This window comes from Papio anubis, chromosome 7 (assembly GCF_008728515.1).
Source record: "Papio anubis isolate 15944 chromosome 7, Panubis1.0, whole genome shotgun sequence".
Classification (NCBI taxonomy): Eukaryota; Metazoa; Chordata; class Mammalia; order Primates; family Cercopithecidae; genus Papio; species Papio anubis.
In genome coordinates, this window is record NC_044982.1 from 62,300,327 (window position 1) to 62,372,415 (window position 72,089).

Sequence of the window (72,089 nt, forward strand, 5' to 3'; positions counted from 1 at the left end):
CCCCCACTAGTAGCAGATGATATAATGCTCAGAAAATAATTCCAATTTATTTAAAATATTTATTAGTAACACAACAAAGAAATTCTTTTAAATTTTAGGCTATTTCAATAGATAATATACTTAAGTCATAAAAAATCATGGCCTTGGAACTATATACACCTTACAATAAATTCTATTCACCACATAAGCAACATAAATAAGCTCCATGAACTTCAGTTTCCACAATTGTAAATGGAAGTATTGAACATTGTTGTTATGGCAATTAAATATAATGTGTAAAGCAAACTGAAGATAGTCACTTATCTGGCACATAGTAAAATGGTAAAATAAAAAGGTAACTATTTTTTAATAGTAATAGTTGTTTCAGTTTAAATAAGTAATGATATGTTTAGTAATAAGAAATCCTTCCAACATTCTTGGTGGCTCTCTGGTAGGTATTACAGGGCGTAGTTAATATCCTTCTCCATCCTTTAAGATTAATTATTCCCCTGATGGTGTCAATTTTCATAAGATCTTGTCCATATCTCACTAAAATTCATGAGAAGGAAATCCATATCTAATACCACTATAACTGTGTCTGGTAATCTACACACTGGAAATACTGGGACATGAGCTATGTTTGTTAAACTTGAAAAAATTTAAGTACTAAAAATATTTTCCCATCAGCATTAGCAGCAAAGATTTTATTGATCAATGATATGGATGTTGTTTGTGCTGCCTTTTGACAGTATACTTACACTACTTTTTAGCATTTCACTTTAACATTTGTCTGCGTGCCAGAAAAAAATGGTCTAAGCAAAATCAGTCAGTCCTTTGAGTATTATTGTCAGGTCAATGCAAAACCCTGTAAATAAATGTTTGAACTCTGTTTTTGTTGTTGTTGTTGTTGCAGAACAAAAAATAACCTTTTCTTAATGTGGTTCCATGATGTGGTGCCATAGATGGATCCATATGGAATAATACAGTAACATATCCAAAGAATTTCAAACATAGTGCAAAAAGCCATCACTGGAAAACAAGTTACCATTTAGAGGACTGTACATAGAAAGGTGTGGGAAGTTAGACTGATATGCCCTGATTTGAAGACACACATTGACATGACACACTCTTATGTCTTTTATCTTTTTTCCCTTAAGGGCAATAAGCACAAAATAGGTAAATCCCATTTGGATTTATTCTGCCATAGATAAGTTAAAAAGAAAACTTATTGACATTTAACTTTATTTTATTTTAAATATTGTCAATTTTTATTTATTTTTCTGGATGTTGAAGGTAAGCAAAAGATGAAAGAAGAGTTATGCAATTTAAGAATAATTGTTGCTGAAGTCAATGTGAATTAAAATTAAAGTTAAAATTAAAATAAAATATTACGAAACTATTTTTTGATATATACTAAGATTTAGATGAGAATTTGAACTACAGTTTTTAAAAAAAGAATAAATCTAGTAGTAGTTTAAAAAATTGCTCTGTGGTCATTATATGTAAACCTTTTGTGTAATACAGACTTTTGCCTTCCCATAAAACCTCATTTCTGTCTGGAATCTAATACTGATAGGGTAATGAGGACACTATATTTATACATATTTTATATACATGCATTTCACCTTACATTAATGCAACAACACATTTTTATAATGTAAAGAATGACATAAAATAAATAAAATTATCGTGATAACCTTCAATAAAGATTCAAATGTTCTAGGCAATATTATAAGGACATTACATATGAAATAAAATAAATGTCATTATTATGATCATTTTGCTACTGAGAGTTATCTTATTTGATCAAGGCCTCAGAGCTAGAAAGTGGTGTAAGTGGGACTCATGTCTATTTACATGAAGTATGCATAGGTACATTTAATAAAGTAGTGAATTAAAGAAGAATTCATTATATATCACCTATGTGCCAAGAATTTCTATGCCCTGAAATAGAGCAAATAGTCAAAATCTCTTCTTCCCAGAAGTTCATACATGAGTTTTAGATAAAAATATTAAACAACTAAATACGTATACACTGTATTGCCAATTAGAGGTATATGGTATGAAGAAAATTAAACTGGTCGGGCGCAGTGGCTCACGCCTGTAATCCCAGCACTTTGGGAGGCCGAGGCGGGCGGATCCCGAGGTCAGGAGATCAAGACCATCCTGGATAACACGGTGAAACCCTGTCTCTACTAAAAATACAAAAAATTAGCCAGGCGTGGTGGTGGGTGCCTGTAGTCCCAGCTACTCCGGAGGCTGAGGCAGGAGAATGGCGTGAACCCGGGAGATCGCGCCACTGCACTCCAGCCTGGGCGACAGAGCGATACTGCAATACTCTGCCAAAAAAAAAAAAAAGAAAAGAAAAGAAAAGAAAAAGAAAATTAAAGTAAACCAAGTGATAGGGATTTGAAGGTCTAGAATGAGCTTTGAGAAGGTGGCCTCTGAACAGAGACCTGAATACTGTATAGGAATGACCTATGCAGATATGTGGAGAAAGAGAATTACAGGGAGAGAGAAGAGCAAGTCTCTATGCTTTAGTTGCCCCAGGTTTGGAATAGTAATGAAAAGCAAAATGAACAAAAATGGATCATAGGAAGAGGGAGAAAGAGTAGTAGGAAAACGGGATGATTCCAAGAGTGAGCATGAAATCAGATAGTGTATACCAAGGTAAGAATTCTGTATTTTATTCTAGGGGTGGGTGAAAATAATTAGAGAGTTGAGACTCAGAGAGTGGCTGAATCTGATTCGTATTTTATAAGGGTGGCTTTGAGTTCTGTGTGATCGATCGCCATTATGGAAAGACCAGGCGCAAGGCCGTGTCTGTTTTCTGCATTCCTTGTCTTGAGAAATGCTGGGGGTTAGACAATTTGCGGTGATGGCGAGAGTAATTCTGGATAGATCTGATTGATTAATGAATTGCACTGGCCTCCTTTTCCTTGTAATATTTAGAGTTACACAGATATGTCATTTTTTCAGTTTATTTTTTCTTTCTCTAGAACAGGTATACTGCTATACTTTGAATAGAAGAGACAATTCAATAAATGCCTATTGAGTAAATGAATGACGGAAATGTATCTCTTCCCTCTTTAGAAGATCTATTTTCACATGCGGTATTGAATAATGTATTATCTCAGTGTACTGTGGTAAATTCATCATATTCCATAGCTTCAAGGCCCTTTTTTTTCTATACTTGCCTAAGTAATCTTAAAATGTGACATGGAGCATTGGGCTTCAAAATAAATACTCTTTTGAAAAATGAATACCATCCTATCTTCTAAACATCATCAATGCTATCCCTTATTGTTGTATATGTATCAAATACCCAGCAGATGAATTGTTATGCCAATATTAATACTCTTTATTAGATCTGGGGAAAAGCACAAAGAATTATTTAAAAGTTGGATAAAAAAATTTCTAATGCTTCCATTATTTTTATCATTACAGGTTTTAAATGATAAACAGTAATAATTTCATTTTCAGTATATAAACAATGAATGAAGAACCTAAAAAAGATACATTTTCTTAAGACTGTTAAATTGTTTTTGAACACTGTGCTGAATATACAGATTTTTTTTTTCCTGGCCCTTTGACTCTTCCTTGCTTTTGGGAGACATGTTTTGTCTCTGAATCACAGAAGCCATAGACGTAAAGGTGGAGAGTGTCAGCAAATACACTTTCTGCCATGTGGAAAAAGCTGGCCTGTAGTGAAAGGGAGAAATGCAGCAGACACACATGGAGACTCTGAGACAAGAAACAAAGATGAGCCCTGGCAGTGTTCAAGCCCCAATAGTGCTGTCCTGGGGCTTTGTTTGGCACTATGCCTATCTTGTAAAGTCCTTGCTTAGTGTGAGCTGGGTTGATAACAGAGTCTTAAATAATACAAACAACTGCTTAAAAGACATGTTCAGAATACTTGGAATAAATGCATGACTCCTCATTGTGAATATTTAACAAGCATATTTAAAATGTAAGGTTCTATAGTTTTGTTTAAAAGGAATTAATGTATTTTTATATCATTAATCTATAGATTATATATTTATTTATTGAGAAACCCAGCTACCTCAAAACTGTACAGATGAGAGTCATCACTAGTGATGTCATTAAGTTCCATGACTTTAAAAAAATTAGGTTGGTGCAAATGTAATGGCAAAAACCACAATTCCATTTTTACCAACCTAATACTATTTCTATGTGATTTCCAAATTTATGTCTGTAGGGCAGAACTTTTCACTTGAGTTCATGCTCATATAACTCATATTCTCATATAGCTTACATCCCATCATAAATGTCTAATATGCTTTTGCAACTTAACATATCCTTTTTCATTTAGCATATGCAATCCATCTTCACATCCCATTGGCTTGGCCCTCAGTCTGCCCATGATTTGAGCACTCCTCACTACTACCATTATTTCCCTGACACAATCATTTCTTACCAAAATAGTTTAAAACCTTCTTTTTCCATTTTTATCACATAATTTTTTTATTATTATACTTTAAGTTTTGGGATACATGTGCAAAACATGCAGGTTTGTTACATAGGTATACATGTGCCATGGTGGTTTGCTGCACCCATCAACCCGTCATCTACATGTAAAGTATTTCTCCTAATGCTATCCCTCCCCCAGACACCCACCCCCAACTGGTCCCGGTGTGTGATGTTCCCTCCCCCGTGTCCATGTGTTCTTATTGTTCAACTCCCACATATGAGTGAGATCGTGCAGTGTTTAGTTTTCTGTGTTTGTGTTCATTTGCTGAGAATTATGGTTTCCAGCTTCATCCATGTTCTTCCAAAGGACATGAACTCATCCTTTTTTATGGCTGCATAGTATTCCATAGTGCATATGTGCCACATTTTCTTTATCCAGTCCATCATTGATGGGAATTTGGGTTGGTTCCATGTCTTTGCTATTGTGAACAGTGCCACAATAAACATACATGTGAATGTGTCTTTATACTAGAATGATTTATATTCCTTTGGGTATATACCCAGTAATGGGATTGCTGGATCAAATAGTATTTCTGGTTCTAGATCCTTGAGGAATCGCCCACTGTCTTCCACAATGGTTGGACTAATTTACACTCCCACCAACAATGTAAAAGTGTTCCTATTTCTCCATATCCTCTCCAGCATCTGTTGTTTCCTAATTTTTTAATAATCACCATTCTAACTGGCGTGAGATGGTATCTCATTACAGTTTTGATTTGCATTTCTCTAATGATCAGTGATGATGAGCATTTTTTCATAAATGTCTTCTTTTGAGGAGTGTCTGTTCATATCCTTTGCCCACTTTTTAAGGGGGTTGTTTGTCTTTCTCTTGTAAATTTGTTTAAGTTCTTTGTAGATTCTGGATATTAGTCATTTGTCAAATGGATAAATTGCAAAAAATGTCTCCCATTCTGTAGGTTGCCTGTTCACTCTCATGATAGTTTCTTTTGCTGTGTAGAAATTCTTCAGTTTAATTAGATCCCATTCATCTATTTTGGCTTTTGTTTCCATTGCTTTTGGTATTTTAGTCATGAAACCTTTGCCCATGCCTGTGTCCTGAATGGTATTGCCTAGGTTTTCTTGTAGGGGTTTTATGGTTTTAGATCAGTCTTATGTTTAAGTCTTTAATCCAAATTGAGTTAATTTTTGTATAAGGTGTAAGGAAGGGATCCAGTTTCAGTTTTCTATATATGGCTAGCCAGTTTTCCCAACACTATTTATTAAATAGGGAATCCTGTCCCCATTTCTTGTTTTTGTCAGGTTTTTCAAAGATCAGATGGTTGTAGATGTGTGGTGTTATTTCTGAGGCTTCTGTTCTGTTCCTTTGGTCTACATGACTGTTTTGGTACTGGTACCAAGCTGTTTTGGTTACTGCAGCCTTGTAGTATAGTTTGAAGTCACGTAGCATGATGTCTCCAGCTTTGTTCTTTTTGCTGATGATTGTCTTGGCTATGCGGGCTTTTTTTGGTTTAAAGTAGTTTTTTCTAATTATGTGAAGAAAGTCAATGGTAGCTTAATGGGGCTAGCACTGAATCTATAAATTACTTTGGGGAGTATGGCCATTTTCACAATATTGATTATTCCTATCCATGAACATGGAATGTTTTTCTATTTGTTTGTGTCCTCTCTTAATTCCTTGAGCAGTGGTTCATAGTTCTCCTTGAAGAGGTCCTCCACATCCCTTGTAAGTTGTATTCCTAGGTATTTTATTCTCTTTGTAGCAATTGTGAATGAGAGTTCTCTCTTTATTTGACTCTGTGTTGGTGTGTTATTGGTGTGGAGGAATGCTTGTGATTTTCAAAAGCTAGAAGACAAGAAATAACTAAGATTAGAGCAGAACTGAAGGAGATAGAGAAACAAAAAACCCTTCAAAGAATCAATGAATCCAGGAGCTGGTTTATTGGAAAGATCAGCAAAATAGACCACTAGCCAGACTAATAAAGAAGAAAAGAGAGAAGAATCAAATAGACACAATAAAAAATGATAAAGGGGATATCATCACTGATCCCACAGAAATACAAACTACCATCAGAGAATGCTTTAAACACACAAAGAAACTACAAAATCTAGAAGAAATGGATAAATTCCTGGACACACACACCCTTCCAAGTCTAAACCAAGAAGAATTTGAATCCCTGAATAGAGCAATAACAATTTCTGAAATTGAGGCAGTAATTAATAGCCTACCCACCATAAAAATTCCAGGACCAGACAGATTCACAGCTGAATCCTACCAGAGGTACAAAGAGGAGCTGGTACCATTACTTGTGAAACTCTCCCAAACAATAGAAAAAGGGGGAATCTTCTCTAACTGATTTTATGAGGTCAGCATCATCCTGATACCAAAACCTGGCATAGACACAACAAAAGAAGAAAATTTCAAGCCAATATTCCTGATGAACATCGATGCGAAAATCCTCAATAAAATACTGGCAAACTGAATCCAGCAGCACATCAAAAAGCTTACACACCTCAATCAAGTCGGCTTCATCCCTGGGATACAAGGCTGGTTAAACATACGCAAATCAATAAACATAATCCATGACATAAACAGAACCAATGACAAAAACCACATGATTATCTCAATAGGTGCAGAAAAGGCCTTCGACAAAATTCAACACCCCTTCGTGCTAAAATCTCTCAATAAACTAGGTATTGATGGAACATATCTCAAAATAATAAGAGCTATTTATGACAAACCCACAGCCAATATCATACTGAATGGGCAAAACCTGGAAGAATTCCCTTTGAAAAACGACACATGACAAGAATGGCCTTTCTCACCACCCTTATTCAACATAGTATTAGAAGTTCTGTCCAGGGTAATCAAGAAAAAGAAAGAAATAATGGGTATTCAAATAGGAAGAGAGAAAGTCAAATGGTCTCTGTTTGCAGATGACATGATTGTATACTTACAAAACCTGTTGTCTCAGCCCAAAATCTCCTTAAGCTGATAGGCAACTTCAGCAAAATCTCTGGATACAAAACCAAAGTTTAATATCTTCTAAACCTTTCTTATTACTTCTTCCATTGTCCTTTTCAGGAAGAATAGTTACAATAAAACAAAAGTTAGATCACTCATTCCTCAGTTAAGAAATATACAGTAACTTCCCCTCTCTTTTAGAGTAAAAGCTCAAGTCAGATTTAGCTGATTTCTCTGACCCATCTATTACCATCTCTAGACTCAATTTTTCCTTCTCCATGGCAGCCACACTGTCCTTTCACTGTGTCCTGAACACTCCAGACAGTTTTCCGCAGACTGTCAGACTTGATGTTTCCATGGTACATGATGATCTTTACCTAGACGAATGTGAGTTTTGCTCTTTCACCCTCTGTACTAGTCAAGTTCCAAATATTGATTCACAATTTTTAAGTATTTAAAACAGGCATTTAAAATATTTTGAAAAAGGAGATTTAGCACATGGAATTGGCTATCTCCTGCTGGGAATACTAAATACACATCAATTTAAAACAGTAGGGAACTGTCTACCTCTTTCTTTCATTGCCAAAAGAAAGAGACAGTATTATCAGACTGTAAGACCTGGGGTTAAGAAGAAAATGTTGGAACCACAGTTACCCCATTCAGTAAAAGAGCCAGAAGCAAAGCAAAGCTAGAGGCACTGCCCAAAACATAAAACATAGGTGGGCAAAAGGGAACACTCTCGCTTCTTTCTTCCCCTTAGTTTTCAATGCTCTCCTTTAGCCAAACCTAGCTAGATGCTGCTGGTCTACATCAGAATGCCTTGAATATAAAGTAGAACAAAAGAAGGCTGAGAAGTGTATCTAAGGAAAGACACACTCATTCCAGCATACCTTCATTCAGCTCTTTATTCAGATGTCCTTCAGTCTGGCCTTCTCTAATCACTCCATCTAAAATTGCATATCCCAGGTCCCCCTGGAATGTCCTATTTCTTCTTTATTATGCAATTTTCTTTATAGTATTTGTCAGTGTTAAACACATTTTATTTTTTAATAAAATATTTTCTTTGTCTCTTTCTCTGGATAGAATTTGAACTTCTAGGGGCATGAGCCACTGCTTTTTTTATTCACTGCTGATTCCTCAGTACCTGAGAATGTTTCTCTCACATAGTAATTGCCCATTAAATATTTTTGAATGAATAATTGAATGAGCAGGTAAAACGAATGTGAAAATGGCCTTGCATACCTTGAACTAGAATAGTTTCATTTAAGAGAAGTTTAGACACTCAATGCAGAGCTAGTTAATATAAATATCATATGCAATTTTAAATTTGCCATTATATGCAAATTTAAGATTAAGATATAAAATCTTAAAATTTTAAGATTTTAAGGTGAAATCGTGTTTCTGTGTAATAAAAAAAAAAATCCAAGACATCAGTTATACACATGAAAATGAAGCATCCCAGCAAGCAGGTACACTGACAATAAAAAGCCATAGCCATTGAGCCATCTAATAATTAAAGTTAAAATAAAAAGGCATAATAGTCCAAGTCCCCCTAGAGTAAGGCCAAACAAACATTAAATATCTCTAAATACATGACTAAGTTACTGCTGTCTATAAAAACTAATGACCCTGAGGATAAAAAAATTTAAATAAACACATATTTTATTATCCACAATTTAATAGAGATGTAAAAGAGCAATCAATGCATTTGTTAAAGCTTTTCCACAAAAGCTGGAAAACTCAATAACACTCTAAGCTTAAGAGTTTAGATTGTATTTCTACAAAATAATTTTATAGGAAATATCTTTGATGCTGGATAAATTAAATTGTTCCTTGTATGTGTTTCATATATATAATGTACATATAAATATGAAGTATCTTAAAAATTGTGTGATTTTAGTCAGCAAACAATTTCAAATAATGTACAAATGATTTGACTTTAGGCAAGTTGTTAAACTGCTTTGCAATTAAGGTTTTTCATTTACAGGCCTATTGCAAGAATTAAATGAAATAACATTGATCCTTTCAATTACCACATTACCTAGCACATAGAAAATGTCATATTAAGTCTTTTTATATGCCATTAAATATACCGAAATAGAGCTGAGTTCATATGTAAATTAGAAAATTGCATTTGGTACAAAAAAATTAGCAAAGCATGGTGGTACACACCTGTGGTCCCAGTTGTTTGAGAGGCTGAGGCAGGAGAATCGCTGGAACCATGAAGGCAGAGGCTACAGTGAGCAGAGATCATCACACTGTACTCCAGCCTGGGCAACAGAGCGAGACTCTCCTTCTCAAAAAAAATTGCATTTGCTTGCATACGATTTTCATAATCAAAAGTATTTTAAGGTAGATTATTTGAAATATAATCTGCAATAAGCATCTAAAATCTATTTATAGTAAGCACCAAATTATAAATGGAATAATTATAGCATATGGTCACCCTCTTGATATATTATTAAACATCTTTTGAAAATTTGTGATTTCAGAATATTTTCTGTATAGTTAATTTTAAAGTTGAATTACCATTTGGGTTGTAAATCATTGTAACATCATGTGAGAATTCTCACTTTTTAATGTTTCTTTAATTTTCATAAATTGATAATATAGTTGTGACATCTCTTCTATAAATTTTCAAACAGACGTGTTCAAAAAAGAATGATGATGCAGACATGACTCAAAAAAGAAAACCAGTTGCTCTTTATATCTCATGATAACCATTTCAATATAATTGCCTGGAACAAAATTAATCAGACAATAATGTGTTACTCTTTAAAAGGTATGCAGTTTAGGAATACAGCAATTCACTGGCCCATTTATTTTCCATAAATGCAAGCATAAAGAAAACGAAGATGCAGTTTTGATTCAAGACATTAGGATTATTTTTCATGAAAAGTTAACTACATTTTCCACAGTATATGATTTTATTGTTTTGGATTCTATTACATAAAGGTATGAAATGTGTTATAATTACCAATCCTTAGTCTTTTTTACAGAAACACAGTGGAAGTCACTCAAATGCCATTGATTTTGGAGTTGATGTAATGAGTGTATACCTAAGAAAAAAGCCTAACTCTGTTAGTAAATACACTCACAAAAGGGTATCAATATACTCATCAAGTGATAAAAATAACATGGGTGAGAAGGACTGGGGTTGATATTTTTCTGAATGTTAAATGTACATGAAGAAATAATTTCTATCTGTAGATTATGTCATTTGATGCTAAAGACAAATTGAATATACATTGATAACACGAACCTAGATACCTTTTTAAACTTTTTATTGATACAGTGGTAATTGTTTATTTTCTCAATAAAATTTTATTTGAGACTGTCTGTAGAAATTGTGTATTGTAGGAAACTCCAAGGAACAAGAAAGCTTTTTTTGCAGCTATAACTTAAAAGATAAAAGAGATAGTAAACACACCATAAAAGAACAGTATCCTCAGTCCCTGTCTACCTTGTTTCACTGAAGTGCAACCAATAACTGTGTGTGTGTGTGTGTGTGTGTGTGTGTGTGTATGAAGCTCTGTCTGACTCCTCAACTAGAGACCCTGGCCTAGGAGAATGGCAAGCCTTTCCATTTACTAGTGAGATGAAGAAAGAAAGAAGCTCTGCTCATAGTTTGGGATGCCCCTTGGTACTTCATTTGCACTGTGCTATAGCCTTCTGCCTCAGGTTGTTTGTGTTGCTATAAAAGAATACCTGAGGCTGGGTAATTTATAAAGAAAATACATTTATTTGGCTTATGATTCTGCAGTCTGTATAAGAAGCACAGAGCTAACAATATCCATTTCTGGTGAGGGCTTCAGGCTGCTTCCACTCATGAGAAAAGGGGAAAGGGAATCCACATGTGCAGAGAGCGTGGTGAAAGAGGAAACAAGAGAGAAAGGAAGAGTCCCAGGTACTTTTTAACAACCATCTCTTTGGGTAACCCTCCTGGAAACTAATAGAGAAAAAAACTCAATCATTAACTTGAGGATAGACAGCACCAAGCCATTCATGAGGGATCCACCTTCATGACCAAAACATGTCCCATTTGGCCCCACCTCCAACACTGGGATCAAAATTTCAACATGAGATTTTGGGGACAATCCTTCACACTATAGCATTCGACACCTGGTCCCCCAAGTCTCATGTTCTTCTCACATGCAAAATACAACTATTACATCCCCATAACCCTAAAAGTCTTAACTTCTTTCAGAATCAATTTAAAAATTCAAAATCTCATCTGAGACTCAAGGAAAGTTCCTCACAGTTGCAAGTCAAATCCAAGTTGTTTACTTTCAAGACACAAGGTTGGAACAGGAAAAGGGTATGGATTCCCATTATAAAAGGAAGAAATGGGTCAAAAGAAAGGGGGTAACAGGTCCTATGTAAGTCCAAAACGTAATAGGACAGACAGTAAATCTTACAGCTCTAAAATGACCTCTCTTGTCTCCATGTCTTGCATCTGGGGCATATGGTTCAAGGGGTGAACCCCTAAAGCCTAATGTAGCCCCACTCTGTGGATTTGTTGGGTATTGCTCACATGGCGGCTCTCACAGGTTGGAGTCAAATACCTGTAGCTTTTTTTGGCTGAAGTTGCAACCTACTGGTGGCTCTATAATTCTAGGGTCTGGAGGGCAGTTGCCTTGTTCCTGTAGATCCACTAGGCAGTGCCCAGAGTGGGGACTTTCCACGGGGGTTCCAAACCCTCATTTTAGCTCAGCATTGCCTTAGTAGAGTTGCTTTGTGAGCTCCTCCCCTATGTCAAGCTTCTTCCTGTGCACACAGGATTTCCAATATACCATCTGAAATCTAGGTGGAAGTTGCCAGGCCTCCACTATTCCTGCATTCTGCATATCTGCACTCTTAATCACCATGTGGAAGCTGCCAAGGCTTATGGCTTAGACTCTCGAGTGAGGTCCTGAGCTTTACCTGGTACCATTTGAGCCATGGGTGCTTCAGCCAGAGGGGTCTGGATGCAGGAAGGAGCATCTCAAAGTGTTTCAAGGCAGTGGCACCTTGGGCCTGACCCCAAAACCTTCTGTCATCCTAGGCCTGTGATAAGAGAAGCCAACTCAAAAGATTTCTGAAATGTATGCAGGGCCTTTTCCCCATTGTCTTGACTGTTAACACCTAGATGCCTTTTATCTGGGATTATCTTTCTAGTAAGTGACTGCTCCCCAGCACCCTTAGGTTTCTCGCTGAAAATGCTCTTTCCTTCTCTACCACATGGTCAGGCTGCAAATTTTCAATTTTTTATGCTCTGTTTCCCTTTTAATTATTACTTCTAACTTTAGCTCATCCCTTTGCTCCCATGTCTAATCTTAAGCTATTAAATGCAGCCACACTACTTCTTGAGCACTACTTTTCTAATAGGAAATTTTTCCTGCCAGATACCCCAGATCATCACTCTTTAAGTTTGACCTTCCACATAGCCCTACAGATAGACACGATGCAGCCAAGTTCTTTGCTACAGCAAAACAAGGGTGACATTTGTTTCAATTTCCAGTAAGTTCTCCATTTCCATCTGAGACCTCTTCAGGATAGTCTTTACTATCATATTCCATCAGCATTTTGTTCACAACCACTTCATCAATTTCTAAAGAAGTTTCAAAATTTCTCTTGTCTTTTTGTCTTCTTCAGTGCCCTCACTAGAATGCTTCACTCATGGCAATAGAGTCCTTTTCTAGTTTGCTCCTGCATACTTTTCCAACTTCTGCCCATTACCCGGTTCCAAAGTCACTTCTACATTTTCAGGTATCTTTATAACAACACCTCTATATTAGTACATTCTCACAATGCTCTAAAGAAATACTTGAAACTGGGTAATCTGAAAAGGAAATAAGGTTAATTGAGTCACATTTCCATATGGCTGGGGAAGCCTCAGGAAACTTACAATCATGACAGAAGTTGAAGGGGAAGCAGGTACCTTCACAAGGTGGGCAGGAGAGAGAAAGAGTGGGCACAGGAAAGTGCCACTTTTAAACCATCAGATCTCATGAGAATTTCCTTACTATCATGAGAACAGCATGGGGAAAACAGCCCCCATGATCCAATCACCTTCTACCAGGTCCCTCCCTCAACACATGGGGATTACAATTCCAAATGAGATTTGGGTGGAGACACAGAGTCAAGCCATATCATTCTGCCCCTGGCCTCTCCCAAATCTCATGTCCTTCTCACATTGCAAAATCAATCATGCCTTCCCAACAGTTCCCCAAAGTCTTAATTCATTCCAACACTAACTAAAAAGTCCAAGTCCAAAGTCTCATCTGAGACAAGGCAAGTCCCTCTGCCTATGACACTGTAAAATCAAAATCAAGTTAGTGACTTCCAAGATACAGTGGGAATACAGATATTGGGTAAATGTTCTCACTCAAAATTGGAGAAATTAGCCAAAACAAATGAGCCATAGTCTCCATTCAATTCTGAAACTCAGCAGGGCACTTGTTAAATCTTAAAGTTCCAAAATAATCTTCTTTGACTCCATGTCTCACATCTAGGGCAGATTGATGTGAGAGCTGGGCAGCTCTGCCCCTGTGACTCTGCAGGGTACAGTCCCTGTGGTTGCTTTCATGGTCTGGTGTTAAGTGTCTGCAGCTTTTCCCAGAGCACAGTGCAAGCTCTTGGTGGATCACCATTTTGGGGTCTAGAGGATGGTGGACCTCTTCTCACAGTTCCACTAGGCAGTGCCTCAGTGGGGATTCGGTGTGGAGGCTCCAATCCCACATTTCCCCTCTGTATTTCCCTAGTAGAAGTTTTCCATAAGGGCTCCACCCCTGGAACAGACTTCTGCCTTGACCTCTAGGCATTTTCAGAGATTTCATTCTCTGAAATCTAGGTAAAGGCTGCTAAGGCTCATTATTTGGCTTGTGGATCTGCAGGCCGTACAAGCATGACACCACTAGCATTTGCTCTGCTGAGGGTTTTATGCTGCTGCTTCTCATTGCAGAAGGTGAAGAGAAACTGGTGTGTATAAATTACATGTTGAAACACGAGACAGAGGGTAGGTGCTCTTTTTAACCACCAGCTCTCAGGTTAACTCTTTCAGGAAGTAATAGGGTGAGAACTCACTCATTACCATGAGGACAGCATGAAGCTGTTAATAAATAATCCACATCCATGACCCATACACCTCCTATTAGGCCCTGCCTCCAACATTGGGGATCAGATTTCAATATGAAGTTTGGGAGGAAAACATCCAAACTATAGCTCCTTCTTTCCACCAGCCTGTGTGCAATGATCTGGCTAACAGGCCCAGTGCTGAGGAACATAGTTCTGAATTTTTGCTACCAGGGAGAGGCCAGCCCTTGTGTTAACCTGTACCCCACGATTATTTCCTGGCTTGACTGATTTTTGCTACTTAATGTATTTCAGCCTGCCTCTTAACCAGGCTGTGGTATTCAGTGGAGTACAAAATCCTGAGAAGGTTTTGTAATGAAAGAAATTACAGATAGGTATATCATCTAAGACCTCATGAAATAACTTACCATTCAACTTGGCTTTGATGAATTTTGGTACACAAGGCCAGAGAAAGAATTATTTCTAAACAAAATACAGCATCAATTTAAAAAAATAAAATAAAAGCCAGCATCTAGAAAGTGTACAGAGTATTCAGTGTGTTAAAAAGTCTTATTTGATTGGAGAATAGGGCATAGGTAGAAAACTGAAGAAGAAATGCAGGAGAATAAATGCCAGATTACAGACTACCCAGTATCAGACCCCATTCCAGTTCTTCAAAATTAATACTCAACCATTTGCTGCTGGCACAATCTCTCTGCTAAAAACAAAGAATGACATATCAAGAACCTCTTTCCTGAGGCCAGTAAGTTTTAGAAACACCATTTCCAAGTCTCAACTTGGAATAATCAATCTCTACATCACACATTTGTTGCTGTCCACCAACCTCTGACTACACTCTTGGAGCAGCCAGCCCACTCACATATATGACTTACTTTTTTGTGACTTTAAAGGCGGGATTACTTTTTTCCTGTCTAGGAGACTAACCAGTAAACTGAAAAAAAGAAAATACTAAGATAACTTCCTTGTTCATGGCATCCCATTTTGATGTTACTAACCTCACGTCTGGCTTCTGCCTTCTTATTTCAGATAAAATGTCTGGAATGAACCAGATTCCAGCATGTCTGCCATCACCAAACTGTATTTACACCATGATATTCAAGCTTCATTCCTATGGATGAATTTCCTCATTGTGCTTCTAATGCCTAAAATAGACTGCAATAAATATGTAAAATCTGTGCTGGAATTTTGAGCTAATCCCACCACCATGAAGGGTAGGCCACCACTACAGATAGTGAGACTTACAGGGTGAGCTTGCTACTTTACACAGCTGTACATTGCTGTTGCAACCATAGATTCAAACTCTCCTTCCATTCTTCTTTGTTACCTTTCTTCATGAATCAGATTTCTAGCTTGCTACTTTACACAGCTGTACATTGCTGTTGCAACCATAGATTCAAACTCTCCTTCCATTCTTCTTTGTTACCTTTCTTCATAAATCAGATTTCTAGCTAGTAGCATCTAATTGTCTGAGCCTGGGTAATTTGCCCTCACCTTGGCTTGAAGGATGTAGAAAGAGAAAAAATATCTGTCTTAGGCTGTCACAGGGGGCAGATACCCTGTTTCCCTCAGAGGCTCACATTGTGAAGAATTTCTTTTAAAATATGGGGTTTTTATGATAAGAAGTCCAAAAAAGAAAAATGTTCACAGAAAACTTGGTAGTGGGTCTTCTCTAGTTTTCTTGTGTCTTGTTGGATAGCTGACAAATGGCTCTGCCCCACCTTGGGTTCCTTTTAGGTCTTAGAATATACTATAGCAGTACCCACAAGAACTTCACCATCTCTCTCTCTATATATACTAGGAGCAAATGTTGATAATGTGCACTTTTTAGGAGGTAAGGGAAAGCTTTACCTGCATTCTGTGAGCAGGATAATAATACAGTCAGGCTGTACCTTGGGAATGTTATCTGCCAAGAAAGATGAATCAATGGGGACAGCAAGTGGATGCTGCAGCTCTTTTTCAGAATCCTCTTGTAAAAGACAAAATGATAGGTAAGGAGGGACTTAAGTAAGAAGCTGATGGAAGTTATAAAATAATAGTGGAGTTACTCTATAGAGGTTCAGTCCACAAGAGATGGTGTTCAATGATACGCGAAATCTAAAGAGAAGGAAGTTATAATACACCCATATATATTTTAGAATGGATGATTAGAAGAATAGCAGTGCCATCAGCAGAAATAGGGAAGTCAGGAAAATAAATTTATGGGAGTAGGGGGAAAAATGATAAACTTGGTTTTGACTATTTTTAGTTTGATGGGCTGGAAAAAATGCAAGAGTGGGATATTTGTAGTGCAGAACTGCTATGTGCAATCCTTCATGATTTGTTTGTTGTTTTGATTTATTATGATAGGTGATTTCAAGCTCTCCAAGGAACATGAGATGAGATGGTGAATGACACTGAGCATATGAGTTAATGATAATAAACCAGCAATGCATTGCTTACCAGTCTGATTTATAATCGCTAAAACAGATTTCTGAAGTTTTAAAACCACTTGCTGTATAGTGAATAGAAAAAAAACCATAAAAGCATGTGATTTATGAGGCATATTAAACAACTCTAAATCCTTTTGAAAATTCTGTACCTTACTATTAAGATGAAAAAAGTTCTGAAAAAATAAAAACCCATACAAATGACCACTGAAATACCAAAAAAAAACCTAGTGTGTTATACTGTATACATGTTTATTTTAAAATAAAGCCTTAAAGTTGAAATACTTGTTTGGTTTAATTAATCATATTTTTTGGAAAGGCCACTTTTAAGGAAATAATTGTAATAGAAAAATCCTACATATTTATATAAATTGGTTGCACTTTAATAGAATCTTTACAATATATCCTAAAAATAATCTTTATAAGCCTGTAGAACATTCCATAAATTCATTTAAACATTGTTCTTCTTCAGACCGTTTTCTTAAAACAAAACGACTAACAGCACAATCCAGTTCACAGAAACAACTGTTCTACTGTTCTAACAAAAAAAGATTTGCAATATTGAAGTATTCTCACTAGTATTTATTAGAAGTCTGGTAAATATTTATTTATGTAGTTCAACAGTTGACTTTGGTGTGATTAGACAGAGAGTTCTGATTTATAAAATAAATCCTTGATAATACTGCAGTCCAAGCAATGGTCCTAAATGTTCTTGTAAGACAATTCCCAAATTGATACAGCATTAAACACAATTCTGTCTTATTTATTACATTATATGTAGCCTTGTCTTTCAAATCGTGATTAAATTTTCTCCCTTTGTTGATGTTATGACTACTAATTTGCAAGATAAATTTTTAAAGTCTTATTTTTTATTTATCTGTGTCTTTGATTCTACTTGATATTTTAAAAAGACCAAAGACACTGATTATCATTCTTCTTTAATATAATTTCAACAAATACCTTCTAAGAGTTTTTGATAAAAGTTTTGTTAAATTAAATGCAATATTAGGCGAGAATTTGCAAGTTTACAGAGGTTCAGCTGCAAATGGAATCTTATTTAAGATTCTCAGCAAGCTTGGAGATATTATTATTAGCCTTATTTTTATATAACAGAATAAGTTTCAAAGTGGATAGGTAACCTATACAATGGAGAATCAAATTAAGATTCTGTGATAATAAATGACAAATAAGCTGTTTTCACCATTAAACTATTACTTTGAGTACTACTATATTTCTTAAAGTTTGTCCTGTTCATTTGCTGAAAATGGGATATGTTAAAGTATAGAGGCACACGATTAGGTTCAATACATTTATTCATTCAGCAGTGAATAATACTTAGCACCTAACATTCCAGTTTTTTTCCTAGGCAATTATGATCCGGTACTAAAAATGAAATCATTGACATTGTAAAGACTACATTCTATCAGAGAAATGTATAAATAACAGATATATTTTCTACTCTTATGCAATAGGTGCTTTGAGGAAAAAAAATGATAATTCGATAGAAAATAATGTGTGTATGGGAGAAGGCAGACTGTGTGGCACTGTTGATTTTAGAGAATGCCAGATAGTCAGGTAGAGACTCCTGACTTTCTCTACTTAAGAGACTTAAGAGAAGGGGAGACCCGTACAGTTACCTGTAGAGAGTGTTACCTGTAGAGAGGGTTCCACTCGTGGAAAAATTAGGAAACCTAATGAAATTAACACAAATGCAGATAAATTAGCAAACAGATAAATTGGCAAACACTTGAACTGATACATCACAGAAGAGGAAACACATTAAACCAATAAATGTAAGATATACGGTCAAACTCAACAATAGAGAAGTAGAAATTAAATCTGTAATGAAATACTTTTAAGCTACAAGGTTGTAAAACATTTCTGATAATACTAAATATTCAGAGTGATATAACACAACAATGCAATTTACACGCTACTGGAGGAGTACAGATGAGTACAACTGCTTTTGAAACCATTTATCATTTTTTGGCAGGGGTGAACAAGTGCACATGTACCATATAGAAATTTACATGTGTTTGGAAAGAGGTGGGCAAGAATGACCCTAGTGCCATTGCCTATAATAGGAAAAAGCTAGAAATAATTCCAATTTCTATTGGCAAGTGAGCAGTTAAATAATTTGTGGATTTTATATAGAGAGTAGGATAGTATGTAGCAGTTAAAGTTTATGAATTACAGAGCTACAAGAATCACTCAGGATAAAAAAAACGGAGAAAAATGTCATAGAACACAAACAATGTGATATAATTAAATATTTATGAATATTTATGAAGCTTATATTTATTCAAAAGTAAGCAATATGTTGATTATAGTTAAATTTTTGCTGAAGATATAAATAAAAGGAAGGAAGCAATGAGCTGAAAATTCTGGATTCTCTTATAGAGGTGGGATTAGGGAGAGAACACATAGGACTTCAAGGACACTGTTAAGATTCTATATTTTTATCTATGGCATGGATACATGCAGGTGTCCTTTTACTTTTATTATATATATCATACACCTCAGTTACACAGTTTTTGTTTCTAAACAATTTGTATTTAACACAGTTTTAAAGAACGAAAATGAGAGATAATTAGTGAAAATAAATATATCCAGCACTTTCAAATAGTTTTTTTTTTTTAAAGAAGAGATATAGGTGGTAGAAGAAGGGGCTTATATGGCCCAAAAGAGGGTTTTCTATGTTTGTTCATACTGCGGCTTTTATTTGGGCCAGCATTTTGGTGGCTTGTTTACTTTGTCTGTAAACTAATGAAAGTAATCCAGTACAAAAGAAAAATTGCTGCAACACAGAGAGGTGTCAGTTACTGCAGCAAAGTCCTTGAGTCGAGGAGAGGGAAGAGGATCCAGTCCCACTACTCATTAACAGGCACTTTATACTCCAGTCATGCTAAACATTGGCAGTTCTACAAAATTACTTTGTCGTTTGCAACATCATGCCTGCAAACTGTTTACTCCATCTTCAACTCTTCTTTACCACCCTCCACCTGTGAATGATTTCTCATCCTTCAAGAATTCAACCCAAATGGCACCTCATTAATCAACCTTTGCTTACCAACCCAGACAAAATTAGTCGGTCTCTCCACTGAGATTCTAGAGCATCTATACATATGTCTATTGAAATCACATTTACGGTTCTGCATCCTGGCTTCCTCACTAGTCTGTGAGTATCCTGAGGAACTGACAACTGTCTTATTCATTTGTGTTTATTTATAGGGCCTAATACTGAACCTGACATATCATAATTCATCATTAAGTGTTTAAACGAATGCATAAATAAAGAGCTTTTACTTCAAAATACTGATTAAGAAGGATTATGTGAAATGTTTTGAGGGCATAATTTTTTCCTCAAACTGCTTCCATCCCAAATGATACAAAAGTCCGCAGTTAAGGTGAAATAAAGACACTTAAATCTACTTCCCTCTAAAATGCATAATAATCCACAAAGAATAAAATATTGAAAATGCATCTACCTTCCATATTCAATGGAAAGAGAAATGGCATTGAGAAAAATAGGTATATACTTGTCACTACTATAAGATTTGTTTCAAAATTACACATGCCTCATAGTATGTAAAGCAAAAAATGTATTTCTCCAAAAGTAAGGCTCATGATTTTAAGACACTTTGATTAGGACCATATTTCAAAAGTTGTGGGTGGGCTATAGGATTAAAGAACAGGTTCTCTATGGAGTCTTAGGTCAATAACATAGATTAGTAGGGAAGGTAGAGCTGAAGAAAAAATCGTGCTGATATGCCATCTAAACTGGCTCTTGAGCCATGGGGACTTGAATTAGGAGATACACTCTAAGTTATAAGGAAATAAACAGTTTTATTAGGCAGAAATAATTTGAATTAGAAGAGACACTCTAAGTTGTAAGGAAATAAACAGTTTTACTAGGCAGAAAACATCTGTCAACTTAATAGGAGAGAAAGCTACTTCAGGTTACTCTCCCTACCTCTTTTAAACCATTCTTTAATAAATATTTAGCCCCATTTAAAGGTGAATAATTGTCTGAAAAGAACTCCTGTATGACCCCTATACAGTAATACAATAAAATACCAGAAACACAATTTTAAAAGCAACAGGAATTTAAATAATTATCAAAGTTTTAAAAGTACATACTGTTTTTTTCTTTTAAGACAGCGTAACAAAATGTAAAGTGATTTGGAAAATCTCGGGGAACTAACAGCAATAGAAAATAAAAACATTTAAAAAATTAAGACCGCATTAGAAACATTTACAGAACGTATATGATGGGAGAGACAGTTACTTTGGAAAAATCAAACTGAACAGAATAGAAGTAGCAAAGATAGTAACACACACACATACACACACATACACCCTTAAATATGTAGGATGAAATGATCCAACACACATACGCATCCATATACAATTCCTTTGTCACATGATGCCTTTGGATGCCCTTAATATCAATGGCAATCGCATGAAGAAAAAACTACAATGTGTATATGCTTGCAGAAATTTGCATGTCCAATTGCATAAATTTACTGAGAAGAAGATGAGTCTTCACTTGCTATGTGTGTGCCACATACATAAGGAAGATGGGTTTGATCACTTTTTGCTCTCTTATAGAATAAATTTCTCATTAGTTAATATAATGTTATGAATAGTGGATGTGTTAGGATTGTGATGGGTCCCAGCTATGTATGAAGCAAAACCAGGCATTGCTATTTAAATCAACAAAACTATGCTTAAATGCATGCCAATCTATACAAGGAATAGGTGGTAGCCGCAAAAAGACTTCCTAGTCTCAATCACAGTATCATGGTGAAGGGGCATGGCAAAAAGATTTTTTTAAATGAATTTGATCAAGTGATGGACAATAAGTACATTTTTTTTTTTTTTAGTGTGACTTTATAAAGAAGTAAGTAGTGATTAAAACATTTCTTTTATTATGTATCAACCAGGATCCAGTCAAGAAACAGAAACCAGACCAGTAATTTGAGCAGGGAAAATCCAATGTAAAGAATTGTTAACTGGTAATTAACTGGTAAACAAGGATTAATTACTAAGAAGCATGAATGGAACTCTAAAGAATACAGGAGCACCATATAAAGGGAGCAGCCACTAACTCTAGGGCTGACATAGAAAACCCAAGGAAGTTTCCACCGATGTGGAGCTTCTTGGAGGGTGACATACCTTGCCCTGTGTATCTCTTCATCTGTATCCTTTGTAATATCTTTCACAATAAACCAGTAAATTTAAATGTTTCTTGTAGATTCTGATTCACTTTAGCAAATTAAACAAACTCAAGGAGGGGGTTATGGGAAGCCCAGTGAATAGCTGGTTGGTCAGAAGAGCAGGTACAATAACCTGGGGATTGTGATTGTCATTGGAAGTGGGAGTATTATTGTAGGACTGAGCCTTTAACCTGTGGCATCTGACACTATCTCTAGATAGATAGTGCCAGAATTGAAGTGAAGGACATTCAGCTGCTATCTACTGCAGAACTGATTTCTTAGTATATGTGGGAAAACATTCACACATTTGTTCACAGATCCCCTGGGACTTTTTTGAGATGGGGTCTCTCTCTGTTGCCCAGGATGGAGTGCAGTGGTACAATTATGGTCAGTGTAGCCTTGAACTCCTGGCTCAAGTGATCCTTTTGCCTCAGGCTCCTGAGTAAGCTGGTACTACAGGCACATGCCACCAAAACAAGTTGTGTGTGTGTATGTTTGTGTGTGTAGACAGGGTCTTGCTATGTTGCCAAGGCTGGTCTCAAACTCTTAGCCTCAAGCAATCCTCCTGCCTTGACCTCCCAAAGCATTGAGATTACAGACATGAGCCACCAGACCCGGCCAGTCTTCTGTGTAATTGTGTGTCATCCGAAAGACAATTAGACTGGCCAAACAGAAAGAAGATCTTTATTGGAAATAAAGGTTTGCAAACTGGGGAGAGATGGTCTATCTGTATGGACCAGAGGGGAGGTGTTCTCTCTTCGAAGACAGGAGGGATAGGTTGGGTTTTATGCCTCACAAGGCATATGTCATACATATTCAACATATTTAGGGGAAAATCTATACATATTTATGAGGGAAGCTGAGCACATGCAATAATGGATAAACATATATGTAACATACATCTCATGTTCACTTTCAGGTGGGGGTTTATAATTAAAATGAGGCAAAATTGACTATGTCAAAGGGTGAACTATGGGACACAAAGAAGGTTTTTGTGCAGCCTCCGTTATTTGGCTAAACCTGGCTGCAATTGCTTATCAGAAGGGCATGCTTATAAGGTAGGTCAATTGTTCAGTCAGAGTTGTGATGGTCTGGGTTGTAAATCAGACCTGGTAACTACTGTTGTTGGAAAGTTTAGTCACAGAAATTTGGAAATGTGCCATGCCAGCCCGGACCTGAACCTTAGACCCATAGGTAATTTTGTTTCCTTAACTTTAGGGTATTTCTTGGTTAATAAAGGGGCATCTGTTTTGGTGTCTCAGATCACAGGAGAGTGGAGGAAAACAGTTTGTGTGTTGTTTTTTCTCATTAAGAATAACTTAACTAGTTTTGGCAAAAGCTTACCTAAATCTAATTTTTTAAAATAAATATGTATATTATTTAAATCAGACATTTTAATAAAAGGCACAGTTGAAGTAATTAGAGATATTTCAGCAAGAGCTAGACTCATGATGGGGTGGATTGGAGAATATCATGATATCTATTTTTAAAAGATTGTTAACAAATAAGACATTTAACTTACTTTGTGTGGTTCCAGGAACTATGTTTAGGAAATATAGAAGACAGATGTTAGAGACTGCATTTTGTTTTCCCAACGTTTACCTATTGAATTCCTAACTTCCAATGTGATTATATTAGATATATGGCTTTTAGGGCAATCATTAAATTTAAATAAGGTTGTAAGCATGGGATTCTTATCCAGTAGGACTTGTGTCTGTATAAGAAGAGGAAGAGACACCAGAGTGCTCTTTCACTGACTATGCACTGAGGAAAGGCCACATGAGGACAAAATGAGTAAGCAGATGTCTGCAAGTCAGGAAGCGAGCCCTCAGCAGAATCTGAATTTACCTTAACCTCGATTATGAACTTTTAGCCTCCAGAATTCTGAGAAAATAAATGTCTGTTGGTTAAGACACCCAATATATGGTATTTTGTTATGGCAAACTAAGTGGACTAATAAAACATATTATGTTGGCAATATGGCAAATATGGCAAAAAACTTCATTACAATTAGAATATTTTAAAAGTAGAATGGAAGAGCAATCTCTGTCACCAAGCCAGGCCAGTGTTTTGGAGCACTCTAGTACTTCTGAGAATAGAAGCAGCTGCAGTCTGTGGCACTCATGGAGAGGAACAAAAGTGGCCAGTGAATATAGCATCTTCAACTCAAATATCCAGGTACTGACATTGGGACTGATCAGAGAAACAATGCAACCCATGGAGAATGAAGAAAATTAGGGTGGGGCAATGGCCCACCCAGGAGCTACACAGAGCTGCGGAAACATCCACATCCACCCATGGGAAGTGGTGAGTGATGGCGTGATGCCAGGAAACCACACTTCTCCCAAGGATCTTTGCAACACGTGGATCAGGAGATCCTCTTGTGAACCCATGCCACCAGGGCCTTGGGTCTGCCACAGAGCTGTGTGGAGTCTCTCCAGAGCAGCCGCTCAGGCATGCACAAGACCCATACTTTGGGCCCAGGATCCAAACAAAGGTATCTGCAATGCAGGCAAAGAGGATGTCTGTACACACCCCTAGGAAGGGTGCTGAATCCAGGGAGCCAAGCAGTGTCAGTCTGCAGGCCCCACTTCCACAGCAATCCCACTGATTTGGAATTCCAACAAGATACAAGCAACAGGATGGAGCCTGTCTGAGACAGTATGGAGCCCCCGAGGCGAGGGGCGGGGGACAGGGGGTGATGGGATACCATCACTGCTGTTTGGTTGCTTTAGCTGTTTCAGCCTGTGGGCTTTGGAGACTTCAAATTGTCCAGATGAGGAAGGGTCCCCTTAGCACAGCACAGTTGCTTTGCCAGAACATGGACAGACTGCTTCTTTAAGGGACTGCATCCATTCCCCCTTACTGGGCAGGACCTCCCAGCTGGGGCCTCCAGCCAATTTCACACATATTCTATGGACAGAACTCTGATGTCTCCCTGGGACAGAGTGCTCAGGGGAAGGGATGGCTGCCACCATGGTTGTTTGGATAACAGCCATGCCAGTCTGTGGACTTTGGAGAGTTCAAGCCAACAAGGGCAGAAGAGGTTCCCCAGCACAGCATGGCTATTTCATCGAGTTATGACCAGACTGCTCCTTTAAGCGGGCCTGATCCACTCCTCTTCCTCATGGAGTAGGTCCTCCCAACTAGGGCCTCAAGCCTCCCCAGCCAATGTTTTATGGCTGATAGAGTTCTAATTTCTCCCTGGAATGAAGTGGTTGGGGAATGGGGCAGGCCACTACCTTGGCTATTTGGGCATCTCAACTGGTACAGCCTGTGGACCCAGAGAGCCCAAAGCAATAGGGGACCAAAGGGATCTCCAAGACAACACAGTTTCTCTACCAAAAAGCAACCAGACAGCTTCTTTAAGTGGGTCCCTGATCCCATTCCTCTTGACTGGGTGAGACCTTTCAATGGGAGTCTCCAGCTACCTCCTACAAGCGTGTTCAGGCTGTCAACAGGTCATTACCCCTGGGACAGAGCTTCCAGAGGAAGAGGTAAGCTGTTGTCTTTGCTGTTTCCCAGCTTTCACTGGTGATACCTCCAGGTACAAGAAAAACTGAGGCAACTAGGGTCTGGAGTTGACCCCCAGGAAACTGCAGAAGCCTTGTGGAAGAGTGGCCAGACTGTTAAAAGAAAAACAAACAGAAAACAACAAAAACTGCATCCAGAGCTGAGCAACATTGAAGATTAAAGGTACACAAACTCAAAAAGGTAAACAGGAATCAATGCAAAAATGCTGAAAAGTCAAAAGGCCAGAGTGCCCCTTTTCCTCTGAATGATGTAACACCTCTCCAGCAGGGGCTCAGAACTGGGCTGAGGCTGTGATGGCTGAAATTACAGAACTTGGCTTCAGAATATGGATAAAAAACAAACTTTGCTGAGCTAAAGGAACATGTAGTAACCCAATGCAAAGCAGCTAAGAATCATGATAAAACAATGCAGGAGCTGACAGCCAAAGTAGCCTGTATAGAGAGGAAAATAACCTACCTTATAGAGCTGAAAAACACACTATGAGAACTTCATAATGCAATCACAAATATTAATAGCAAAACAGACCAAGCAGAGGATGGAATCACAGACTTGAAGACTACCTTTCTGAAATAAGAAAGGCAGAGAAGAATAGAGAAAAAAGAATAAAAAGGAATGAACAAAACCTCCAAGAAACATGGGATTATGTAAAGAGACTGAATCTATGACTTATTGGGGTACCTGAAAGAGTCAGGGAGAATGGTATCAACTTAGAAAACATATTTCAGAATATGCAGGAGAACTTCCCCAACCTACAAAGACACGCCAACATTCAAATTCAGGAAATGCAGAGAACCCCAGTAAGATACTCCATGAAAAGGTCATCCCCAACACACATAATCATCACGTTCTCCAAGTTCAAAATAAAAGAAAAAATGTTAAGGGCAACCAGGGAAAAGTCAGGTCACTGACAAAGGGAAGCCCATCAGAATTACAGCGGACATCTCAGTGGAAACCCTACAAGCCAGAAGAGATTGGGAGCCAATATTCAATGTTGTTAAAGAAAAGAATTTCCTTGTAAGGCAGGCCTAGTGGTGACAAAATCTCTAAGCATTTGCTTATCTGTAAAGGATTTTATTTCTCCTTCACTTATGAAACTTAGTTTGGCTGGATATGAAATTCTGGGTTTAAAATTCTTTTCTTTAAGAATCTTGAATATTGGCCCCCACTCTCTTCTGGCTTGTAGAGTTTCTGCTGAGACATCTGCTGTTAGTCCAATGGGCTTCCCTTTTTGGGTAACCCGACCTTTCTCTCTGGCTGCCCTTAAGATTTTTTCCTTCATTTCAACTTTGGTGAATCTGGCAATTATGTGTCTTGGAGTTGCTCTTCTCGAGGAGTATCTTTGTGGCGTTCTCTGTATTTCCTGGATTTGAATGTTGGCCTGCCCTACTAGGTTGGGGAAGTTCTCCTGGATGATATCCTGAAGAGTGTTTTCCAACTTGGTTCCATTTTCCCCCTCACTTTCAGGCACCCCAATCAGACGTAGATTTGGTCTTTTTACATAATCCCATACTTCTTGCAGGCTTTGTTCATTTCTTTTTCTTCTTTTTTCTTTTGGTTTCTCTTCTCGCTTCATTTCGTTCATTTGATCCTCAATCGCTGATACTCTTTCTTCCAGTTGATAGAGTCGGTTACTGAAGCTTGTGCATTTGTCACGTATTTCTCGTGTCATGGTTTTCATCTCTTTCATTTCGTTTATGACCTTTTCTGCATTAATTACTCTAGCCATCAATTCTTCCACTTTTTTTTTCAAGATTTTTAGTTTCTTTGCACTGGGTATGTAATTCCTCCTTTAGCTCTGAGAAGTTTGATGGACTGAAGCCTTCTTCTCTCATCTCGTCAAAGTCCTTCTCCGTCAAGCTTTGATCCATTGCTGGCGATGAGCTGCGCTCCTTTGCCGGGGGAGATGCGCTCTTATTTTTTGAATTTCCAGCTTTTCTGCCCTGCTTTTTCCCCATCTTTGTGGTTTTATCTGCCTCTGGTCTTTGATGATGATGGTGACGTACTGATGGGGTTTTGGTGTAGGTGTCCTTCCTGTTTGATAGTTTTCCTTCTAACAGTCAGGACCCTCAGCTGTAGGTCTGTTGGAGACTGCTTGAGGTCCACTCCAGACCCTGTTTGCCTGGGTGTCAGCAGCAGAGGACTTCCATAAAATTCAACATCCTCTCATGTTAAAAACTCTCAATAAACTAGAAATTGAAGGCACACACTTCAAACTAATAATAGCCATATATCACAAACGCACAGCTAATATCATACTAAAAACTGGAAGCATTCCCATTGAAAACCTGCAAAAGACAGCTTGCCTTCTCTCACCACTCCTATTCAACATACTATTGGAAGTTCTGGCCAGGGCAATCAGGCAAGAGAATGAAATAAAGGCATTCACATAGGAAGAGAACAAGTCAAACTATCTTCATTTGCAGATGACATAATTCTATATCTAAAAAGCTCCATCATCTCGGACCAAAGCTTCTTAAGCTGATAAACAACTTAAGCAAAGTCTCACGATACAAAATTAATGTGTGAAAATTACTAGCATTTCTTTTTTAAACTAAGGGAAACTTTTATTTAAATTGTGCAATCAATCAGTAATTAGACAGCAGTTTCATAAACATTTTGGCATTTAAACTTTTATTTGATTTTGGCATGACCTGTAGGGTAGTATATAAACTACCCAGTGGGGTGGGGGAAAGTACTAAGCAATATTTACTATGATATAAAAAAAAATCTATATTATTAAACAAACATGTTTTAAGAAGACATTAACAGGATACATTTAAAATCAAGGAAAACATTTGCTTTCTTCATGCAATGGCATTCACAGAGCTGACCTCCTGGGTCAAGTATAAAATTAGTATAGCTCAGTTCTATAGTCCATTAGCAAGTCTACAAATGCTGCCCATACAAGAAAATGGTATACGGCGTGAAAGGATCCAGAACACCCATGACATAAAGTAATTTAACTGGCTCCCACACTTTCATTTAATTCACATCTTTGAAGAAAGAAAAAAAAATCATACAGACATAAAATTTTGTCCAACAAAAGCAACAAGCAGACACATTTTCTTAACATATGTCCTTTACTCTACTGATAGACTAAGGCAATGTGTGTGTATTCACGCTTTGCAATTTCCTATTAACAGGCTCAAGTTGCTAATCATGAGTAATAATTTTCATTTGTAAACAAAATAGATATCCAGAATATGATAACCAGAAACAGAATATTTTAAGGTCAAGATTTCTAATATTTTTCTTGTTTTTAAAGACAGTTCCAAAGAAAAAATAAACTTCCATAACAAATTTTTTCTTAAGTTGTTAAGTCAAGACTATGTCTATATACCATGAACTACTTACAAGCTATGAACTTAAGGAAATCTGCAAAGCTGTTCAGAATCGTATAAGGATAAGAAAAAAGGGAAAATAGTTTCTTTCTATAAAAAAAGAAGACAATCATATAATTATTCCCAACAAACCCTACATATGGACTCAAATAGACCAGAATCAGGTGCCAGTATGTGTTGCCCTATATAAAATTCATTCATTTGGAATAGTTTGCAGAAATATTAAAATACTCCATAATCTTCAAAAATATCTTTTAGAGAAAAATTCTAAATATGTACTTTTCTCCTCACCCATCTTCTCTGCAGGGCATATCTGATTCTCTCTTTAACTCTTTAAAAACCAACATATCAAAAAAAAAAAAAAGAACATTTAAAGTGGAGTAAGATGACTTCAAATTTAGTACTTCAAAAGTAGTCAATTCCATTTTTTCTTATGAATTTATCCACCTAACAGATGAGTGTTTCAATTTCAGCTATATCTTTTATGAACCACTTTCTTCTGTTGGTTTTTCATATGTGTACAGGAGATGCAAACGTTTTTCATTTCAAACAGGCAAAATATAATTGGAAAGGCTGACTTGCAAAGAAAGAGCCTGTAAGATCTTTCGTAGCCTCATACAAATGAGTTTCAGATTATGATTATTTACACTTGAATTTTCTCTTAAATTTTCAAAGTACTATTGTTTCATTTTGCACAAAAAATTACCCTCATTTCGTGGATAGAGAAGGAACAGAAACAGGTTAAGAATTTTTATACCAAACGATTCTCAAAATTGTCAAGATTGGAATTTAGGTGCTCCAAAGCCTGACTTATACTTGTTCTGTTTTATGACTCTCCGTTAACTTTGCTGTCTCTTAAATTAATTCAAATAATGAATTAGTTTACATTCATAAAAAATCATGGACTCTTCAGACCTAATAAGACAGGATTACTGGTTACACACCTGACTTTTTCAAGTTACATGAATTCCTGTTTGGAATTTGTGAACTACAGAAAATTACAAAAGATAAAATGCAATTCTGAAGACCTTGTCGAATAAGGAAACACTTGACTAGAAAAGGACACAATTTTAGCTGAGAGAAATGGAAGGTTTTGAAGGAGGAGAGAAATTAGGAGATGATAAGGGATGAGTTACAGCTGCCTAAATTCCTCCTGTGAATACCTTTTTTGATTGGTTATTACTCTGTAGAAAGGTTTTTCTGACACAATCTGATCTTTGTGGATACAAGGAAAAAAAAGTTGTATCTGATCATACTATGGAAGGCACTATGACCCTGGGTGACTAAATATATATATATATATGACAATGTATTATAGTCCTGTACACTTTCAAGTATAGGATTAACTAACTAGGGTTAGTACCTTGCCTAAACCACTCATTAGCTGTGACTTTTGGCAAGAGATCAGGAACCTCTGTTTCCTAATCCCCAGAATGGGGATATTACTTGCTTTGCAGAATGTAGCAGTGGAAAATCACTAGCATTTCTATACACCAACAACAGACAATCTGAGATCCAAATCATGAATGAACTCCCATTCACAATTGCCACAAAAATAATAAAGTAACTGGGAATACAGCTAACAAGGGGAGTGAAGGACCTCTTCAAGGAAAACTACATATCACTGCTCAAAGAAATCAGAGATGACACAAGCAAATGGAAAAACATTCCATGCTCATAGATAGGAGAAATCAATATCACGAAAATGGTGATACTACCCAAAGCAATTTAACATTCATTGTCATTCCCATTTGCATTATTCACAGAACTAGATAAAACTGTTTCAAAATTCATATGGAACCAAAAAGAGTGCCAATAGTAAAGGCAATCCTAAGCAAAAATAATAAAGTCAGAGACATCACACTACTTGACTTCAAACTATACTATAAGGCTACAGTAACCAAAACAGCATGGTGCTGGTACAATAACAGACACATAGACCAATGAAACAGAATAGAGAGCCCAGAAATAAGACTGCACACTTACAACCATCTGATCTTCCACAAACCTGACAAAAATAAGCAATGGGGAAAGAATTCCCTATTTAATAAATGGTGCTGGGAGAACTGGCTAGCCATGTGCAGAAAATTGAAACTGGACCCCTTCCTTAAACTATATACAAAAATGAATGCAAGATGGATTAAAAACACTTTGGGAGGCTGACGTGGGCAGATGATGAGGTCAGGAGATCGAGACCATCCTAGCTAACACAGTGAATTAAAGACTTAAATGTAAAACACAGAACTATGAAAAACTATGAAAACCCTAGAAGAAAACCCTAGGCAACATCACTCAGGAAATAGGCATGGGCAATGATTTCATGATGAAGATGCCAATAGCAATTACGACAAAAGCAAAAATTGACAAATGGGAGCTAATTAAGCTAAAGAGCTTCTGTACAGCAAAAGAAACTATCTACAGAGTAAACAGACAACCCACAGAATGGGGGGAAATTTTTGCAAACTATGTTAAAGAAAAATTCTAATATACAGCATCTATAAGGAACTTAAACAAATTTAAAAGAAAAAAACAACTCCATTAAAAGTGGGCAAAGGACATGAACAGACACTTTACAAAAGAAGACATTTATGCAGCAAACAAATATGAAAAAACCTCAACATCGGTGATCACTAGAGAAATGCAACTCAAAACCACATTGCAATACCATCTAACACCAATCAGAATGGCTCCTATTGAAAAGTCAAAAAATGACAGACGCTGGCAAAGTCATGGAGAAAAAGGAATGCTTTTACAATGTTGGTGGGAGTGTAAATTATCTAACCATTGTTGAAGACAGTGTGATAATTCCTCTAAGATCCAGAGGCAGAAATACCATTTGGCCCAGAAATCCCATTACTGGAGATATACCCAAAAGAATATAAATTGTTCTATTATAAAGATATATGCAAATGGATGTTCGTTATACACTATTTGTAATAGCAAAGACATGAATTCCACCTAAATGCCTATCAATAATAGACTTGATAAAGAAAATGTGGGACATATACACCGTAGAATACTATACAGCCATACAGATAAATGAAATCATGTCCTTTGCAGGAACATGGATGGAGCTGGAGGTCATTATCCTTAGGGAACTAACACAGGAACAAAAACAAATACCACTTGTTCTCACTTATAAGTGGGAGCTGAACAATGAGAACACATGGACACATGGTGGGGGGAACAACACACATTGGGGCCTGTAGGAGGGTGAAGAGGAAGGAGAGCATCAGGAAGAATAGCTAATAGATGCTGGGCTTAATACCTGGGTGACAGGATGATCTGTGCAGCAGACCACCATGGCACATATTTACCTATGTAACAAACATGCACATCCTGCACATGTACACCTGAACTTAAAAGTTGGAAAAAATAAAAAATAGACGACAAAAATAAAAAAAGAAATGTACATTGTCTAACAAAATTTAATTTGTGAAAGAAAAAGAATGGCTTATATATCTTATATAGGTTTTACGTTGAAACAGTTATTTTTACTGTTTTATATTTGTTTTGTATAATACATTAGTAAATTGCCCATAATTGAATACTAACAAAAATTAATGAGAATGCTACAGAAGCATTCTTGCATTAATAATAATTAAGTCATCATCTGTTTTTTTCATCTTGGAGAATTTCTTAGTGAGTGAAGTCGCAAAGGCAGAACTGCCAGAATAAAAGGTCATGAGATGACCAGAGAAAGAGGACAAAATTAATAATGCTCTTGGAGTGTAGCAAAAAAAAAAAAAAAAAGATCTGTGAATTCTTTCCACATACCCTTCAAGTAATTTGTCTTGTATTTTCAAGAGATCAGTTCTTAAGGCTTCTTGATGTATCTCTGACATCATGTAATATGGTAGCCATGCTCTATATATTTCTCCTTTATTTCCCCTAGGGTGCTAGGAAATATCTGAAAGAGACAGTGGTTGCATTAGCCATAAAGTAAGTCAATGAATAAATTTTGACGTTAACAAGGAGCAATTTCTCAGTCACCTGGTCCATGTGACTATCCAATACTTATCCAGCATTTTTAAAAAAAATCACTAAAATATAACAATATTTTGCCATCTAGAGGGATATACAAAAATAATTTATTTAAACAGACTTCTTGTGTTTTTATAAACATGTAGTTTAAATATGGGCCACCATGATACTCAAGGTCCTGTCTATTTATTTCTACAAAAATAAATATATTTAATCTTAAGAAAAGTCTAAAGATTATTTATTATTTCCTTTTTAAGAAATAAGGCAATTTTTGCTCTGATATTAGTTATTTCTTGTCTTCTGCTGGCTTTTGAATTTTTGCCATTGCTTCTCTAGTTCTTTTAATTGTGATGTTAGGGTGTCAATTTCAGATCTTTCCTGATTTATCCTGTGGGCATTTAGTGCTATAAATTTCCCTCTAAACTCTGCTTTAGCTGTGTCCCAGAGATCCTGGTACATTGTCTCTTTGTTCTCATTGGTTTCAAAGAACTTATTTATTTCTGCCTTAATTTTGTTATTTACTCAGTAGTCATTCAGGAGCAGGTTGTTCAGTTTCCATGTAGTTGTGCGGTTTTGAGTGAGTTTCTTAATCCTTAGTTCTAATTTGATTGCACCGTGGTCTGAGAGACAGTTTGTTATAATTTCTGTTCTCTTGCATTTGCTGAGGAGTGTTTTCCTTCCAATTATGTGGACACTTTTAGAATAAGTGTGATGTGATGCTGAGAAGAATGTATATTCTGTTGATTTGGGGTGGAGAGTTCTGTAGATGTCTGTTAGTTCTGGATGGTCCAGAGCTGAGTTCAAGTCCTGAATATCTGTGTTAATTTTCTGTCTTGTTGATCTCATACAACAGTGGGGTGTTCAAGTCTCCCACTATTATTGTGTGGGAGTCTAAGTCTCTTTGTAGGCCTCTAAGAGCTTGCTTTATGAATCTGGGTGCTCCTGTATTGGGTGCATATGTATTTAGGATAGTTAGCTCTTCTTGTTGCATTGATCCCTTTACCATCATGTAATGCCCTTCTTTGTCTTTTTTTATTTTTGTTTGTTTTAAGTCTTTCAGACCTGCCTTTTTTTTTTTTTTTTTTTTTTTGCTTTCCGTTTGCTCCATAAATATTCCTCCATCCCTTTATTTTGAGCTTATGTGTGTCTTTGAACACTGGATGGGTCTTCTGAATACAGCACACTGATGGATTTACCCAAATTGCCAGTTTGTGTCTTTTAACTGGGGCATTTAGCCCATCTACATTTAAGGTTAATATTGTTATGTGTGAATTTGATCCTGTCATTATGATGCTAGCTGGTTAACCATTTTGCCTGTTAGTGGATGCAGTGTCTTCATAGGGTCGATTGTCTTTGCAATTTGGTATGTTTTTGCAATGACTGGTACTGGTTTTTCCTTTTCATATTTAGTGCTTACTTCAGGAGCTCTCGTAAGGCAGGCCTGATGGTGACAAAATCTCTGAGCATTTGCTTGTCTCTAAAGGATTTTATTTCTCCTTCACTTATGAAGTTTAATTTAGCTGGATATGAAATTCTGGGTTGAAAATTCTTTTCTTTAAAAATGTTGAATATTGGCCCCCACTGTCTTCTGGCTTGTAGAGTTTCTGCCAAGAGATCCCCTGTTAGTCTGATGGGCTTCCCTTCGTGGGCAACCCGACCTTTCTCTCTGGTTACCCTTCACATTTTTTCCCTTCATTTCAACCTTGGTGAATCTGACAATTGTGTGTCTTGGGGTTGCTCCTTTCAAGGAGTATCTTTGTGGTGTTCTCTGTATTTCCTGAATTTGAATGTTGACCTGTCTTGCTAGGTTGGAGAAGTTCTGAGGGATAGTATCCTGAAGAATGTTTTCCAACTTGGTTCCATTCTACCCATCACTTTCAGTTACACCAAGCAAACGTAGGTTTGGTCTTTTCACATAGTTCCATATTTCTTGGAGGCTTTGTTCATTCTTTTTCTCTAATCTTTTCTTCACGCTTTATTTCATTAAGTTGATTTTCAATCTCTGATATTCTTTCTTCTGCTTGATTGATTTGGCTATTTATACTCGTGTATGTTTTATGAAGTTCTCGTGCTGTGTTTTTCCACTCCATCGGGTAATTTATGTTCTTCATTAAACTGGTTATTCTAGTTAGCAATTTGTCTAACCTTTTTTCAATGTTCTTAGTTTTCTTTCTTTGGGTTAGAACTTACTCCTGTAGCTCAGAAGAGTTTGTTATTACTCACCTTCGGAAGCCTACTTTTGTCAGATTAACATAGATGTGAAAATCCTCAATAAAATACAAGCAATTGAATGCCAGAAGCACATCACAAAGCTTCTCCAGCACAATAAAGTCAGCTTCATCCCTGGATGTAAGGCTGGTTCAACATAAACAAATCAATAAATGTAATCTATCATATAAACAGAACCAATGACAAAAATCACGTGGTTATCTCAATAGATGCAGAAAAGGCCTTCAATAAAATACAACACCCTTTCATGCTAAAAACTCTCAATAAACTAGGTATTCATGGAACATATCTTAAACTAGTAAGAGATATTTATGACAAACCCATAGCCAATATCATACTGAATAGGCAAAAGCTGGGAGCATTCCCTTTGAAAACCAGCACAAGAGACAAGGATTGCCTCTCTCACCACTCCTATTCAAGATAGTATTGGAAGTTCTGGCCAGGGCAATCAGACAAGAGAAAGAAATAAAGGGTATTCAAATAGGAAGAGAGGAAGTCAAATTGTCTTTGTTTGCAGATGACATAATTGTATATTTAGAAAACCCCATCATCTCAGCCCCAAATCTCCTTAAGCTGATAAGCAACTTCAGCAAAATCTCAGGATAAAAAAATCAATGGGCAAATTCACAAGCATTCCTATACAGCAATAATAGACAAACAGAGAGCCAAATCGTAAGTGAATTTCCATTCATAATTGCTACAAATAGAATAAAATACCTAGAAATAAAACTTACAAGGGATATGAAGGACCTCTTCAAGGAGAACTAAAAACCACCACTCAAGGAAATAACAGAGGACACAAACAAATGGAAAAACATTCCATGCTCATGGATAGGAAGAATCAATATCATGAAAATGGCCATACTGCCCAATGTAATTTATAGATTCAATGCTATCCCCATCAAGATACCATTAACTTTCTTCACAGACTTAGAAAAATCTACTTTAAATTTCATATGGAACCAAAAAAGAGCCCACATAGCCCAGACAGTTCTAGCAACAAGAACATAGCTGGAGACATCACACTACCTAACTTCAAACTGTACTACAAGGCTACAGTAACCAAAATAGCATGGTACTGGTACCAAAAGAGAATAGAACAATGGAACAGAACAGAGGCCTCAGAAATAACACCACACATCTACAGCCATCTGATCTTTGGCAAAACTGACAAAAACAAGAAATGAGGAAGGAATTCCCTATTTAATAAATGGTGTTGGGAAAAACTGGCTAGCCATATGTAGAAAACTGAAACTGAACCCCTTCCTTACACCTTATACAAAAATTAACTCAAGATGGATTAAAAACTTAAATGTAAGACCTAAAACTATAAAAACCCTAGAAAAAAACCTAGGCAATACCATTCAGGACACAGGCATGGGCAAAGATCTTGAGACTAAAACACCAAAAGCAATGTCAACAAAAGCCAAAATTGACAAATGGGGTCTAATTAAACTAAAGAGTTTCTGCACAGCAAAAGAAACCAACATGAGAGTGAACAGGTAACCTACAGAATGGGAGAAAATTTTTGCAATCTATCCATCTGACAAATGGCTAATATCCAGAATCCACAAGGAACTTAAACAAATTTACAAGAAAAAATCAAACAACCCCATCAAAAAGTGGTGAAGGGTATGAACAGACATTTCTCAAAATAAGACATTTATGCAGTTAACAAACATGAAGAAAGGCTCATCATCACTGGTCATTAGATAACTGCAAATCAAAACCACAATGAGATACCATCTCATGCCAGTTAGAATGGTGATCATTAAAATGTCAGGAAACCACAGATGGTGGAGAGGATGTGGGGAAATAGGAACGCTGCTACACTGTTGGTGGGAGTGTAAGTTAGTTCAACCATTGTGGAAGACAGTGTGGTGATTTCTCAATGATCTAGAACCAGAAATAGTATTTGAACCAGCAATCCCATTACTGGGTATATAACCAAAGCAGTATAAATCATTCTCCTATAAAGGTACATGCAAATGTATGTCTATGGCAGCACTGTTCACAATAGCAAAGTCTTGGAACCAACCCAAACGCCCAGCAGTGATAGACTGGATAAATAAAATGTGGCACATATACACCATGGAATACTATGCAGCCAAAAAAAGGATGAATTCATGTCCTTTGCAGGCACTTTGATGAAGCTGCAAACCACCATTCTCAGCACACTAATGCAGGAACAGAAAAACAAAACACTGCACATTCTCACTCATAAGTGGGAGTTGAACAATGAGAACATATAGACACAGGAAGGGGCACATCACACATCGGGGCCTGTCAGGGGGTGGGGGTTAAGGGGAGGGATAGCATTAGGAGAAATACCTAATGTAGATGACGGATTGATGAGTGCAGCAAACCACTATGGCATGTGTATACCTATGTAACAAACCTGCAAGTTTTGCACATGTATCCCAGAACTTAAAGTATAATAATAATTAAAAGAAATAAAGCAAATTATATCACATATCCCATTTTATCTGTTCAGTTAATTGATTTACAGGCATTTATATTTGTAAAGTACAGTAATTAACTCACTGAGACTTACTAGTATCTATTTCCTTTGATAATGTTGATGATCTCTGTAGCCATTGGGGTCCCAGCAGGAGAACGAAGCACTCTCAAACTGCTTAACTGAAGATCATGTTAAAAGTTGCTTTCCAAGGTGTGAGCAGAATTTAGGGAAACCAATAAGTGGGAAGCATGTACTTTTCCTAGGTTCACTACCTAACCAGATTCTCCTTCCATATCTGATACTCCAATCCTTTGTTCCCCACACCCAATCAAAACACAAAGAGGAGTGAATGCTTTGAAAAAGCCTATACAAGTCTGCCTCCAGAGAGCAGAATGGAGAACAGATTGTAGGTATAAAGGCACTATGGAAAATGGAAAATATCCAGCAGAAGCTCTATTATTTGCATTATTAATTACACTATAATTAATTATACATAATATACTATAATTAATTATGTTTAACTTACAAATAAGCTCAAATTATTTAAGAAAAGCAAAGTTTCTATAAAGTAAATAAAACAGTGAAGAAATTTAACCCAATAAACACTATTTTATATTTAAATCATGTATTATATAGTTCACTTCATTAAAATGAATATTTATTACCGGTATAATGAAGATACTTTTAATTATTTGCATATGAGTTGTATAATACTTTATTATTAATTACCCTGCAAAAATTTCCATTATAATACTTTTTATTTGTATAGTGCTTTGTATCTTTTGAAGCAACTTTATAACTAGGTTATTACTAAGAATTACTCAATAGAACAAATCCTAATTTTCAGGATATTACTCATTTACTTGTATAAAAAATACTTGATTGCATTTTATAGCACATATACAATATTGAAATAAAATGATTAATTACAAAAACCTTATTTTGTAGGCTTACCAGTAAATAAGCTATTCATTTAAGAATCAAAAAATGAATACTGTGAGGGGTAAAACCCAAGATTAACTGTAATGATATATATTAATATTATTTCTGTGTAATTTATCAAATTGAGACATTTTGTGGTATGTTTAATCATAATGAATTAAAATATATGGAAGCTATAGAATCCATTTAAATTACCCAAGTGGTCACTTTCTGGCCACAATACTATCCCCCTCAAACACTGCTAATAAATAACCCTTTTTTTCATGCTATCTAATAGCTTCATGAAGAGGCAGAATAAAATCAGAATTTTACACAGCAACAAGACAAATTCTTTTCTTTTTTTAACCATGTGGAGAAAACATAATTTTATTTATTCTAATAAGAGCTTTAAATGTTTTATTTTTCTTATTTCAGAAAGTTCTTAATGAAAATAATTTTTGACAGTTTTATAGCCAATCCCTTACTTCCAGATTAAATAGGTATAAGAAAATTGGAAAATTTTAAAAAATTGTCAGTGATATTTGAGTAAATTGTGTTCATTAAAAACATACAAAACATATACAACTTCCCTTTGATAATGTTTACGTCAATCACAGATAGCTATAAAATTTGTTCTTAAAATGAAGAATGCTTCATATTATGTAAAGTTTATTACTTTTTTAAAAGTCCTCAAAGTAGAGACTTTTTTCTATGTGTGTTTAGAGTTGATTTGAAACCCTAACAAAATTATGGGTTCTGAAATCTCTTGCTGTTACAGAATTATTTGGTAAGAGTTTATACAAGTTAAATTATTTTCATGTGGTTCCATATGATTAAAGGCTAGTCTTCAATAGTATTTATAAACAATTCATGAAAAATAGATGCTTAATATGGTGAATAAAATTTATTATGTAAAAATGTTGCTTTTAATAAGACTGTAATTTCAAAATATATTGCAAATAGTATTGAGACAGTATATCTGTTTGTCATGATGAATTTGTTTGATCTGTGTTCAAGCATAACACTTAATAAATACAATTATTTTGGATTCACGGTATTTTAAATTTTGTTCTGTGGTATCTTTGAAGTCAAGGAGCATATGCCAGGATTCAGAAACCACATTTCCTATGAAAATCTTTGAGAGAAATGTTTCTAGTTTTATGATTAAGGTAATTGTCATTCTATGTAATACATTTCTTTTACTTGATTGGTATGTGATCTTATAAATGATATTTTCCCTATTCACAATGTTTCTTGACAGCTTAAAATTAAATTTGTGATCAATCTCTAGTACATAAATAGGACTTTATGATATGACTTTATGATATGAATTTACTAAACTCATTTTTGTTGTCATCTTGCTTTCCTATATTGCCTCTTACTTTGTTTTTCTCACTGAATTTTGTCATGTTACATAAGTATACTTTAAATAGTGTTTAATAATGTTACATAAATGGACAAAATTATAGTGATGTGTAATAAAGATTGAATAAACAATAAAGACAGGTAACATAGGTGCCAGATAAACAAATATTTTGTCTATTTTTAAAATTTAATAATCACAGAAGTTCTATGAATACCATTCTATTAGTACAATTTTATAGATGAAACAATTGAAACATATATTTTATTTAACTTATTCAAAGCCCACACAGTAAAGAGTAGATCTAGAATCTGGTCTCAGGCAAGCCAACTCCTAAGTTCCTCCTTGTGACTACAAACATGAATACTGACATTGAAAAGAAGTATGCTTAGCTTTGGAGACTCAAGGAAGTTTACATTCTGGAGTATGTATCAGTTAGCCATTGCCACAAGAATATTTTTAAAACCCCAAAATGTAGTCGCTTATAACAACAATTATTTATCCTTATAGATCTGTGTGTAATTACATCTCAACTGAATATTTACTCCTTTCATATGCAAAAAAGGACTATTTTCCTTCATAGGATAGGTGTTTCCTGAGATGTGAGGCTCTTCTATTGAACATATAAATTGATACAAATAAAAATATTTATTCCTGAATTAATAAATATAACTTTACCTTTAAGTTACTTATGTGATTCTGAATTTTTATTCTTTAAAAGACGAACTAGTAAGGAAATAATACTGATGAATATGAAACTTGTGCACAGTTAGGATCTTCATAGGAGTCAAGACGACAGTGACTTATGTAATGGCAAAACTGTGGTACAATGATTGAAAAGAAAAAATGCCATACAAAGAAGTCACCTTCCTTTCAAAATACTAGGGGACTTTGTTGGCAGCACTGAAACAATTGTCTGAGGTGCCAAATATGTGCAAAAAGATACATTTATAATTTTACCACTTCAGAACTTATTTTTGTTCAGAAGACATTAATGAAAACATTGAATATCTCTGAGAAAAATGAAATTACAAGATGCTATTGCCTGAAAATATGCTTTTACTGTGTAGTTATGAAAAAAGAGAGATTAAAGCGTATTTTAATCCAAAATATTTTCTCCTAAAATATAAAAAAGGACTTTTATAAGCTTTAAATGTCAGTTGTTTTCCATAATTTAAAGTCATTCTTTTTATGTATTCATAGTCACATTTTGATTTTTATTCATATCATATTAAAATCAGGTTATGAACATAAACAACCAGTTACAAAGTCATAAATAAAAACAATGGTGAATATATTTTGATTGATTTTAAGAAGTGGGGGAAAATAGAGGATTATAATAAAACTAATCCACTTTTGTGCACTTTTTTTGTATAAGACAGTGTTATAGAGTTTATATAGATAAACTCTTATTTATACTGTTATATATATATAAACAATATAACAGTTGAAGGGTTATATATATATAAATAAACTATATAAACTCTGTATGTGTAAACTACCTATAACTGTCTTGTATAAAATAGCAGTATATATATATACAAACAAATTTTTTTTCTACATGCCTTATGAAGTTGGAAAACTAGTTCTCATTTTATAATGTAGGAAACGGAAGATTAGAAGGAAAAGTTAACTGAAGATTACGTAGCTATTAAATGAATAAGAATGCACGTTCAAGGTTTTCTGAGTTCAAGATTGGCTTTCCTAACACTTAGAGCTCAGATTTCTCCTTCTCCATTTGCATTAATTCTGTAGTTTCCAAATTTAGTAAGCGTTCATCAAAATTCCTTTTCACACTTCTCTCTTCTCTCCCTTAGTTCTGTAATGTCATCATCTTGTTTGACCCAATGCAACCCTATTTTCCTCACTCTCTAAATTATTCTTTCTACTTTCTTCAGGCATGTAGTTCTAAAAGCAACAATGAAGAAAACAAAAGTAAACAAACACATAAACTAATTAGTTATTTTCCTGCTTATCTTAGTGCCAGACTGGCTGACATGGCGATTCTGTCTCTTTGAAGCTATGCACTTTATTTTCTTTCTTTTCATTCCTTTTCTTTTATGTTCTCAATGTATAGTAAATTACTCTTGTTTAATGTGTACAATTTGATGAAGTGTGACATATGTCTACAATTGTGAAATCATAACCATGGTCAAGATAGCGAGTATCACCCTCTAAAGTTTGCACAAGCACCTTGGTATTTCAGCCCTCCTCTCTCTCCGCAATGCCCATTGCCACTCTCTCTGGTCTGGTCTAGTTTCAGACATTATAAGTGAGCCTTAACAAGAGTCATGGTGCAGCTATCTTCAAATAATTTTTAAATTAACTTTATACAACACATAGCATCCCTATATTCTGGTAGATGAGGGATTTGTCAACTATAATATGCTTTCTCAGATTTCTTTTGGAAAATGTGTATCTTAATCTGTGTCAAAGAAAAACTGCACTAAATGGAGTTAAATAGGCAAGACTATTGCAATATAGATCAAGACTATTATAATAGAGTGGAGAGATTGAAATAAACTCTGCTGAAACAAAAGGCAGGAGAGTTTCTAAGTGCTAGAGTGAACTACTGGGAAAATACTAAAGAATATGGGGAGACAAGAGGTTGTTCAATGTGATTAGGTTATCTGCGTTTGCTTATTGTGCTTATGAAAGTTAGCCTCCCACCTTCCCACAGAGACTGGGAAACAGGAGCTTGCCCCTTCCTTCCTCCCTCCCTCCCCCCTCCCTCCCTCCCTCCCTTCCTTCCTTCCTTCCTCCCTTTATCCCTCCCTCCCTCCTTCCTTCCTTCTTTCCTCCTTCAACTTCCCTTCCTTCCCTTCCTTCTCTCTCTCTTCCTTTTTTCTTTTCTTTTCTTTTATTTTCTTTCTTTCTTCTTCTTTCTTTCCTTCTTTCTGTTTTTTCTTTCTTTCTTCTTTCTCTCTTTTCTTCTTTCTCTTTCTTCTTTCTCTCTTTCTTTCTTATTTCTCTTTCTCCTCTTTCTTTCTTTCCTTTTTCTTCTTTCTTTCTTTCTTTCTTTTTTCTTTCTTTCTTTTCTTTTTCCTTCCTTCCTTCCTTCCTTCCTTCCTTCCTTCCTTCCTTCCTTCCTTCCTTCCTTCCTTCCTTCCTTCCTTCCTTCCTTCCTTCTTTCCTCTTCTCTCTCTCTTTCTTTCTCTTTCTTTTTATTAATCTCTTTACTTGATGTATTTGTCTGTTCTTATGCTGCTAATAAACACATACCCAAGATTAGGTAATTTATAAAGCAAAGAGATTTTAATTGACTCACATTTCCATATGGCTGGGGAGGCCTCACAATCATGGCAGAAGGTGAATGAGAAGCAAAGCCATGTCTTACATGGTGGCAGGCAAGATAGCTTGTGCAGGGAACTCCCATTTATCAAACCATCAGATCTTGTGAGACTTCTTTACTACCACAAGACCAGTAGGAAGGAAACTGCCCCCATGATTCAATTATCACCACCTGGGCCTACCTTTGACATATGGGAATTTCTGTAATTGAAGATGATATTTGGGCAGGAATAGAGCCAAACTATGCAATTTCACCCTGGCCCCTCCCAAATCTCATGTCCTTACATTTCAAAACCAATCATTCCTTCTCAACAATCCCCCAAAGTCTTAACTCATTTCAGCATTAACTCAAAAGTCTACAGTCCAAAGCCTTATCAGAGAACAGCAAGGCCTTCCACTTATAAGCCTGTAAAATCAAAAGCAAGTTGGTTACTTCCTAGATACAATAGGGGTACAGTCATTGGGTAAAGACACTCATTAAAAATGGGAGAAAACGACCAAAACAAAGGGGCTGCAGGCTTCAGGCAAGACAAAAATCCAATGGGTCTGTTAAACCTTAAAGATATGAAATGATCTCCTTTGATTCCGTGTCTCACATCTAGGTCACACTAATGCAAGAGGTGTGTTCCCATGGCCTTGAACACCTCCACCCCTGTGGCTTTGCAGGGGATAGCCTCTTTCCCAGCTGTTTTCATGGGCTGGCATTGAGTGTCTGTGACTTTTCCAGGCACATGGTGCAAGCTGTCAGTGGATCTACCATTCTGGATTCTGGAGGATGGTGGTCCTCCTCTCACAGCTCCACTAGGCAGTTCCCCAGTGGGAACTCTGTATGAGGGCACCAACCCCACTTTTCCCTTCTGCACTGCCCTAGCAGAGGTTCTCCATGAGGAACTTGCCCCTCTAGCAGACTTCTGCCTGGACATCCAGGAATTTCCATACGTCCTCTGAAATCTAGGCAGAGATTGCTAAACCTCACTTCTTGACTTCTGTGCATCCACAGGCTCAACACCATGTGCAAGTTGACAAGACTGGGGCTTGCACCCTCTGAAGCCATGGCCCAAGTTGTACCTTGGCCCATGTTAGCCATGGCTGGAGTAGCTGGGCCACAGGGCACCAAGTCTCTAGGCTGCACACAATAGCAACGCCCTGGACCTGGCCCATGAAACCGTTTTTCTCTCTTAGTTCTCTGGGCCTGTGATGGGAGGGACTGTAATAAAGGTCTCTGACATGGCCTGGTGACATTTTCCCCATTGTCTTGGTGATTAACATTTGGCTCCTTGTTATGTATGCAAATTTCTACAGCCAGCTTGGGCTTGAATTTCTCCCCAGAATATGGGTTTTTCTTTTCAGCCACATCATCAAGCTGCTAATTTTTCAAACTTTTGTACTCTGTCACCTCTTGAATGCTTTGCTGCTTAGAAATTTCTTCTGTCAGACACCCTAAATCATTTCTCTCAAGTTCAAAGTTCCACAGATTTCTAGAGCAGAAGCAAAATGCCACCAGGCTCTTTGCATAGCAAGAGTGACCTTTACTCCTCCCCAGCAAGTTCCTCATCTCCATCTGAGACCACCACAGCCTGAAATTTACTGTCCATATCACTAGCAGCATTTTGGTCAAAGCCATTCAGCTAGTCTTTAGGAAGTTCCAAACTTTCCCACATCTTCCTTTCTTCTGAGCCTTCCAAGTCTCTAGGAAATTTCAAACTTTCCCACGTGTGTTATCTTCTTCTGAGCCCTCCAAACTGTTCTAATCTCTGTTACCCAGTTCAAAAGTTGCTGCCACATTTTCAGGTATCTTTAGAGCAGCACCCCACTACCTGGTATCAATGTACTGTATTAGTCTGTTCTCACACTGCTAATAAAGACATATCTGAGACTGGGTATTTTATAAAGGAAAAAGGTTTAATTGACTCACAGTTCCACATGGCTGAGGAGACATCACAATCATGGCAGAAGGCAAATGAGGAGCAAAGTCAGGTCTTACATGGCAGCAGGCAAGATAGCCTGTGCAGGAGATCTCCCATTTATCAAATCATCAGATCACATGAGACTTATTCACCACCATGAGAACAGTATTGGGGAAACCACCCCCATGATTTAATTTCCTCTGCTTGGCCCCATTCTTGACACATAAAAATTATTACAATTCAAGGTGAGATTTGGGTGGGGACACAGCCAAACTATAGTACTTGACAAATAAAATGTGTATATATTTATGGTGTACGATATCATATTTTGAAATATGCATACATTGTGGGATGGCTAAACAAGATAATTAATTTGTGGATTACCTTACATACTTATCATTAATTTGTGTTTAGAATATTTAAAAGTCTACTCTCTTAGTAATTTGCGATTATAAAATTCATTATTATTAACAATAGTCACCAATAAATGATCTGAATAATAAATAAAACTAAACTGTTTACATTAGCTTGGAAAAATACTTAAGAATAAATTTAACCAAGGAAGTGAAAGCTCTGCACACTGGAACTATAAAACATTGATAAAATAAACTAAAGACACAAATACATAGAAAGCTGTCCCATGTTCATGGATCAGAGTAATTAATGTCAAAATGTATATACTACTCAAAGCGATCTAAAGATTCAATTTAATTCTTGTGAAAATTCCAATGATTTTTTCACAAAAATAGAAAAAAAAAGTCCTAAAATTGTTATGGAACTGCAAAATACCAAAAAAGCTGAAACAATCTTGAGAAAGAACAAAGCTGGAGGCATCACACTTCCTGATTCCAAATTATGTTACATAACTATAGTAATCAAAACACCATGGCACTGGCATAAATACAGAAACCTAGGCCAGTGGGACACATATGAGAGCCCAGAAATAAATCCATAGATTTATAGTTCATTGATTTTCCACAAAACTGCCAAGAGCACCTAATGGAGAAAGGACAATCTCTCAATAAATGCTGTTGGGACAACTGGATATCCACATGCAGAAGAATGAAATTAGACCTTTATCTCATACCATATACAAAAATCAACTCAAATTCATTAAATTTAAGACTTAAAACTATAAAACTGCTAGAAGAAAACATAGAGGAAAAGCTTCATGACATAGGCCTGGACACTAGTATTCTTGATGATTACATTTCAAAGCGATGGCTTCCATGTCCTTGAGAAAGACATTCCTGGGTTGTAAAACTAGCACCAGGCTGGGAGAAAGACTTATATAATATTTCAAAGAGGTAGAGAAAGAATTTACAACAAGAAGTTGTCAATGCTCTATGAAAAGGGCTGTCAGGAAGAAACATCTCTAAAATTTAGCCAAGTTGATGGAAATGTTTAAGGTCATCCTGGTCACTGGCATCTCCTGTTGATGTTTCATTTCTCTGTAACTTAGTGCTTTGGTGAAAATTTTAAAAGAAGTTAAATACACTCTGAATAAATAATAAAGTGGAAACCTAAATAGCTAATATGCCTAAGAAAAGACACTCAACTTTATGAATAATCAAATAATTGACAAATAAACTCTGTTGAACATACCATTTCATATATGATAGTAGAAACAATCTTTTAAATGTCTGAAAATACTACATGTTGAAGAAAATGCAGAATAATAAAACTATCATATACAGCTGTGTGAATAAAACTTGTAAAAAGATGTTTCGAGAGTATTTTGAAGTTACAGAAAGCATGCCCAATGAAGCACTCATTCTATCTCTCTCTCTCTCTATATATATATATTTATATCTATATATTCTATATATCTATATATATTTATCTATATATATATCTATATATATATTTAAAGAAAGGTTCACTCACGTTTCAGAGACTGTATATAGCAATATCCACAGAAACATTATCTGTAATAGTAGGAAAAAAGGAAGACAACTGCACAGCTTATTTTTATTATTTATTTATTTTTGAGATGGTGTCTCCCTCGGTTGCCCATGCTGGAATGCATTGTCATGATTTCGCCTCACTACAGCCTTCGCCTCCCAGGTTCAACCAATTCTCCTGCCTCAGCCTCCTGAGTAACTTGGATTACAAGTGCGCACCACCATGCACAGATAATTTTTGTATTTTTAGTAGAGACGGGGTTTCACCATGTTGGCCACCCTGGTCTCGAACTCCTAACCTCAAGTGATCCACCCGCCTTGTCCTCCCAAAGTGCTGAGATTACAGGTGTGAGCCACCACACCTGGCCAATACAGCTTAAATATTAAGGTGAGAAAGGATAAATAATGTTGTATACAATCAAGGAAAATCTAAACATTAATAAAAATGATAGAACTCTGAGAACTGCATCAATATGGCTACATCTCCCATACATTAAGTGAAAAAGGTAAGTTTCAGAAAAATATATACAGGATGATAGTTTATATAAAAGCATAAATGTTACAAATGAAAAATGAATTGTAAATTGTTTACAGAAACATCTAAAAGAATGCATATAAATGATAAACACTAAAATCAGAGTATAATGTGCCCCTACAGAAGGAGAGAAAGAAATTATTTTAGTTGTGTGCAGGGAGCTTCAAATATTAGTGCCTAATTACCAAAATATCAATCATTTATAAGTTAAGTCATAAGATTATTGAAATCTCATTTAACTTGAATTAGAGTTTATGCATATTTGACATAAATTTTCACTTTAAATAAAGAAAAAAAACAGCTTAGAGTATCAAAGTCTATTCTCTAACAGGAAATGATGAGACATGTATCCTTTGTCTACCTTTCATGAAAAGATTCAAGAAGGAAGGCATCACAGAATTCCAGTTTATGCTGAATAGAACTATCCCTAGGAAAATTCCTGACTCCAGGACACAAAAACAAGATAAAGAACAGAAGAAAAGGCATTTGAATGCCCATGGAAAAATAATCAGTATTACGTAAAATTACAATTATGTGTTGACTGCAATGTCATTTTATTTATTTATTTATTGAGACGGAGTCTCATTCTGTTGCCAAGGCTGGAGTGCAGTGGTGCAATCTTGGCTCACCGCAACCTCCACCTCCTGGGTTCCAGCAGTCCTCCCTGCCTCAACCTTCTGAGTAGATGGGACTACAAGTGCCTGCCACCATGCCTGGCTAATTTTTGTATTTTTTAGTAGAGATAAGATTTCACCATGTTGGCCAGGCTGGTCTCAAACTCCTAACCTCAGGTGATCTGCCTGTCTTGGCCTCCCAAAGTGCTGGAATTACAGGCATGAGCCACCACAACGGGCCCTATTTAAATTTTTAAGTGAAAAATTTCTCCCAAATTAGAATGCGTAAGTTTTCACAAACATTTTATACTCTGAAGTTGTTGTTAGGACAGTAAGTTAACATAACCCTTTGAAAAGTAGATTATAAATTTAGAAATATATGTAAAGCCAGGAATTTTTACGATCTGCTTCTATTCAAGGATTTCTTTTCTTTTTTATCCTAAACGAACAACCTACATAAAATGTAAAACCTTCGTGTGTGTGTGTGTGTGTGTGTGCATGTGTAAAAATTTGACGGATGTCTATATGTCTCAAAGGAGTGAGAGGATGCACTGAATTTTGTGGCTGTCAGTAAGATGCATAAAAATATCTAATAGTCTAGACATTGTCTCTACAAAAAGTAAAAAGTAAAAATAGTTTGACATGGTGGTGTGTGCCTCTAGTCCCAGTTGCTTGGAAGACTATGATGGGAGGATCAGTTGAATCCAGGAGTTAAAGGTTACAGTGGACTATGATCATGACACATGCACTCCAGCCTGGTGGCAGAGCAAGATCTTGTCTCTCTACAAAACAACATTTAATAGTAATGAGTGAATATTTTTGAACTGAGCTTGTCTCCTGAAGCAGTATCTATAAAGATTTGAATTGTTACTTATAAACTACTAATGGTCAAACAAGGTGTCAAATATCTTTTAATGCCTGTTGCTAAGTGTACATTCTTTACGTAAATGCTGAATAATATTTGAAGTCTCATTTCCAATACTGAAGATTTATTTGTTCCTATTTCTAGTGAATCTCTCCTAGTAAACTTTTTTTTTTTTTTATCACTCTGCTAACTATGATTGTAGATAAAAGGTGTGCAGTCTGGGGTCATGGAAGAAAAGAAAACCTAACCCATGTCAATAAGTAATTTGATACAGATACTGTCTTTTTATAATAGAACCATCTAGGCCATCTCGATTTTACATCAAATAATTTATAGTGAATTAAAAACCCTTAATCTACCTATAATAACAGTGATAACATTGAGAGTAATATTCTTTGTTACGTAATATTGATAATGTGTTGATAGCTAATATGTATTGAGTATTAATAATGGGTCAATATTATCTGACTTAATTCCCGCAATGATCCTCTAACTTGATAATATTATCATCTCTATATTTTATAAATGAGGAGTGTGAAGTACAGAGGGATTTTTAAACTTTCCCGAGTAGCACAGCCTACTAGTGACATGGTTGAAATTTGGACCTGAATGATTTTTGTTAGAACGGGGAGAGTACATTATTGACTAAATATCTGCAAATTGAGACTTTGTCATTTTCTTTCACTGAAGAATTTATGAGAATTTCTAAAACTAAAGAAAAAGTTGACTTTGAGTCTTCAACTAACTTCTTTATATGTGAAGGACATTAAAACGATAATATTTCAACCAGAAATATGTTTTTCAAGATAATAGGCTTTCTGTTTTTTCCTCTAGTCTTTTGTTTTACTTTTTTTTGTTTTTCCTACTGTAGAACTTCATTGGAGAAAAAATCTCACTTTGTTAGTCTGCTCTCAAAAGAACACCTAGAAAGGGCAAAAACTTTTAAAAGGATAAATCCTTTTGTTCCCTGTCTGACAAAATATAGAAATATGGTACAATGAAACCCCTCAAATGAACATTTGGTGAAGAGGGAAAATAAACCTAATAAAAAGTAATAGCTATTTGAATTTTTTCCAAAATAAATCATGTACTTTTCATTTAAAGTGGAAGCCTCTTTCATGGGTATTGTTGGAAGACAGATTGAGCAATATATACTAAAAGTAATTGGAAACTTCCTGCACTGTGTACAGTCTGTAAAAAGCAAATTCAATGAATATTGTCTCCGATTATCTACATACATGATCAACCCAGTCTGTCTTTCAGTAAAGCAATCTGGAAAAAAAACTCAGGATAAAAATATATTTTATTTAAACAAAGTGCAGATGACACTTGTGAATTTTTAGAGAAGAATATAATCATATAAGCAAACAAAAATGAAAAATACTCCAAGTTCAGTTCCCTGAGATGGCAACTAATGTCTTCATATATATCCTACACATTTTAGTTTGCATACGTTATACACCCAGACATAATAAGAACATAATAAAATTGTGCTATATTTTAGCCGTATTTATCATTTTAAACTTCTGCTTTAACTTAGATTTGCAGAGTACACAGCAACAAATATTCCATCATATGATGACTCTTATGAGTAGATATAATGTCTTCGCACTGTGTATCTTAGTAATTGACATGCTCTCATTCAACATTCAGGTTATGATTAAATGAACAGTCACAAATGAAAGTGTTATGGCTAACTTTTAAACTGTCTTCATAAACATAAACATATATTTTAACATTTAAAATATACTACAAGACACTAAATACAACAATGATGTAAACCTAAATCTTAATGAATTAGTCATGCAAAAAATACTTTAGCACCTATTATGTTTTAATAAGCACCATAAAAAAATAAAATGGCATCAGAAATGAAGCTATTTTGAAAGATTCATTAATCTAAATGAAATGCTAGATAGTAGAAGTGAGGATATCCTTTTTTATTTGATACAAATTTTGTTGAAGTGTTTTCATTTTTATTTTTTATTTTGAAGTTTTATATTCTGTTACCAGATACAATGTAGCAGATATACTTCATGCATATAAAGCTAAAAGTCACCTAGTCAAGACTAACTAAATCTTCGCCATTCATTTCTTTATTCAATCATCCACTCAATCAAGTTCACAATTGCATTCACAAACTATACTCTTTTTCTCTCTCCTATAAATCCTGTATGTAACATACATTTTTATATTCAGTCCCAGCACTTGGGATAGACTTAAATACCTGTTCAGATAAAGTCCTTTTAGCACACTTTCAGATAATAGTCTCTCATGGCCTTTTTAATGCAATTATTTAGCAATATAATTTTATTTTCTTCCTGAATCTTACAGTTTCTGATAGATTATTTACAACCTTCTGTAAGGGAAAAATAATGTTATTAATTTCTATTAAAAGGCTTATATGCATATTGTCCTTCTTTTTTACTTAATATCAAATTTTGTCATGCGGACAATAGTAATGTCTATACAAAATTAAATGTCTTATAGCAGCACTATTCACAATAACCAAAAGATGGAAAGACCTCAAATTTCCATCAACGGATAGATGAATAAACAAAATGTTGTATAGCCATACAACTGAATATTTTCGGTAATTAAAATGAAGTACTGATACATGCTAGAACATAGACTAATCTCAAAATTATTATGCTAAGTGAAAGAAGCTACACACAAGAAGTCATATATTGCATTATTCCATTTATTTGAACTCTCTAGAATGGCTAAATGCATAGAGACAGAAAGCAGATTTGTGGCTGCCAGAAGCTGAGGGGGAGACAAAAGAGTGAATGACTACTTAAAACAAGTTTTCTTTGGGGATGATAAAAATATTTTGGAACTGAATAGAAGTAGTGGTTGCAGAAATAATGTGAATGCTTAATTCTATTAAATTGTATATTTAAAGTGGTTAATTTTATGTTATGTGAATTTTACCTTAACTTAAAAAAGTCTACACAGAAAAATTTGGGGGTAAAATCTTAATAAACGGTACTCAGCAAATTATTTGTTTCTAAATTCAGATGGATCAATGAGAATCAGGTTCTAAACATATTTAATTTCAGTTGGCAAAAGCATCATCTATTAAATTGAGGACTGAAAATAGATTAAAGTAAGAAAGGGAGCTTTTCCTTATGCCTATTAAGAAACAGACTATTAAAAAGTAATAACAATATACTAAAACAAATAACCACAACCACTTTTTACTCACTAGTCCATTCAGTCCTATGTAGTTAATTCTTTTAAGGGCAGGTTTTGGATATGCCTCTCTTTTCATGAAGTCATGCTTTGTATTAAAAAGAGTCCTGGCAACCTCAACAGACCATGACAGAGTCTGACAAATGACTAAGTTATGTCAGCTCTCAGTTTTCAAGCTTGGACTATTATTTGAAATATCAACCATTAATAGTACCTGGTTATCTTTTTCTACAGTATTTTGAGGTTGCCTTTCTTAGTTAGAGACATTAGATCTAGCGTGTGAGCCTTCAGAGAAGCTCAAATAATCTGTAGATGAGACTGTATAGATGTAGTTAATTTATTATAGTAACACATTTTAAAACAGAAGAAGACTAAAATTCTTTGCTAGAGGAAAATATGTAATTATTTCATCAGATTTGTTAAATGATTCTATACAGGGTCAGAGCATATGAATGGACCATGATGACACTGTCAGATCTACAAAGCTTCCAATCCATTCTGTAAGTGTGCAACATCTAACTTGTATATAGCCATTAATAACATTTCAACTATATAAAAATCAGTAGCATTTCTTCAAACCAACAATATCAGGGCTGAGTGAAACTGAAACACAATTCCACTTAAAATAACCACAAGTAAAATGAAATACCTATGAATACAGCTAACCAATGAGGTTAAACATCTCTATAAGGAGAACTACAAAACACTAATGAAAGAAATCATAGATGATGCAAATTAATGGAAAATCATTCCAGGCTCATGATTAGAATAATTAATATAATAAAAATGGTCATACTTCCCAAAGCATTACAGATTCAATGCTATTCCTATCAAACTACCAATGTCATTCTTCACAGAATTAGAAATAAAAAGCTATTCCAAAATTCATATGTAAGCAAAAAAGAGCCGCCAAATAGACAAAACAATACTAAGCAAAAAGAACAAACCTAGAGGCATCCCACTACTTCAAACTATACTATAAAAACACAGTAACCAAAACAGCTTGGTACTGATACAAAAACCCATGTATAGACCAATAGAATGGAATAGAAAAATCAGAAATGAAGCCACACATCTACAACCATCTGATTTTTGACAGGGCTGACAAAAACGAACAATAAGGAAATAACTCCCTAGTCAATAAATACTGCTGGGATAACTAACTAGCCATAGGCAGAAAGTTGAAAATGAACCCCTACCTTTCACTATAGAAACAATTCAAAATCTATTAAACATTTCAATGTGAGATCTCAAACTATAAAAATCCTGGAAGACAACCTAGGAAGCACTCTTCTCAACGTTGGCCTTGGCAAGGATATTTAACTAGGTCTCCAAGAGTAACAACAACAACAACAACAATAACAACAACAACAAAAAGAACTTCTGCACAGCAAAGTAAACTATCAACAGAGCAAACGGACAATCTACAGAATGTGAGAATATTCACAAACTACGCATCTGGCAAAGGACTAATATCCAGAAACTACAGGGAACTTAAGCAAATCAACAAGCAAAAAAAAAAAAAAACCATTATAAAATGGACAAAGGACAGGAAAAGACACTTCTCAAAAGAAGACATGCAATTGGCCAATAAACATGGCCATCTCTAATCATTGGAGATATGCAAATCAAAACAACCATGAGATACCATCTCACACCAATCACAATGGCTATTATTAAAAAGTCAAAGAACAACAGATGCTGGGCAAGACTGGGGAGAAAAGGGAATACTTATGCATTGTTTATGAGAATGGGATTAGTTTAGCTACTGTAGAAAGCAGTTTGGAGATTTCTCAAAAAACTTAAAACAGAGTTACCATTTGTCCGGGAAATCCCATTACTGAGTATATACCAACCCCCAAAATAAATCATTCTACTGAAAAGACACATACCTTTATTTGCATGTTCAACACTGCACTGTTTGCAATAACAAAGACATGGAATCAATACAGGTGCCCATCAGTGGTAAATTGAATAAAGAAAATGTGGTACATATACAGTACAGAATACTATGCAGCCATAGAAAACAATGAAATCGTGTCTTTTTCAGCAACATGGATGGAGCTGGAGGCCTTAATATTAAGCAAATTAATGCAGAAACAGAAAACCAAATACCAGATATTCTCACTTATTAGTGGGAGCTAAGCATTGTACACACATGAACATAAATATGGGAACAATAAACATTGTAGACTACTAGAGGGTTGGAGGGGTGGATTTAAAAAACTACCTATGAAGTACTATGCTCATTACCAGTGTGATGGGATTCATACTCCAAATCTCAGCATCAAGCAATATTCTCATATAAAAAATCTGCACATGTATCCCCATATCCAAAATAAAAGTTCAAATATTTTAAAAAAAAAACAAGTATATCTGATAGAACAAATTTTCTCAGGCAGTTCTGACAACACTGTTGAGCTAATTAAGAAATATAGAACATGCCAAATACCTAATAACACAATTTTTGAAAACTTAGTTTAACATATAAAAAGGAAAATACATCGCGGCCAAGTAGCATTTATCTCAGGATCGCAATGTTGTGTTAACATTTAAAAATCAGTCAGTGCAATTAAACAGATTTACAAAATATCAAGAAAACCATATTCTCGATACAATAGATGGAGAATAGGTATTTGCCAAAATCCAAAACCTATTGTTTTTTCCTTTTAACTTTTGTTTTATTTTCATTTAAGTTTGGGGGTACCTGTGCAGGTTTGTTACATGTGTATGAGAATATGCAGTATTTAGGTTTCCACTCCTGTATTTGTTCATTTAGAATAATGGCCTCCAGCTGCGTTCATGTTGCGGCAAAGGCCAGATTTCATTCCTTTTTTATGGCTGAGTAGTGTTCCATGGTGTATAGGGATCCCTTCTCCTCCTCCTCTTCCTCCTCCTCCTCCTCCTCCACTACTTCTTCTTCTCCTTCTCCTTCTCCTCCTCCTCCTCCTCCTCCTCCTCCTCCTCCTCCTCCTCCTCCTCCTCCTCCTCCTCCTCCTCCTCCTTCTTCTTCTTCTTCTTCTTCTTCTTCTTCTTCTTCTTCTTCTTCTTCTTCTTCTTCTTCTTCTCCTCTTTCCTCCTTCTCCTTCTCCTTCTCCTTCTCCTTCTCCTTCTCCTTCTCCTTCTCCTTCTCCTTCTCCTTCTCCTTCTCCTTCTCCTTCTCCTTCTCCTTCTCCTTCTTCTTCTTCTTCTTCTTCTTCTTCTTCTTCTTCTTCTTCTTCTTCTTCTTCTTCTTCTTTCTTCTTCTTCTTCTTCTTCTTCCTCCTCTTCTTCTTCCTCTCCTTCTCCTTCTCCTTCTTCTTCTTCCTCTTCTTCTTCTTCTTCTTCTTCTTTCTTCTTCTTTCTTCTTATTTGACAGGGTTTCACTCCTGTTGCCTAGGCTGCAGGGCATGGTGCAAGCTAGGCTCACTGCAGCCTTGATTTCCAAGTTTCAGGTGATTCTTCCACCTTAGCCTCCCAGCTAGCTGGAACTATAGGTGGGCGCCACTACCAAGCTAATTTTATGTATTTTTAGAAAGGACAGGACTTCACCATTTTGTCCAGTCTTGTCTTGAGCTCCTGGGCTCAAGAGATCCACCTGCCTTAGCCTCCCAAAGTGGTGGGATTACAGTTGTGAGCCATTGCACCCAGCCCATATCATATTTCCAATCCACTACTGATGGGCATCTAGGTTGATTCCAGGTCTTTGCTATTGTGAACAGTGCTGTGATAAACATGAGTGCACGAGTGTTTTTGGTAGAATGGTTTATTTTCCTTTGGATATTTTCCCTTTTCTCCACAACCTCGCCAACATATTTCAACATCTATGCTTAATGACTCTCTCAGCAAATTGGAGATACAAAAGAACTTCCTCAAGATGATGAATGCCATTAATTTCCTGGATCTGCCATGATAAGTACCATAAACTAAGTGACTTAAAACAGCAATAGCTTACTGTCTCATGGTTCTGGAGGCTACAGTTCCAAAAATCAAGTTGTTAACAGGGTTGGTTCCTTCTTAAGGCTGTGAGGGAGAATCTGTTCTATCCTCTCCTATCTTCTGTAGTCTCAGGCATTCCTTGGCTTGTAGACAGTGTTTTCCCTGTGTCTTCAGATTGCTTTTCCTCTATGCATGTCTAGTTTTGTGTCTAAATTTACCCTCTCTATAAGGACACAGTCATATTGGATTAGGGCCCAGTCTAATAACCTCATCTCTACTTGACCATCTGCAAACATGCTATTTTCTTTTCTTTTTCTTTTTTTTAACTTTTAAGTTCAAGGATACATGTGTAAGTTTGTTAGATAGATAAACTTGTGCCATAAGGGTTTGTTGTACAGATTATTTCATCATGCAGGTATTAAGCCATTAGTACCCATTAGTTATTTTTCCTGATCTTCTCCCTCCTCCATCCCTCCATGCTGCAAAAGGCCTGCTGTGTGTTGTTATCCTCTCTGTGTTGATGTCTCATCATTTAGCTCCCACTTAAAAGTGAGAACATATGGTATTTGGTTTTCTGTTCCTGCATTGGTTTGCTAATAACAATGACTTACAGCTCCATCTATGTACCTGCAAAGGACATGATCTTATTCTTTCTTTATGGTTGCATAATATTCCATGGTGTATATGCCCCACATTTTCTTTATCCAGTCTATCACTGATGGACACTTAACTTGATTCCATGCCTTTGCTGTTGTGAATGGTGTGCTGCAATGAACATGTGCTCGCATGTGAACAATCTATATTCTTATCATCATTCTATGCGTAATGTGTGGTACATTTCCTGCCCTCTTGCCAGCTTCTCTTTATGGTATTTTTGGCTTCAATTCACACTTACCAGAACAAACTCTTTAAAATTTATTAACCTGTCTATTTGACTGGTGCATTTAGGCCATTTCATTACCTCTGTTTTAATTCTTATCCATTGAAATAAATCTATAGACAGAAGATGGAGCCAGGAGAGAGAGCACATGCTTGTAGTCTCAGCTACTCCAGAGGCTGAGGCACAAAAATTGCTTGAGCCAGGAGTTAGACGCCAGCCTATGTATGCAACATAATGAGACTCCATTTCTTTAAAGGAAAAAAAAATTCAGAAGTAAATGTTGTCTCTAAGTTGTGTAAAATAAACTTTGAATGGAAATAATCAAGATGTAAATAAATTGCAAGATATAGGTCTACTTTATGGGTAAAATATAAGATATATTCTGGAGTTTTTAAAGTTTTTTAAGAACAGAGTTTGAGATTAACTACCAACTCCATGTCAATCTGAGGACTTAAAATCTTAGTTCTGTTCAGTAGCTTTCTTACATAGTCATTTAAGATTTCCAAGTCATTTCTTCATCAGCAATAAAGGAAGAATATATATCGGACTTATTTGTATTTGAAAGGGTCAAATGAGATGTACATCAATATGTGGTATACCCTAATGAATGATGTAAAGAACCTATCTTTGTCTCTCATCCAACACCGCCCATCCTCCAACTGGTGTGGAAAATCACTCAAAGGCTTACCTTATACCACCAAGCAAGGAGAAGTTTATACAAGTACTTGCATGTTTTGTGTATAAAGTTACAATTAATTCCCTTATTTTTAAATTTAATTTGATTTAATTTTTGAGAAGGAGTCTCACTCTGTTGCTCAGGCTGGACTGATGTTGCTCACTGCAACATCTGCCTCCTGGGTTCAAGGTATTCTCCTGCCTCAGCCTGCCGAGTAGCTGGAACTACAGGCACAAACCACCATTCTAGGCTACTTTTCGTATTTTTAGTAGAGATGGTGTTTTGGGTAAGTCTGGTCTTGAACTCCTGACTTTAAGTGATTCGCCTTCCTGGACCTCCCAAAGTGCTGGGATTACAGGCATGAGCCACCATGCCTGGCCTTTTCACAATTTTTATTTATTTTATAAATCAAGTTTTTAATTTTTAAAATTTTTAATTTTTGTGAGCACATAGTAGGTGTACATATTTATGGGGTACATAAGATATTTTGGTACAAGTATATAATGCATAGTAATCAAAGGGAAAATTTGGCATCCATCCTCTTAAGCATTTATCCTTTGTGTTACAAAGATTCCGATTATACTTTTTGGTTGTTATAAAATATTCAATTAAATTGTTATTGACTATAGTCCCCCCATTGTGCTACCAAATACTAGGTATTATTCATTCTTTATGACTATTGTCTTTGTATCCATTACCCATCCCCACCTCTCCCCCACTACCCTTCCCAGCCTCTGGTTACCAACTTTCTATTCTTTACCTCCATAAGTTCAATTGTTTTGATTCTTAGATACCACATATTAGTGAGAACATGCAATGTTTGTCTTCCTGTGCCTAGCTTATTTCATTTAACATAATGACTTTCTGTTTTATCCATGTTGTTGTAAACGACAGGCTTTCATTCTTTTTTTATGGCTGAGTAGTACTCTGTTGTATATATATATATGTATCATATTTTCCTTATCCATTCATTTGTTGATGGACACTCAGGTTGCTTCCAAATCTTGGCTATTGTGAACAGTGCTGCAAAAAGACATGAGAGTGCAGATATCTCTTTGATATACTGATTTCCTTTCTTTGGGGAATATAACCAGTAGTGGGATTGCTGGATTGTATGGTAACTCTATTTTTAGTTTTTCTCAGTAGCTTCCAAACTGTTCTCCATAGTGGTTGTACTAGGTTTCTACCAAGGGTTCCCTTTTCTCCACATCCTAACCAGAAACTGTTATTGTCTGACTTTTGGGTAAAAACCATTTTAACTGGGGTGCTATGATATTTCATTGTAGTTTTGATTTGCATTTCTCTAATGACCAATAACGCTGAGCAATTTTTCATATGCCTTTTTTGTTTCTTTTCTCTTTTCATGTGTATTTTATACATCTTGAAGTTTTCCAACAGTTTAATAATTCTCTATAATTTAAAATTTTATACATGTTAATTTTAGATTTTTTTTTCTGTCGTCATGTTTATTACATTTTTTTTTTCTGTGATGTCTAATCTGTGGTTAATCCCATTCAGTATATTTTTTTTCATTTTAGTAGCTGTAGTTGTCATCTTTAGAGGTTCTATTTGAGTCTCTTTTCTAACTTTCTTGTCCCTAATTTTTTCAATATTTCTACTAGTTTTTGAACATATGGATTATATTTTAATAGCTATTATAATATATTTTCCTGATAATTCTAACAGTTGTGTCAGTTCTGGGTTATTTTGATTAATTGAATCTTTCTCCTTATTTTGGTTTATTTTTCTCTGCTTCTTTCCTAACTGGTTAATTTTGATTCAATGTCATACATTTTGAATTTTGTCTTTTTGTGGCTGAACGTTTTTATATTCCTACAAATATATTTAAATATTTTTCTAAGATGCAGCTAAAATACTTGACAACAGTTTGATCACCCAGATCTTGGTTTTCAAATCTGTTAGACAGGACAAGAGCAGCCTTTGGGCTAAAGCTGATTTTGTGCTAATAATGAATCAAGACATTTTAGTCAAAGATCTATAAATTATGCTGTTTTTCCATTTGGCTGGACCTGTGGTAACATTAACTTTCATTTCCTCTACTACTTTTTGCATGATTCTTTTCCTGATCTTGAGTAGTTTATTCAGTGCTTTGTTGACCAGTATTTTGCTGAATACCTAAGATGGAACCATGGCAGACCTTTGACGTTTTCTTTCTATTAAGTTCCTCTCTCTGTAGTTCTTCGCCTCGGTCTTCCTGGACTCTCAACTCAAGAGGTCCATTGGTTTCACATGGGTACTCCCTTTCTATTCCATACCCTGGAAACTCTTGTAAGGTAATAAACTGTGACAATCATAGGGCCGCTTGTTTGTTTCTGTTTTTTTAGGGGCTCCTGTTCCTTGGTGCCTCATGTCCAATATCTTACAAACCACTCATTCATCTGTTTCATTCATTTTTGTTTGTTTCAGGCAAGAGGGTGAACCATACCCTTATATCTCTGTTACAGCACTTTTCCTTGATGCAGAAGCAATCCTTTACCATTTTAGAAGCAATGATATTCTTTCATGGACTTAGAAGTATTTTTAACTTCTGGGTTTTTTTTTTTTTTTTTTAATTGAAATATTTTTGGGAGGAGAATTGGATCTGGTGGCTTACTGGCTAACAAAATATTAAAAAGATACTTTAGGGTAAAAGGTAAGAATCTATATTCAGATTATTGAAAATGAGCTACACCAACAAAGAGTGATTTTTGAAGCTTTTAATAGAACTTACCTTGATCTGGCCGGGTACGGTGGCTCACGCCTGCAATCCCAGAATTTTGAGAGGCCGAGGTGGGTGGATCATCTGAGGTCAGGAGTTGGAGACCACCCTGACCAACATAGTGAAACCCCATCTCTACTAAAAATACAAAATTAGTGAGATGTGGTGGCACATGTCTGTAATTCTAGCTACTTGGGAGGCTGAGGCAGGAGAATCGCTTGAACCTGGGAGGTGGAGGCTGCAGTGAGCCAAGATTGTGCCACTGCACTCCAGGGCAAAACTCTGTCAAAAAAAAAAAACTTACCTTGACCTGAGGTAAGACTCCAGGACTCCAGAGGACTAAAAGGTTAAAAGCTAAGATTTTTTTTTTTTTTTTTGGTCATTGCCATTGCTTGTTCAAGCTTAACCTTAAAAGAAAACTTTCTGACCAACTCTCTTATGATAGATTAAAGGCCTCAAAGGAGATATATGTCTCTCTCTCTCTCTCTCTCTCTCTCTCTCTCTCTCTCTCTCTCTCTCCCCTCTCCATACACACACAAACACATTAGTTAGGAACATGTTTTGGAACAAAATCTTCAGCTGACAAAGTGCTAGTGTCATGTCAGTTAAGATACGTGTTTGTTCAAAAGAAATGACTAATTTCTCTTTGTCTTTGTCTTTCATCAACAAAAGAAGAACCCTGGGAATGTGCACACATTAAATATTTAATAGGACTTACTGTTAACATCTTTAAAGAGAGCATATGAATCTGCCTTTCCTGTTCTCAGTAATGAGAAGTCAGGGATTTGCATATACTGTTATACCTTCCAACATTTACATCTTTGCTATTACTATCTGCTCTGGACCATCACCACTACCCTTATTGTACAGATAACTTTTATGCATGTTAGCCACCAAGAGAAACTTAGATCTCCTGGTCATAACTCATTCATTTTTTTTCAATACTGAGTCAAAATCACTACTTGTTTATTAGGGCTCATCACTTTTCCTTTATTCGAGGACTTTCCTTTAGCAAATATCCTCATGATCTAATTAATCACCAATTTTTCCTTTTTACTAAATCTTTGCTATTAGCTATCGAACTTGAACACATTTACCCCTTCAGTTACTTCCCAGTTACCTGCTCCCCTTTATATCAAATCTCTCCTACAAAGCCGTCTCTAGTTCTTTTTCATACATTTTACTTGGTTCCCACCTTTTCATGAAATGCAGTCTTTTTAGTTACCAGTGATCTTCATGTTGCTAAATTCAATAGTCAATCCTCATATCAAATCACATGTGTCTTTTAATATGATTTCTCAAAATTGCTATTTCTTCTTGTCGAACCACGTTCTTGATTGGCTAATAGAAACACGGACTTTCTCAATATTCCTTACATCTCCCTGGTCTATCAGACTCCTTTGTAAAGTGTTCTCCATCTTTCTGGAGGGAGTGACAAAGGAATCAATTTAGTTACAATCCTTGTGCCTCTCTTTTTCTCTTTCTATATTCAAACCTTGGTGATCTTACTCTCACAGATTGAAATTTTTTATTTTCTCCTACCACAGATGACTTATCCCCTTGTTTCTTCCCTTCCCTTATTTCCTAGTATTCTTTCCTTGTCCTGTTTCTCTCTACTAGCTTTTATGCTTGTACTGGAGGTTTGTTAGGAATACTCCTAACTTTGGAACTTGACAATTGTCATTTCTTTTGCCTAGACTGTCTCTCCAACAGAGATCTTAATGGTTTTGTTCCTCACCTGCCTCAAACGCTTGTTCAAATATTACTCTCCCAGTAAGATGTGTTCTAGCTAATTTATTTACTTAGAAGTTAGAAAGTGGCTCATCACTTTCACCTTTGCATTTAACAGTATACCTGTCCTGGTTTATTTTTCTTCATAACTTTTAAAACCTAATTCATGCTGCATTTTACTTACTTATTTTTAATTTCTATGTCCACACAATAGAATGCAAATGGTACGAGACAAGGTATTCTTTTCTTTTTCTTTTTATTTATTATTTATTTATTTATTATTATTATTATTATACTTTAAGTTCTAGGGTACATGTGCATAACGTGCAGGTTTGTTACATATGTATACTTGTGCCATGTTGGTATGCTGCACCCATCAACTCGTCAGCACCCATCAACTCGTCATTTATATCAGGTATAACTCCCAATGCAATCCCTCTCCCCTCCCCCCTCCCCATGATAGGCCCCAGTGTGTGATGTTCCCCTTCCTGAGTCCAGGTGATTCATTGTTCAGTTCCCACCCAAGGAGTGAGAACATGCAGTGTTTGGTTTTCTGTTCTTGTGATAGTTTTACAAGAATGATGGTTTCAGCTGCATCCATATCCCTACAAAGGACACAAACCCATCCTTTTTTATGGCTGCATAGTATCTCCATGGTGTATATGTGCTACATTTTCTTAATCCAGCCCAATACTGATGGACATTTGGGTTGATTCCAAGTCTTTGCTATTGTGAATAGTGCCGAGTAAACATACATGTGCATGTGTTTTTATAGCAGCATGATTTGTAATCCTTGGGTATCCCTGTAATGAGATGTATAATATATGGTACATCTAGTTCTAGATCCTTGAGGAATCGCCATACTGTTTCCCCATAATGGTTGAACTAGTTACAAATCCCACCAACAGTGTAAAGTGTTCCTATTTCTCCACAACCTCTCCAGCACCTGTTGTTTCTGACTTTTTAATGATTGCCATTCTAACTGGTGTGAGATGGTATCTCATTGTGGTTTTCATTTGCATTTAATGGCCAGTGTGATGATGAGCATTTTTCATGTGTCTGCCACTGTATGAATGTCTTCTCTCTTTTGAGAAAATGTCTGTTCATATCCTTTGCCCACTTCTTTTGATGGGGCTTGTTTTTTCTTGTAAATTTGTTTGAGTTCTTTGTAGGTTCTGGATATTAGCCCTTTGTCAGATGAGTAGATTGCAAAACTTTTCTCCCATCTCTGTGGGTTGCCTGTTCACTCTGATGGTAGTTTCTTTTGCTGTGTGCAGAAGCTCTTAGTTTAATTAGATCCCATTTGTCAACAATTTTGTTTTGCTACATTGTTTGGTGTTTTAGACATGAAGCCTTTGCCCATGCCTCTGTCCCTAGAAATGGTACTACCTAGGTTTTCTTCTAGGTCTTTATATTAAGTCTAAACATTTGCCCTAACCATCTTGAATTAATTTTCGTATATGAGTAAGGAAAGGATCCAGTTTCAGCTTTCACTTATGGCTAGCCAATTTTCCCAGCACCATTTATTAAATAGGGAATCCTTTTCCCCATTTCTGTTTTTGGAGGTTTGTCAAAGATCAGATGGCTGTGATGTGTGGTATTATTTCTGAGGACTCTGTTCTGTTCCATTGGTCTATATCTCTGTTTTGGTACCAGTACCATGCTGTTTTGCTACTGTAGCCTTGTAGTATAGTTTGAAGTCAGGTAGCGATGCCTCCAGCTTTGTTCTTGACTTAGATTGTCTTAGAGATGCTGGCTCTTTTGGTTCCATATGAACTTTTAAAGCAAAGTTCTAATTCCTGTGAAGAAACTCATTGGTAGCTTGATGGGGATGGCATTGAATCTATAAATAACTTTGGGCAGTATGGCCATTTTCACGATATTGATTCTTCGTATCCATGTGAGCATGGGTGGTGTTCTTCCATTTGCTTGTGTCGTCTTTATCACCGATATGGTTGTAGTTCTCCTTGAAGAGGTCCTTCTTACATCCCTTGTAAAGTTGATTCCTAGAAGCCGATTCTCTTTGAAGCAATTGTGAATGGAAGTTCATTCATGATTTGGCTCTCTGTTTGTCTGTTACTGGTAGTATGAATGCCGTGATTTCGGCACATTAATTTGTATCCTGAGACTTTGCTGAAGTTGTTATCAGCTTAAGGAGATTTTGGGCTGAGACGATGGGGTTTCTAAGTATACAATCACAAGTCATCTGCAAAGAGGGACACTACCGTCTTCTTTCCTAACTGAATACCCTTGATTTCTTTTCCTCTTGCCTGATTGCCCTAGCTTGGTGAACTTCCAACACTGCTGGAATAGGAGTGGTGAGAGAGGGCATCCCTGTCTGTGCCAGTTTTCAAAGGAATTTTTCCAGTTTTAAGCCCATTCAGTATGATATTGGCTGTGGTTTGCCATAAATACTCTTATTATTTTGAGGTATGTCCATCAATACCGAATTTATTGGATGTTTTAGCATGAAGGCCATGAATTTTGTCAAAAGCCTTTTCTGCATCTATTGAGATAATCATGTGGTTCTTGTCTTTTGGTTCTGCTTTATATGCTGGATTATGCTTCTATTGATTTTGCGAATGTTGAACCAGCCTTGCATCCCAGGGATGAAGCCCATTTGATCATGCATGCTTTTTGATGTGCTGAACTGGTTTGCCAGTATTTTATTGAGGATTTTGCATCGATGTTCACTGTGATATTGGTCTAAAATTCTTTTTTGTTGTGTCTCTGCCAGGCTTTGGTATCAGGATGGATGCTGGCCTCTATCAAATGAGTTAGGAGGACTTCTCTTTTCTATTGATTGAATAGTTTCAGAAGGAATGGTACCAGCTCCTCCCTGTACCTCTGGTAGAATTCAGCTGTGAATCCATCTGGTCCTGGACTTTTTGGTTGGTGGCTGCTGAATTATTATTTCTAATTTCAGAGCCTGCTGTTGTTCTATTCCAGGGATTCAACTCTTTCCTGGTTTAGTCTTGAAGAGTGTATGTCCAGGAAATTATCCATTCTTTTCTAGATTTTCTAGTTTATTTGTAGAGGTGTCTATAGTATTCTCTGATGGTAGTTTGTATTTCTGTGGGTCGGTGGTGATATCCCTTTATCATTTTTTATTATGCCTATTTGATTCTTTTCTCTTTTTTTCTTCTTTTATTAGTCTTGCTAGTAGTCTGTCAATTTTGTTGATCTTTCAAAACCCAAACCCTAGATTCATTGGATTTTTTGAGGGTTTTTTGTGTCTCTCTATCTCCCTAGTTCTGGTCTGATCTATTATTATTTCTTTTCCTTCTGCCAGCTTTTGAATGTGTTTGCTCTTGTTTCTCTTAGTTCTTTTTTTAATTGTGATGTTAGAGGTCAATTTTAGATCTTTCCAGCTTTCTTTGTGGGCATTTAGTGCTATAAATTTCTCTACACACTGCTTTTAAATGTGTCCCAGAGATTCTGGTATGTTGTATCTTTGTTCTCATTGGTTTCAAAGAACATCTTTTTATTTCTGCCTTCATTTCATTATGTAAACTGTAGCCTGGCCCCACTACAGGTTTTTCAGTTTCCATGTAGTTGATGGTTTTGACTGGTTTTAGTCCTGAGTTCTAGTTTGATTGCACTGTGGGTCTGGCATGCCACGGCAACGTTGCCCGGCATTCGTTTATATGCTTTACCTCACTGCATCACTCAACAAGGCGATGGTGCTGAGAAGAATGTATATTCTGTTGATTTGGGGTGGAGAGTTCATAGGATGTTCATTAGGTCTGCTTGCTGCAGAGATGAGTTCAATTCCTATTCCAGCAATTTTCTGTCTCGTTGATCTGTCTAATGTCGACATTGGAGTGTTGAAGTCTCCCATTATTATTGTATGGGAGTCTAAGTCTCTTTGTAAGTCTCTAAGGACTTGCTTGATGAATCTGGGTGCTCCTGTATTGGGTGCATATATATTGTGATAGTTAGCTCTTCCTGTTGAATTGATCCCTTTACCATTATGTAATGGCCTCTTTGTCTCTTTGATCTTGATGGCCGAAAAGTCTGTTTTATCAGAGACTAGATTGCAACTCCTGCTTTTTTTTTTTCCATTTGCTTGGTAGATCTTCTCCTCCATCCCTTTATTTTGAGCCTATGTATGTCTCTGCGTGTGAGATGGGTCTCCTGAATACAGCAGACTGATCGGTCTTGACTCTTTATCCAGTTTGCCAGTCTGTGTCTTTTAATTGGAGCTTTTAGTCCATTTTACATTTAAGGTTACTATCATATGTGTGAACCTTGATCCTGCCATTATGATATTAACTGGTTATTTTGCTCGTTAGTTACGCAGTTTCTTCCTAGCCTTGATGATCTTTACATTTTGGCATGTTTTGCAATGGCTGGTACCGGTTGTTCCTTTCCATGTTGAGGCTTCCCTTCAGGGTCTCTTTGTGGGCAGGCCTGGTGGTGACAAATCTCTAAGACGGCTTGACCTTGTAAAGGATTTTATTTCTCCTCTACTTATGAAACTTAGTTTGGCTGATATGAAATTTGGTTTAAAATTTCTTTTCTTTAAGAATCTTGAATATTGGCCCCCACTCTTCTTCTGGTCAGAGTTTCTGCTGAGACATCTGCTGTTAGTCCAATGGGCTTCCTTTTTGGGTAACCTGACCTTTCTCTTCAGTCTTTAAGATTTTTCCTTCATTTCAACTTCTTTTGGTGAATCTGGCAATTATGTGCCTGGGAGTTGAAGTTCTTCTCGAGGGAAAGTATCTTTGTGAAGTTTCTCTGTATTTCCTGGATTGGAATGTAAGCCTGCCCTACTAGGTTGGGAAGTTCTCCTGATGATATCCTGAAGAGTGTTTTCCAACTTGGTTCCGTTTTCTCTCACTTCCTCTCAGGGAAAAATTCTTAACTGACGTAAGATTTATCTTTTACATAATCCATACTCTCTTGTATGAGCCCATTTTTCTTTTTTTGTTTCTTCTTTCTCGCTTCATTTCATTATTTGACCTCAATGACTGATACTCTTTCTTCCAGTTGATCGAGTCGGTTACTGAAGTTTGTGACGAGCCACGTGATTTCTCGTGGTTTCATGGTTTTCTCTGTCATTTCGCTTATGACCTTTCTCTGCATCACCACTTCAATTTTATGAATTCTTCCACTCTTTTTTCAAGATTTTAGTTTCTTTTTGTAATTGTGTTCATTATTCTCCTTTAGCTCGAGGCGCTTAATGGATCTCAGTTTTCTCTCTTATCTCATTAAAATATTCTCCGTCCAGCTTTGATCCGGTTGTTATGATTAAGGCCCTTTGTGAGATATGTTTATTTTGAATTTCCAGCTTTTCTGCCCTGCTTTTTCCCCCATCTTTGTGGCTTTATCTGCCTCTGGTCTTGATGATGGTGACGTACTGGATGGGTTTTGGTGAAAAACCTTCCTGTTTGATGCTGTTTTCCCTTCTAACAGCCAGGACCCTCAGCTGTAGGTTCATTGTTGAGATTGCTTGAGGTGCACCTAGACCCTGTTTGTTTGCATCAGCAGCAGAGGCCGTAGAAGATAATATATTGCTGAACAGCAAGTGTACCTGTCTGATTCTTACTTTGGAAGCTTCCTCTCAGGGTGTACTCCAGTCTGTGAGTTGTGGGTGTCAGACTGCCCCTAGTGGGGGATGTCTCCTCGTTAGGGCTACTCAGGGTCAGGCATCCACTTGAGCAGGCAGTCTGTCCCTTCTCAGATCTCAACCTCCGTAAGTTGGGAGATCCACTGCTCTCTTCAAAGCTGTTAGACAGCTGCCTGCAGAGGTTTCTCTGCTGCTTTTGTTGTTGTTGTTGTTGTTGTTATTGTTGTTTAGCTGTGCCCTGTCCCCAGAGGTGGGAGTCTCAGTTGAAAATGCAGAAATCACCAGTTCTGTGTCGCTGGCGCTTCTGGGAGTTGGAGACTGGAGCTGTTCCTATTTGGCCATCTTGCTCCGCCCCCTCTTTTCTTTTTCTTTTGTTCACTGATGCATCTGCAGTGCTTAGAAAAATACATGGTAAATCATGGGTATAAATACTTGCTAGGTAAAACAATGAATAAATGGAAACTTTCTGTCACTTTGCTTCTGTCAACTAATGAGTGGAACGCTTCTGTCAACAAGAATGGGTGTTAACAAGAAGAAATGGCGATTTTGAGAAATGCTACTAAAAGAACAATGTGATTTGACATTGAAGATTGGCCATTGAATTTGGCAATGTGAAGATAACTGTTACCTTTGAAAATGTGCATTTAGTGAAAAGGTGGGAACCAAATAAAATGTGTGAGGCAGAACCCAAGGCAGCCAAAAATATTAATTTTCCTTTAGCATTCAGTATATTTGTCACTTTTTCCAGCAAGTCTTACCTAAATTCGTATGACCAGGTTTCATTGTGGTGTGCTTTTCTTTTTAAAAACAATTTTTTTTTTTATTATACTTTAAGTACTGGGGTACATGTGCAGAATGTGCAGGCTTATTACATATGTATACATGTGCCATGGTGGTTTGCTGCACTCATCAACCCGTTATCTACATTATGTATTTCTCCTCATGTTATCCCTCCCCCCACCCCCTACCCTGGGACAGGCTCCAGGGTGTGACATTCCCCTCCCTGTATCCATGTGTTCTCATTGTCCAACTCCCACTTATGAGTGAGAACATGCAGTGTTTGGTTTTCTGTTCCCGTGTTCGTTTGCTGAGAATGATGGTTTCTAGCTTCATCCATGTTCCTGCAAAGGACATGAACTCATCCTTTTTTATGGCTGCATAGTATTCCATGGTGTATATGTGCCACATTTTCTTAATCCAATCTGTCACTGATGGGCATTTGGATTGGTTCTACTTATAATGAGAATTATGCTACATGCATTTTTACTGCTTTTCTAATTGCCTTTCTCCATCTGTGAACCTGAATTATAGACTAAGAGAGAGTAGGAATTTAGTCTTATTTGTTGATCATATTATAGTAAGTATTTAGAAGAGTTCATGTGAAAATTAGATACTACCGTCAACAGCCTTTTAACATACGCCTTGAAATTGGCGGGAAAGGTGTACAAAAATAGTTTCAAAAGTGATTGAAATATTTTAATCTACATGACTTTTTGAGAAATATTCCTCTCGTAAAAACTGCCACTAGAAAAGAAAAGATTTGTTATGTCAGTTATATTCTCAGACCTTTCAAGAAGTATTAGGGAAGCCAGATCTCATGCCTTACAGCACAGTGGGAAGAACCACTGCCTCCATTGGTTTGGAGGTGGAGGGTTGAATGTGTGCAACAGAGCTGCTGTGGATCTTGCCGTGGAGGCATACGTAAGATGTGCTGAAGCCTTGCCTTTACCACAAGGCACACTGAGCCAGCTTCCTGAGTGAAAGATAAGGATGTAATACTGGTGGTGAATACATCATAAGTCCAATTTCAATAGTCAGTTTGGAAATGTGATTAGTTTCAATCTTAACATTAAAATTATGTCTTATGTCTGTTACTGAATCCAAGTTATCATACAAAGAAAAATGCAAACTGAAAGTGCCTTAATTTTTTGAAAGAAATCACTATGAAAAAATTAAATTTCAAAATGCCCACTTAGAGATTCTTATTTTTTTGCCTCAGCGGAGAGTGAGATCATATTAAAAACATAAATTATGTTTTAATTATTAAACACATTCAAAATAAACATAGAAAAACATAGAAAATATAAGTAGAAAAAGTTAAATTAATAAAAGTTAATGATACTGATACTTACTATTGACAATATTTGAATATATTTTCTTTCTGTTTTTCTATTTTATACAACATTAGGATAGTGCTACCTAAGTGGTATTGTAACATTTTTCCTCGAAATACTATATTGTAGATATTTTCTCAAATCCCAAAATATTTTTTGTAATGTAATTTTGGTTTGAATATATCATACCATAACTTAATATTTTTCTATTTTTTGACATTCGTATTGCTTTAACATTTTTACTATTGTATATAAAATGCTTTGATAAATGTATTTTTGCATGAATCTTTGTATACATCCTTAGATTTGTGATATGGGGAATATTAGATATGTAACTTCTGGGTCAAAGAACTTGAATATACTTAAAGATCTTGACTTAAAGTGTCAAATTGCCATCCAGAGAGATTGTGCCAACATTCTTACTGGTACCTTGGGTGAGGTGAAAATGCCTGACTTTTAAAAATCTCTTATTGTTGCTATTTTAAGTTTTACTTTTATCTAACAGTTATTTATGAGGTTGTCATTTTCTAAGTGGCTAGTTTAAGCACACTTTGTAAATTGATGAGTCATTTATATTACTATTTGGTGAAGTACCTGTTTTTGCCCAATTTTCCCTGTGGCTTCATTCATCTCTTTTCTATTTACAATTTTACATCAAGGATCCTATTCTTTACATTTATGTTGTGATCATTTTTCTGTTTGTTATTCCTCTTTGAGTTCTATTTACAGTCTCTTTTGAAGTAGTGCTTCGCTTTTTAAAAAATGAATTTGTTAATCACTCTTGTATGGTTTCTTTCTGCTGATATAATACTTAGAATTTGTTTACCACCTCTGTTAGATTTATATGAAGCTTCTTATGTGTTACTGTTCGTTATAATATGTTGACTCCCCTAATCCTCACAAAATATCTGTATGAAGCTCCTATTTTTGTTGATGATGTTTTACAGATGACTAAACCTAGAAACAGAAATAGTAAATGATTTCACCAAAGTCACAATAGTATGTAAATTGCAGAGCCACATTTCAATAAGGCAGTCCAACTCCATATTCCATGTACTTAACCAGTATGATGAAGTGCTTGCATTTTCTCCTATCTACTACATGATTTTATTTCTTAATTTTTAATTGTTCTACTCTTTTTGATTAATGATATATGTCATGAGTAGGTTATTTAAGTTTTTTTTAATTTGGAAGACTTATGGTACCAAGACTATTTTTGAATAATTTACTTTTGCACCTTGATAGCAAATGTTTCTCTGAGCACATACTGAATCTGTATGTAGTACAAATTTTGTTCCTTGAATTTCTATTTTGTTTTCTCTTTTACTATAAAAAATCACCAAAACTATTGTATTTTTAAATGTTTTCATTTTTAAAATTAATATTTCACTTTCTATTACTTTCTTAATAAAAAAACTTCGGTTATTCTTGAGTTTTATGGAGTTTTTAAGTTATTACTACCCTGAGAAATATTTGTCAAGTTGTAAAACAATTTCCACTAAATTTACTTGAAATAGATTCACTGAAAGACAATTCACACTTTATTATATTGTTTTCCCAATTCTGAATGTGGTGCAAACCCCCTGATTATTCAATATTAATTGTATATACTTATCTAATATATTATACCTTTTATATAGAGTTCCTGCATATATGTATATGTGCATATGTATATATATACCTGTACTCACATACAAAAATGTGTATGTATGTAAATAAAATAAATGTATAGGAGTATTTGTGTATGGTGTGAAAATATATGTATTAATTATTTATTATAACTATTCTGCAATTGTCCAAACTAATGGCTCTATTATTCATTTTAATTTAGATTTCCACACTTGACTATGATAATTGATTTGTGTAGCTATTCTCTCCAACACTGGGAAATATTAGGACAGAGTAATTACACCATATTCTGTAACCCCTCAGTGCATAGAGATACAGTAAATATTTCTTACATGAATGAATGCTTTCCTCCCTCTTATTTAAAGTAGAAATATTTTAGCCCTTGTTTTATTCACATATATTTTACCATCACTTGTAAATCACTAGAAGTAGTATATTTCATTGGAGCCTGCAATGCATTTCTACAAATTATTTGTTTGACTCAGAATAAGACAATTTGAATTGAAGGATTACCTTTAAAATATTAAATACTGCCATTTTTAAAGCAATTTGAGGAAGGTTTTAAGTGTGGTCAGAAGTAGACATTGCCTGTAC